The following is a 69,471-nucleotide window of genomic DNA, read 5'->3' on the forward strand; positions in this document are numbered from 1 at the left end:
AAAAAAAAAAAAAAAAAAAGGCTAATTATTGGTTAACCATTATTAGAGCCCAACTGCCAATTGCCTTACTGAACACTTTTCAAAGCAGTACTTTTCTCTGTTTTTTGTTTGTTTGTTTGTTTGTTGTTTTTTTTTTTCTGAGACAGAGTTTTGCTCTTGTCTAGGCTGGAGTGCAATGGCACAATCTTGGCTCACGGCAACCTCTGCCTCCCAGGTTCAAGCAATTCTCCTGGCTCAGCCTCCCAAGTAGCTGGGATTACAGGCATGCACCACCACACCCAGCAAATTTTGTATTTTTAGTAGAGATGGGCTTTCTCCACGTTGATCAGGCTGCTGGTCTGCAGCTCCCGACCTCAGGTGATCCATCTGCCTTGGCAACCTAAAGTGCTGGGATTATAGGCATGAGCCACCATGCCCGGCCACAGTACTTTTCTAACAGACAAAAAGAGTCATACTGCTCCCACATTCCCATGTCTATATCTAAGACATTCCATTTCAGTACTCTATAATTAACCAAATCAAGAGCTTAAACAATTCAGGACAAGAAATGCTAACATGGCTCAACTCATTCTCTCCTGACAGCAACAAAGCCAGGGAAGGTGGGTATGTGTGCCAAAAGCAATGAAGAGTCTGTTTGAACACGGTCATTACTGATACTGATGTAAGCACAAACTAGTTGAGATTCTTGGGCTTGCAGCCTTATTGTCAGAAAGTTTTAACTCTTCTGAAATAAATCTTCTCCTGCCTCATTTTACCTGCTGTGCTCCAACACTCCTCTCATTTTCAAGAACAACAAGGAAGAAATCCCTTTCGACTACTACTACTGCATTCCATGTGGAACTTACCTTCCTACTGCCCAAATTACTTCTTACAGAGATTTTTGGCTTGCTAGGTTCACTTGATTCAGCTTATGAAATCTAGAATCATGGAACATACATTTGATGCTGAAAAAACAGGAAGATGGTTCAACAACAAGTAAAGTGGTCAAGAAGTACAGCTAGAATTAAGAAAAACAGGGCCAGGCGTGGTGGCTCACACCTGTAAACCCAGCACTTTGGGAGGATGAGGCTGGTGGATCATCTGAGTTCCGGGAGTTCAAGACCAGCCATGACCAACATGGAGAAACCCTGTCTCTACTAAAAATACAAAATTAGCCAGGCGTGGTGGCACATGCCTGTAATCCCAGCTACTCAGTAGGCTGAGGCAGAAGAATCACTTGAACCCAGGAGGCGGAGGTTGCCGTCAGCGAGATCGCGCCATTGCACTCCAGCCTTGGCAACAAGAGTGAAACTCTGACTCAGAAAAAAAAAAAAAAAAATCAGACTCCAGTATGATGATCTTCGATTTTTTGATTTGATTTTTTAATTTTTTTTTTTTTTTTTTTTGAGACAACTCACTCTAGCACCCAGGCTAGAGTACTTATTGCAGCCTCAACTTCCTGAGCTCAAGTGATCCTCCCACCACAGCCTCCTGAGTAGCTGGGACTATAGTAGTAGGCACACACCACCATGTCAGGCTCTTTTTTTTTTTTGGAGAGATAGGATTTCACCATGTTGCCCAGACTGGTCTCAAACTCCTGGGCTCAAACTCCTAGACATTATATATAAACATATCACAGCCATATGACATGATCTACCCCCTGCCCTCCCCAGAGCACCACAAGTTACAGGATGGAGGCGGGTGCCAAAGATAAGATGTGACTGAGTAACCTGCACACCATATGCTCCTTCCTATTAACTACTGCACTTGGGAATTCGGGCTCTTATAAAAAGTTTATTTCCCTTGTGTGGCTGAGCAGAGTAGCAAAACTAAGAAAACTGATGATGCGTGAATAGGGTAAGGGAAACTATCTATGGATGTGAAATGTGACTTAAAATAAATGTTTGTATATGACAGTTACAAAACAAATGCAACAGCAGTTCCACAGCCAAAGGCAGCTATTTCAATACTAGTATCCTCAGTCCCTTCATATACTGTAAGAAAAACAGCAAGGGCCAGGCACAGTGGCTCATGCCTGTAATCCCGGCACTTTGGGAGGCTGAAGTAGGCAGATCACAATGTCAGGATTCAAGACCAGCCTGGCCAATATGATGAAACCCCGTCTCTACTAAAAATACAAAAATTAGCTGGGGATGGTGGCACGTGACTGTAATCCCAGCTACTTGGGAGGTTGAGGCAGGAGAATAGCTTGAACAGGGACCTGGGAGGCGGAGGTTGCAGTGAGCCGAGATCACCCCACTGCACTCCAGACTGGGCTACAGAGCTAGACTTCATCTCTTAAAAAAAAAAAAAAAAAATCAAGGAGTCAAGGTCAGAGTGGTTGTTTACATAGACAATCTGAGAATCAACATAGGCTCAACAAATCAAAATGTCACACTGCAGTCCCTTGGTGAGATGACTTTCAACTCAGGGAAAGAAGGGCAGTCTTGGGTACTTATTTTGATTTAGTCAATTCAATATAAAGAAGGTTAAAGATTGTGCACCTGAAAAGCAGCTCAGCAATGCCCAGAATTTCATCATCCAGCTGTACCCTTGCCCGGAGCTTCACCTGCTTAACTTTCAGCAGCGAACTTGTTTTTTGGTGCAATTAATATTGTAAGGCAAGCTCAGCCCTGCCTTCCAATAGCCTTGAGGCTGCTGAGTAAATCTAGAATCACGGAACATACATTTGATGCTGAAAAAACAGGAAGATGGTTCAACAACAAGGAAAGTGGTCAAGAAGTACAGCTAGAATTAAGAAAAACAGGGCCAGGTGTGGTGGCTCACACCTGTAAACCCAGCACTTTGGGAGGATGAGGCTGGTGGATCACCTGAGTTCCGGGAGTTCAAGACCAGCCATGTCCAACATGGAGAAATGGAGAAACCCTGCCTCTACTAAAAATACAAAATTAGCCAGGCATGGTGGCGCATGCCTGTAATCCCAGCTACTCAGTAGGCTGAGGCAGAAGAATCACTTGAACCCAGGAGGCAGAGGTTGCCGTGAGGGAGATCGCGCCATTGCACTCCAGCCTTGGCAACAAGAGTGAAACTCTGACTCAGAAAAAAAAAAAAAAATTATCAGACTCCAGTATGATGCTCTTCAATTTTTTGATTTGATTTTTTAATTTTTTTTTTTTTTTTGAGACAACCCACTCTAGCACCCAGGCTAGAGTACTTATTACAGCCTCAACTTCCTGAGCTCAAGTGATCCTCCCACCACAGCCTCCTGAGTAGCTGGGACTATAGTAGTAGGCACACACCACCATGTCAGGCTCTTTTTTTTTTTTTTTGGAGAGAGAGGATTTCACCATGTTGCCCAGACTGGTCTCAAACTCCTGGGCTCAAGCAATCCGCTCGCCTCTGTCTCCCAAAGTGCCGGGATTACAAACACGAGCCATGATTTTTTAACTTATTTATGTAGACTGTATTGAACTGTGTGTACCTTTCAGAGGAGGTCATGGTGGCTTGCACTTAAGCCATCACAGGAGGAATAAAATAAAATCCATTACTCATAATAAAAATAGCATTAATAATAATAAGAAATAATATCATTTCTTAAGACTTTACGTGCCAAGTTCAATGCTAAACCTTTTACAAATATTTCTAGTCCTCAATTACAATTAGTTCTTTCATTTTATAGAAGAGGAAACTGTGATTTGTATAGTTTGGAAATTACCCAAAAGGTAGTAGTGGCAGTACTAGGATTCAAATCCAGGTCTGCCTGACTGTTAACCTCATGCTCTAAAAGCAATTTGCAAACACTTTTAGCCTAAACAGATCTAACCAAATTACAGATTTTACACAAAAACAGTCCTAATCACAAGAAAAAGACTTGACTAAAATTACAAAGTATCTCAACTCATCAGAAGTATGCTTCCAATTTCCAGACTCGTATCTAGGTACCCCCAGCATTGGTGTTACTGCTGTCTCTCTTTTTTACTTTACTTTTTTTATTTCTTTAAACCCATTTGTACAGGATGCTGCCTCTTTCTACTGTAATTTTCCCCAGAGGAGTTTCATACTGCAAATGACAAAGACACTGTCTAAACCATTACATAAATTCCTTCGGTTTTGTCTCTGACTTATCACCTAAATATGTATAGTTAGAATGAAAGGATTATCTGCCTTAATGTACCTTAATCATGAGGCTATGACAACAAAAAGTTATGGTGGATCCAAGGTTCCAATTCAGCCGAGTGCCACACAGTAAAACCAATGCACACTTCACGTCTCTTTGTTGCTGTTCTGATAATGCAATTAAAAATCATTCACAACAATTAAAAAAAAACATTAATCCCTGTGTCCATTCTGTGCCTAGGAAATTGGAGCTGTAAGCCTTTTTTATATGACCCACACTTCTGTCTTTTCCAATACTTGCCCTGTTTTTCTGTGCTGATTTAGCTTTAAGAGAGAAAGGGAGACAAGCTTTGAGAGAGAAAGACAACTATGGATAGGCAATGTACAGGTAATACAGGGGTATCACCCATCTAGGCAGTTACTTCTTGGTATTCTGAGACACTCTCAAAACTGTCTGAAAGAAGCTAACGCCTGAGACCGAACACCCCACAATGATGGCCTTTCCCAAAAGTACCAGCATTTCTTCCTATCACTTTCAGGTTATAATAAAGGAACCATTAAGATATTCATTCTCTTCATACACAGCCTAATAATGACAAAGCTCTTAAGATGAAAGAGTGAGGAGAATCTCTCCATTACCCTTTTACATATTCAGGGAAGAGAGAATATCGCAGTGGCTGGAAATGAAGGGCACAGCATCGTGTTGCTTTATGGACACGGTTGGCCACAGAAAGGCAGAAAGTCATCAACTGTACGGAAACCAGACAACTGACGATTTCCATGCAAGGTGACTACAGCTTATGCGTTCTCCAAGTATTAAAGCTCTTTTCATCCTTATTGCTGGGTGAACTCCCGTGAGCGGTAAGGTTTTTTTTTCTATGCCATCGAGGTGTCCTCCCCGATAGGCTGGAAAATCACACCTGGGAGCGTGTTGGGGGCGCGGGACGTCGTATAAGGTGCCTCTCCTCCCGCTGCCTATTCCAAGTAGTAGGGAAGAGCGCTACCTCCATGTTATTCAGAGCGAAGTACGGCCGTGCCTCCTGGAGTCTCCGCTCCCAGTACTAGGGGCCGGCTGGGGGCATCTCTGAGAGAGTGGGTTTGAGGGGACAAGGGGTATCTCTGGTCCTGCGATCAGAAAGGAGGGCGTGGAGGGTGATGTTGCAGTGCGGAGAGGATCTGCGGTTCCCCTCCCTCCCTTCCTCTCCTAGAGAGGCAGCCCGGCCCCAGTACCTTCTTGACTGTGCGCGGCGCCTCGGTGACGGTGCCGTCGTGGCTGACCAGGGCCTCGCCGCCGTCGCGGTGCCGCTGGTGATGGTGATGTGGGTCGCTCCGCTTCATGGCCGACGCCTGAGGCACCTTCCCGGCGGCGGGGCTGAGAGCGGCGGCGGGCCCAGAGCCCGGGCCGGGGGCTGGGGGCCGCTCCGCGGCGGGAGCTGGAGCCTCAGGGTCTCCGCCGCCCGCCGGGGGACCCATGGCGCCCACAGCCGCCGTGTTCAGTCCCAGTTGCAACTCCGCCTCGGAGGGGCTCAGGTCCTTCAGCTCCACCTCAGGCACCTTGGCGGCGGTCGCGGCTGACACAACCTGCACCGACATCACCGCCTCCGCTGCAACCGCCGGCTCAGACTCCTGCTCCTGCTCTTGGTCTGCCCCGCCTCCCGCCTCCCTTCCTCTTCCCTCCCCCATGCCCCCACTCCTCCCCTCCATCGCCTCCGCTCCCACCCGCTTCCTCGACCTGCCAGCCTCGGCCCCTTCAGCCCCGCCCCACCCACCCCGATCCGGTCCGGCCTCGCGCTAGGCGCCACGGAACCTGTAGTGCGTTTGCTCCCGGCTGCACGCGGCTAGAAGACCGTGGGACCTCAGGCCCCGACCTACACTGCGCTCCGCGGGGGCGGGGCCCGCAGCGCCCCCTGGGGGTTGTAGTCTCTTTCGGCCTTTCCTCTGGAAAGTGGGATTCGGTCGGAGAGAGGGAGCTCTGAGTCCGCCAACTAATAGAAAGGAGTGAGGATAGGTGACTCGACGGAGGGGGTGAGGAAGAGAAGGTCTCCAGAGGAGTTGCGGCTTCCAGGGAGCGAATGCCAAGAAGCCTTCAGGGAGGGGAAGTGGGGGAGGAATGGCTTGTTGCCCTGACAGCGTGAATTTCCTCCGCTTGTGCACGTCTGCGATCACGTGGGCGGGCATTTAAAGGAGAAGCGGCGGCTGCAGGCTGGAAGTATCTTGATTTTTCTTTGTGAAATTGAGAACTCAACACCTTTCCAAACTTCGGTGGCCTCGTTTTTAGAAGGGATAAAGTAGGACCTTGCTTGCTGTGGCGCTTTCTGGCACGTTCTGGGTTTGGAAGCTAAGATCATTCCCCAAAGAAGTTAGGTATCACTAGAACAAAATTCAAGGCCGAAAAATCACACGTTGCCTTAAACGAGGCCAAATTGTTTGACCTATAATTCTACTAGGGCAAAAATCTGAAATTCAAATACATATATCAGCATAGAGGAATATGAATAGTGAATATGAATAGTGAATTTCCTAAGTGATGGGATTTAAGGTGATTTTTACTTTGTACTTTTATGTATTTTTAACTTTTACATTTATTTTAGAGGGTGTAAGCACGAAGACATGTATGGCAGTTTCCTTTTTAATAACAAAAAGCATCCAAAACTAATGTCCAACAAATAGAGGAATGGTTACAGCCTTTGAAAATTGTTTGACGGCTGGGCATAGTGGTTGATGCCTGTAATTCCAGCACTTTGGGAGGCCAAGGTCGGCAGATCACTTGAGGTTGGGAATTCAAGACCAGCTTGGCCAGCATGGTGAAACCCTGTCTCTACTAAAAATACACAAATGAGCCAGGTGTGGTGGCAGGCACCTGAAATCCCAGCTATTTGGGAGGCCGAGGCAGGAGAATGGCTTGAAACCAGGAGGCAGAGGCTGCAGTGAGCCGAGATCATGCCACTGCACTCCAGCCCAGGCAACAAAGCCAGACTCCGTCCAAGAAAAATAAAGAAAGAAAATTGTTTGCCGATATGTTTTTAATAATAAGGGTTTCCCTTTATCATTCTTTATTCTGAAAGCCAAAATGTGAAGAGAAAGCTAAGAAGCTCTTGTGTCTGGTACACTTGTGAGCTCTGTGGACATGGCAGTTCTCAGACGCCTTCCGACACATAGTGTGAGGCACAAATTTGACGATCAGGAAATGAAAGACTCCAAAGCAGGACAACTTCACAAAGTGAAGATTTCCAAAATCGTAATAGCACAGGGAAGAAAATCAAGGGATTCTGGCTCTCAGAATAAATGCTTATGATAAAAATATTAAGCTAAGAAGCAAGAGACAAAATTGCACATTCCATAAGATTTTGTGTAAAGAATACTTTAAAAATGAAAATGCCGTTGACTCACGACAGATTATGGGGAGGTTTTCTTCTCTATTCTCAGAGAAACAGGAACAAAGGGGTTCATACAGTTTACAGCTGTTTCAGAGACTAACAGCCCGAACAACCCAGGCAGCCACTGGACATCTGCTCTTTAGACATCTAGTCTAGTCTTCAGTGTCACTATGTTTTGCCTGGCAAGGAGGAGGCCAGGCGCTGTCGCTCACGCCTGTAATTCCAACACTTTGGAAGGTTGAGGTGGGCAGATCACTTGAGGTCAGGAGTTCAAGACCAGCCTGGCCAAAATGGTGAAACCCCATCTCTAATAAAAATACAAAAAATTAGCCAGGTGTGGTGGCTTGTGCCTGTAGTTCCAGCTACTCGGGAGGCTGAGGCAGGAGAATAGTTTGAACCCAGGAGGTGGCAGTTGAAGTCAGCTGAGATTGCACCACTACACTCCAGCCTGGGCAACAGAGTGAGACTCTGTCTCAAAAAAAAAAGAAGAAGAAGAAGGAGGAGGAGGAGGAAGAAATCACCTGTCTCGATCTTTCTCTTTCCTGTCCTACTATTTTGGAAATCTGTTCACTCTGTGACGTTGTCCTGCCTTGAATGGAGTCTCTCATTTCCTGATCTCCAAATCTGTGCCTCATACTATGTGTCAGAAGGCATCTGAGTACTGCCATTTCCACGGAGCCCACAAGACAGAAGAGATTCTTGAGCTTTTTCTTCACATTCCGGCATCCAGAATTTCCTTCCTGTTGGAAAGAAACCAGCCCAGAGCTTCATCCTCCAGCTGTCGGGGCAGAGATTAGCAGCTCTGTAACTGATTTCATTCTTCCCCCTAATGCTCAAGGGAGCTGCGGTACAGCCACCTGACATGTGTTGGAGCTCACAGGCAGCAGCTGCCTACCTGAACTGCCTCTAGAATTGATTACTGAGGGGAAGAATTAATTCTTCAGTGTGATGTAGTTATTAAATATAAGGAGTTAGAACACTGGAATGAAACTGATACCCTTTTTTATTCCAGTCACCACCACTGATTGGGGCCAACCATCAAGACACACTCTTCAACCCATTCTCAACTCCATCCCTACATACCTGCTGCTTCTGCCATCTTTGTAGCTGAGGGACACCAGGTATAGTGGAAGATCAAATTACATACTAGAAACAGGGCAATTAAGCAGAAGTTTATGAACTATTTAATGAAATATTTAGACTATAGCTCTTCTTCCTCCGCCGAGCTCATTCAGCTTCCAGAATGCTGGCAAGCAGGATTGTGTTTTCCATGCAGGAGACTGGTATAAGGAAGAATTTCTCCAAGGTATCTGACCAATCCAAGAGAGAAAACAAAGATACTAACACTGAGAGTTTCTGAAGAAAATAAGCCAGCCAGATCACCCTCCCTGAAGACTATACTCATGTTCAAAGAGCTTCTGTGAACCATTTAGTGTCGCACTCAAATATGAACAGACAGCCAAAGTCACCAGACATGTGAAGAGAACTTTGGTTTTTTGTTTCAAGACAGGGTCTCACTCTTGCTGCCCAGGCCGAGTACAGCGGCATGATCATAGCTCACTGCAACCTCTGCCTCCTGGGCTCAAGCAATCCTTCCGCCTCAGCCTCCCAAGTAACTGGAACTACAGGCTTGCAACACCACACCAGGCTAATTTTAAAAATATATATTATTTATTTTTTTGGTGGAGAAGACCTCTTGCTATGTTGCCCAGGCTGGTCTGGAATTTCTGTTTTTTGTTTTGCGTTTTGGAGACAGAGTCTCCCTCTGTCGCCAATGCTGGAGTGCAGTGGCGCAATCTTGGCCCACTGCAGCTTAGGCCTCCTGGGTTCCAGCAATTCTCCTGCCTCAACCTCCCGAGTACCTGGGACTACAGGTACACGTTGCCACACCCTGCTAATTTTTTGTATTTTAGTAGAAATAGGGTTTCACCATTTTGCCCAGGCTGGTCTCGAACTCCTGAGCACAGGTATTCTGCCCACCTCAGCCTTCCAAAGTGCTAGGATTACAGGCAGGAGCCAGGACCCACTGTGCCAGGCCGGGTTTTGTTGTTGTTGTTTTGTTTTGTTGTTTTTTTGAGACGAAGTCTCGCACTGTTGCCCAGGCTGGAGTGCAGTGGCTCGATCTCAGCTCACTGCAACCTCCGCCTCCCGGGTTCAAGTGATTCTCCTGCCTCAGACTCCCAAGTAGCTGGGATTATAGGCATATGCCACCACATCTGGCTAATTTTTGTATTTCTGGTAGAGATGGGGTTTCACCATGTTGGCCAGGCTGGTCTCAAACTCCTGACCTCAAGTAATCCACCCACCTTGGCCTCTCAAAGTGGTGGGATTATAGGCGTGAGCCACCATGTCCAGCTAACTCCTGGTCTTAAGCAATATTCCCACCTGGGCCTTCCAAAATGCTAGAATTACAGGTGTGAGCCACAACGCCCAGCCAAGAAAACTTCTAATATGAAAGACAGAGGCTGGCTGGCTCAAAACAAATAACAACAAAAGAACATGCGGTTTCCAGACATGAACGTTCAGAAAACAAATATAAAACTTCAAATGAAAGCATGCAAACAGAAATATTTTTAAAACTCAAAGAAATTAAAAATAGAAAAGATTTATTTTTGTTCAGAGTATTGAAGAATGGTGGCTTTTTTTCATGGTTTTTATATTTGTGTCTAATGCATGTTTTAACATGATAGACATAACACATTGTGTAGCTGTGGTTTTCTGGCAAAGGCTATCTTTTCTAGGGGTTTCTTGTTTGTTTGTTTGTTTGTTTTGAGACCGAGTTTTGCTCATGTTTCCCAAACTGGAGTGTAATGGCGCAATCTCGCTCCCTGCAACCTCCGCCTCCCAGGTTCAAGTTATTCTCCTGCCTCAGCCTCCCGAGTAACTGGGATTACAGACATGCACCACCACATCCAGCTAATTTTTTGTATTTTTAGTAGAAATGAGGTTCCACCATGTTAGCTGGGCTGGTCTCAAACTCATGATCTCAGCTGATCTGCCTGCCTCAGTGTCGCAAAGTGCTGGGATTCCAGGCATGAGCCACTGCCCCCGGTGGCAAAGGCCCGGTGGATCTCTTGGGCCCAGACCAGGTTATAGGCCAGCCTGGGCAACATAGCGAGGCCCCATCTCTACAAAAAATAAAACTAGCCTGGCATGGTGATGTGCAGCTGTAGTCCCAGCTCCTTGGGAGGCTGAGGCAGGAGTATCACCTAAGCCCAGGAAGTTGAGGCTGCAATGAGCCGAGATCATACCACTGCACTCCAATCTGGGCAACAGAGTGAGACCCTGTCTCAAAAAAAAAAAAAAAAAAAAAAAAAGCAGGGAGAGGAACAAAGAGGAGCAGTGGACAGACCGATTTAAGGAAACTGGGACCAACAGAGGCAAAGCTGACTGAGTTTGGAAGAATGGATGGTAAGAATCCCAATGAGGCAGCTGAGGGCAGAGCCTGTGGTGAGGGGAATGCGTGGAGAGCCCTGTTCTCCAGGCAACAGCGTGGCAGGGAGTCCCCCAGACTGAGAGTCTCTCAAACCAGGCTCCACTTGGATCCTCAGGGGTTTCTTCAGGGATCTCACTCAGGAGTATTTGGTCGAAGGGTGGTTACTGTTCAGTCCTGAGATCTGGCGCTCCCTGAGGATACTACTGGAAGACTTCTTGGATGTGGGAGTGTCCATGTTGCTCTCCGATGTAGGTGTGTCCATGCTGTGGACATCTGCATTCACAAAGGTGGGCTCACATTGCCCTCTAGTGGCCACAGAATCTCTGCCCACCTTCACAGCCACACACAGAAAGGTAGCATTTCTTAGCCTTTTTTTTTTTTTTTTCTTTTTTTATTTTTGGTGACAGGGTCGTGCTTGCTCACCTAGCGCCCAGGCTGGAGTGCAATAGTGCGTTCTTAGCCTCGACCCTCACAAGCTTAGGTAGTCCTTCCGCCTCAGCCTCTGGAGTGGCTGGGATTACACGCATGCGCTGCCACGTCCAGCTAATTTCTTTTTTGTAGAGACACAGTTTTGCCATGCTGGCCAGGCTGGTCTCAAACTCCTGGACTCAAATGATTCTCCTGCCTCAGCCTCCCAAAATGCTGGGATTACAGGCATGAACCACGGTGCCTAACCTATTTCTCAGCTTTTAAGGCCCAGATGGAACTCCCCTTTCACCCCATCTCCCATCCTTTACACAAGTAATCCCACTAAAGAAAGAAAGGACAGAAGGAGGGAGGAAAACTAGTAGTCACCTGTCTTTGGAGATGAAAAGAACATTGTAACACTCTCCCTTGTTTCAGAAAAGATCCTTAAACAGCACTGATAACTTTTATTATTTTAATTACTGTTGTTGATAAAGGTTAAAAATAGCTGCAACACTACTGAGAGAAGCAGTAACAGCCAGGATGAACAAGAAGAGCAGGCAGAATGGCCAGAGGGGACACAGACCGGGAAACCTGGATAGGGAGAAAAATCAAAGGTGGGATTGAGAGTAGAAAGAGCCAGCTAGGCGCGGTGGCTCACACCTGTAATCCCAGCACTTTGGGAGGCCGAAGCAGGTGGATCACCTGAGGTCAGGAGTTTGAGACCAGCCTGCCCGACATGGCAAAACCCTGTCTCTTAAAAAAAAAAAAAGAGTAGAAAGAGCATGGATACTGAAGTCAGGAAGAGCCTGGACCTAGTGTCTGTCACTCACTAGCTTTGAGGTTTCCAGCAAGTCATTTTGCTTCACTGAGCTTATGTTTGCCAATTAAAATGGCAAAAACTGCAATTACTTTTGCACCAACCTAACACAAAATGAGCTCCTCTGATTGGTTTATTCTCTGAATTAAGAGACAGTGGAGCACCATGGCTAAGCACCCACTGGTACTTAGCCTCCCAAGATGCTGGGATTTCAGGCATGAGCCACTGTGCCCAGCCAAGAGTTAGCTATTATTAGAACCCCTATTAAGTGCCTAGAATACAATCCATGGGTTAGTATTCCCTTTCCCATTCTTTCTGGAATCTGGCCCTGGTCAAAATGCAATGTCCTCATCACATGAGCAGCATTAGAAGAGTATTCCTGACCAGGCATACTCCGCCTCAAAAAAAAAAAAAAAAATCCCCAAAAAACCAAAAACAAAAATTAGCTGGACGTGGTGGCCCACTTCTGTAATCCCAGCTACTCAGGAGGCTGAGGCAGGAGAAATGCTTGAACCCAGGAGGCGGAGGTTGCAGTGAGCTGAGATCACGCCACTGCACTCCAGCCTGGGCAACAGAGTGAGACTCCATTTCTTTTTGTTGTTGTTTTGAGATGGAGTTTCGCTCTTTTTGCCCAGGCTGGAGTGCAGTGTCGCAATTTCGGCTCACTGCAATCTCTACTTCCCGGTTCAAGTGATTCTCCTGCCTCAGCTTCCTGAGTAGCTGGGATTACAGGCACACACCACCAACACCCAGCTAATTTTTGTATCTTTAGTAGAAACAGAGTTTCACCATGTTGACCAGGCTGGTCTTGAACTCCTGACCTCAGGTAATCCACCCACCTTGTCCTCCCAAAGTGCTGGGATTACAGGCGTGAGCCCCTGAGACCAGTGGAAACTCCATTTCAAAAAAAAAAAAAAAAAAAAAAACAACTCCCAAACAAGCCTGGCCTGTACTCCACAATACCTGCCAAGTCTGTGGGCACCAGCCCTTTTGCTCCATGGACCTCCTTTTCTCATAATCCCAAGCCCTTGCACCCCAGTTCCCCGTCTTCTACTGATTATCTCGTTGGAGGAAGTGGGGTTAACAGGTGTCCGTGACTGGCCAGGGAGGCAGCAGTGGATCAGAATGCACCTGGCCTGATGGATGTCCCTGGTAGAAGGAAGAGGCCACAGAGATGGGGTCCAGGATTGTCTCGAGGAGCCCTGCCCATCTCCACTCCCATAAAGGAGACACCATCGTTCCAGAAGCTGCACGCCTGTGCTCAATTATCTTGTGATCAGTGCTCAGCAAGGCAGCTGTGGCCACAGAAGAGCTTTTGTTCATACAGAGCCGACTAGCTCAGGCGGATAGCCAGCACATGAGGCCACCATCAGCCTGACATCTGACTGTCAGCCGTGGCCACATTAGCACCAAGGTCTTGGCCTTTCAGAACAGCCTTGGGAAGACATGGAAGACAAAAGAGATCAGGACCAACACAGGTAAGGAGGCCAAGACTGGGGCCCACAGAAGAAAGAACATGCTAGCCGGGCATGGTGGCTCACGCCTGTAATGCCAGCCCTTTAGAGTCCCGAGGCAGGCAGATCACTTGAGGTCAGGAGTTTGAGACCAGCCTGGCCAACATGATGAAACCCCATCTCTGCTAAAAATACAAAAATTAGCCAGGCATGGTGGTGGGCACCTGTACCAGCTACTCAGGAGGCTGAGGTAGGAGAAATGCTTCAACCCGGGAAATGGAGGTTGCAGTAAGCTGATCTCACGCCACTGCACTCCAGCTTGGGGGATGGTGAGACTCTTATCTAAAAAAAACAAAAAGGACACACCAAGAGTTTATACAAAAACCTTTTATTGACTGTATTTCCTTCTCCCCCATAACCTGGAACCCAGCCAGCATCTATGGCTTCCTGCTATCTGATTCTTGAAACTAGGACCTTGGAGACATGGTTGGAGGGTATGGAAGGTGGTAATCTCCTCACCACCGGTTGTGGAAGTGGAAAGATGCTCTTTCTTGACTGGCTGAAGCTATGGCAGCTTCCCAGGGTAGCCCCTGAAGTCTAGAGGCCCATCCCCCACTGAATGGGTGTGAGGAAGAGAAGACACATCTCTTGGAGGCCCCGTCACTCACTGCTCCTATCTCACTCCAGGCTGAGGCCCTAGAGTGAACCAGTCTCTCCCATGGAGACCAGCCTAGCAGCGAAGGGAGGGGGCTGGGGGTGAGTGTGTGCAGCAGCTCTGGGTCCTCATCAACAAAAAGGAAATGCGAAGAGGCTGGCACCTCTGAAACTGAACTGAAATGGAACAGGGGAAGGAGGATACAGGAGAACAAAAGATGGGTTTGGGGTAGGGCCACCTATTAAGAGGGGATACAGCCCCTGTGGCAGCAGGCACTTCCAGCCCCACAAATACCTGGGAGAGGAAGAGGGAGCCCTGGCCCTACTTAGACAAAGGACTAATGACACAATAAACACTTTTGGACTGAGAGTGCCAGGAAAGGGCACCCATTAGCCCAGAAAACAGCAGCCAGCCCTCATCTGCCAGACATGGGCTAGGCTGCCTCCCTGGCCATCACAACCCACTTCAGGAACTGTCACCTTTGCCTCCACCATTCCTACCCCTCCACAAGCTCTGCATCCCGCCCCCCCCCCACCCCGCCCATGGAGCAGATGTTGCCAGCCAGGCTGCAGCTGACAGGGCAGAAACAAGGAACCTCAGCTCCAGGGCCCTCCCCCTGGGGTGAGGCCTCCCTGCAGAGGTGTCAGGCTCTTTTCCACAGTCCCGCTGCTTTAGCCGGACATCCAGAACTCTCCTGGGAGGGCATTAAGCTCACAGGTTCTCTGGGAGACTGGATCCTGGGGAAGCACGCTCAGGAAGGAAGAAGAGCCTGGAACGGTGTTGGTTCCTCTCTTTCCCGTCCCAGGTCCTGCTCCTCAGGCTCAGAAGTCCGAGTCTGCATCCATGAGCTCTGCCTCCATCAGGTTGGTGCGGGAGTGAATGGGCCCCAGACCCTGTCGGCGGCCATGAGCCCAGGCCATGGGGGCCGGTGCACTGGGCAGAAACGGACCCTGAGGGGGACTGGGCTCTGGGCAGAATGGGTTGGAGACCAGGGTCCAGGCTCCCTGTCGGCAAGAGTCCCCAGCTCCCCAGGCACCTGCAGCCACCAGGCATTTCTGCCGGGGCAGCTGAGGCAGTCGAGGAACGGTACTGGGGGCAGGGGCAGGGGGGTGAAGCTCAGGAGGTGGTGCCAGTGGGCACACCTCCTTCTTCCTCTTCCTCCTCCTCTTCTTCCGGCCCAGGCGCTTCTGCAGCTCTGGGGAGATCTCTGCCTCAACCAGCCACAGGTTGGCTTGTTCCTCTGGGGGCACTGACAGGAGGAGAGGGAACACGTGCCTGAGGCCCTGGCTCTGTCTATGCCACCCCAGCTCCCCTGGGCGTCCTTACCTTTAGACTTTTTGAGGTTAGCTCTGGGGCCCAGACCTTTAGACTTTTCGAGCCTCAGCCCCACCCTGCAGATCCTCTGGGGCCTTTCCTTCCTCTTCCTCCTTCTCTGACAGCCCCTGTACTCCAGTCCCAGAAACCCCCAGCTTCTGTGCCCCCCACCTTCCTCCAGAAGCTGGAACTCATACCTGGAGTTGCCACAGGGGTGACAGAAATGTCCTGGGGCAGTATGGCTCCTCTCCGAGCCACCATCTTGGTGACATGCTGGGCCCAGGCAGAGGAGACATCAGCTGAGGGCTCATTGAGGTCAAAGGCCAAGCCCGCTGTGGGGACAGAAGGAAGAAGGGAGAGGGAACAGTGATTCCACAGTCTCTGGCAGTGCCTCCCAAACCCAGTGCCATTCATCTTCCCGCAGGCACTCCCTCCTGCTCACCAGAGAAAGCTCACCCTGTAATCACGGTGATCTCTACCCCTTCAGAATCTTAAGAGAGGGGCCTCAAGTCCCCAAAGGGCCTCACTGGAGGCCAGAAATCCTGTTCTTGGAACCCTGACTTACTCTTGCCCAGGGATAGCAATTGGAGAATTTTGGAGAAGGGAGAGGGAGGAGAGTCCTCTTGGAACCCAAGCACCAGCAAGCCCACCCAGGGGCAGAAACGGAGGGGAGAGTCTCCCAGAGGGTGGGTTGGGCCTGGGGAAGAATGGGCGTGTGAGTGATGGGGTGGGAGAGGAGCATCTTGCCCCTCAGTCGGTCTTCCAAACAATCTGTGTGCCCCTAGCAGCCTAGCAGAGACTAGCACATGGGCTCTGCGAGGCCAGGCAGCTCCAGTGGAGGGGGGTGAGGCTCACCCACGGGCCCGTCGTGGGACACGGTGTGCATGCTGAAGGACAGCTCCTGGCCCGGGTTCTGCAGCAGCTCATGCCGCTTGGAGAAGGCCTTGGCAATCATCTTGCTCTTCTTGATCCGCTTGGGCTCATCGTCACTCTGACCAGTCAACCTGAGAGCAGAAGGGATAGGGAAGACGGGTGAAGAAGCAGCCGCTTCCCATCAAATCTGGGGAAGGGCCCGTGATGCCCTTCTTTCCAGAAAAGAAGGCCCCGGAGGGCCTCATGTCCCTCAAGGACTGAGGAGTAGAGGCCTCTGCAAAGAAGTGGCACTAGAATGCAGAGCTACTGTGTGGCCAGCCCTCCAATCACTCCACTCTTAGAAGATACTAGCAGCTGGCTCTGCACTTGGCTCAGGCCTTGGTCCACTCAAGGACAGGAGGTGCCACCAGGGGGCAGTGGTGAACCACTGACCAAGGCTGTGCTGGAAGGAGGACCTGACAAAGCCTAAAGATGGGATCTACGGGTGTGGTGGTTCACGCCTGTAATCCCAGCACTTTGGGAGGCCGAGGCGGGCAGATCACGAGGCCAAGAGATCAAGACTATCCTTGCCAACATGGTGAAACCCTGACTCTACTAAAAATGCAAAAATTAGCCGGGCATGGTGACACGTGCCCTGTAGTCCCAGCTACTTGGGAGGTCAAGGCAGGACAATCACTTGAACCCAGGAGGCAGAGATTGCAGTGAACCCTGAGCTGCACCACTGCACTCCAGCCTGGGTGACAGAGTAAGACTCCATCTCAAAAAAAAAAAAATGATGGGGTCCCAAGGCTGAGGGTGAGGCAGACGGGGCAGGAGGGGCTGGCTGCCACCCCCACCTGCACCAGGTCCGCCTCCAGATGAGCAGCGTGGCCTTGGTCCAGACCCAGGTGCTCATGGCGATGCCAGTTCCAAACATGGCAAACAGGTTGATCTTCTCCACAAGAAGGCTCGGGCGATTCTTGATCTCACAATCAGGGATGGGCTTCTTGGTGGGCAGCCCGATGGTCACATTGGCCTGGCACCTATGGTGAGGGAAGGGAGACAGGTGAGGCTTTCCTTTTTTTTCTCTCTTTTTTTGAGACAGGGTCTTGCTCCGTCACCCAGGCTAGAGTACAGTGGCACAATCAATCACAGCCCACCGCAACCTCCAACTCCTGGGCTCAGGCAATTTCCTGCTTCAGGCTCCCAAGTAGCTGAGACTACAGGTGGGGCTTTCTGAGTCTACTGTGTAGACTCAGACAATCAATCCAAAAACTTTAAAAAGGACTAAGCCCCACAGCACTGATCTCAACACTGGGTGCTCATTAGAATCAACTGGGGAGCTTTTAATAGCTACTGATGTCTGGGCCCCACCCCACACAATTAAATCAAATCTCTGGGGCAAAGACTCAGGCATCATTGTGGTTTAAACCATCCCAGACTGGAAGCTGGAACCTTTAAGGGAGAGCCTGAAGCAGTCAGGGCTTGGACTAGCATCCATTTTAGCGGCTGTCCTTGTAACAGTGGGTGCTGCACTTCTCTCACAGTAGAGATGTCTTACTCTCTCTAATCCATCCTCATTATGACACGAAAAGGCACAAGCAAAACTAGCTGACATTAGCAGCTCATTAACGTGTGGCAGAGAGGTAACTGGTCCCGTGCAGGGATCTACAACAGGCTCTGCGGGAACGCACGCAGAATTAGAGCGCAACTTAGCATCGGTCAGAGAAGCCGAAGCTGAAATAGCGGCTTAACAGTCACATGTGCACCAGCCCGGCAACCAAGGCGGTGGAGAGGGAAGGGCAGAGGTGGGAGGGACTCGAACGTTATTTGCCATGTTTGAGAAACTACAGAGACCGAGGCCTTGTGCACCAAGACACCAGCAGTTGAATCTGCTGTCTGCGGCAGGGGCCTGGCCAATCCCTGCTGCCAGGAGGGTGGAGGTAGGTGTCCTTACAGCCCTGGTTCTGCTCCCACCCCTGCCGCCTCCAGGCCCCTCACTCACAGTACATAGTCCCGGAAGCTGCGCTCCCACTCAGCCTGGTTGAAGAAGTCGTAGAAGTGGCAGCTGAAGGTAATGAGCACAAAACCAAAGGCCAGGAAGCCAAAAATCCCTGTGGAGGATGGGGGCAGGACAGGACATTATCAAGCCCAGAGCCCACAGCAGCAGCAAGGAGAAGGGAGTCTGCCCCATCGAGGCATGAAAGACCGCAGGGGCTGGGATGAACTCATGCTGGGCTCAGTCCGAGAACTGCTTTCTCTTTTTTTTTTTTTGAGATGGAGTCTTGCTCTTTTGCTTAGGTTGGCATGCAATGACGTGATCTTAGCTCACTGCACCTCTGTCACCCGGGGTTCAAGCAACTCTCCTGCCTCAGCCTCCCAAGTAGCTGGGATTACAGGCACCTGCCACCGTGCCTGGCCAATTTTTGTCATTTTAGTAGAGACGAGGTTTTACCATCTTGGCCAGTCTGGTCTTGAACTCCTGACCTCGTGATCCACCCGCCTCGGCCTCCCAAAGTGCTGGGATTACAGGCATGAGGCACCGAGTCTGGCCAAGAGCTGCTTTCTCTAAAATAAAGAAGGGCACTCGAGGCAACCGTGGGAGGGCCCACGTGGGGTGTGGCGGGAGGAGGAGGCAGTGCCAGCATGAATTTGATTGAATTCTTTCCCCGAGTAGGGCCCCTTCTTTTGAGCTGCCACTACCACTACAACCTACACGCACCCCTTGTCCTTGTCCCCATGGCTAACTTGTCCCACTGACTTCCTGCATCCTGACGCTGGCATAGCCCCAGAGGGTGCAGTGTTGGGCTGGGCAGGACCTCAGACCGAAGTCCCCAGGGCCACTCACCCAGGCGCAGCATGGTCTCGTTGATCTTGCTGGCAGCCTTCTCACTCAGCAGCCCGGGGTGGTTGCTCTTGATGGAGAACAGAGTCATGACTCCTGAACAGAAGGGGGAGCTCAGACATTAGCAGAGGTGAGGCTGCCCTGCTGGAAAGGATGGGTGTGTGGGAGGAGGGGCCTAAGGCTCTGGAGTCCCGCGTCTGAGGACCCCTGTGCTGATTGAAAGCCTGGGGAGCAGAGACCCTGGAGAAATGGTGAGCAGCTGGTGGCAGGTCTGCCAGGGACTGAGATGACAGGGCAGAACCTAGACAGACACTTAAGAAGAGGGAGCCTCAGTCGTGGCCCAGCTGCCCCTGAGGAAGGTGGCCAGATCGTGGCTGTTCTGATGGAAAAGGCATAAAACAGACTCAAGAATAGTGCTATCCAATAGAAATATATATAGATCCAGAGATCTATATATATATATCTATAGATCTATAATATATATTTATTTAATCTAGCTATCTATGGAGAGAGAGAGACAGAGTCTCACCCTATCTATCTATCTATCTATCTATCTATCTATCTATCTATCTATCTGTCGAGAGACAAAGTCTCACCCTGTCACCCAGGTTGGAGTTCAATTGTGCAATCTCAGCTCTCTGCAACCTCTGCCTCCTGGGTTCTAGCGATTCTCCCGCCTCAGCCTCCTAAGTAGCTGGGATTACAGGCTCCCACCATCATGCCTGGCTAATTTTTATATTTTTGTAGAGACGGGGTTTCACCATGTTGGCCAGGATGGTCTTAAGTCCTGAACTCAGATGATCCGCCTACCGTGGCCTCCTAAAGTGTTGGGATTATAGGTGTGAGCCACCACGCCCAGCCTTCCCATAGAAATATAATGTGAGCCACATATATAATGGCAAATTTTCTAGTGGCCACTTAAAACAAGTAAAAAGAAACAAAACTAATATCAACATATTTTACAAACCTAATCTATTAAAAATTAAATCATTTCAACACATAATCCTTATAACAAATTGTTGAGATATTTTACATTTTTTTTCTGCTAAGTTTTTTTTAACACAGTGTGTATTTCACATTTTACAACACGTCTCAATTTGGACTCATTTCTATTTTTTTTTTTTTGAGATGGAATCTCGTTCTGTCACCCAGGCTGGAATTCAATGGTGTCATCTCGGCTCACTGTAACCTCCACTTCCTGGGTTCAAGCGATTCTCCTGTCTCAGCCTCCGGAGTAGCTGGGATTACAGGCGCACACCACCACGCCTGGCTAATCTTTGTATTTCTAATAGATACGGGGTTTCACCGTGGTAGCTAGGATGGTCTCAATCTGACCTCATGATCTGTCTGCCTCAGTTTCCCAAAGTGCTGGGAATACAGGTGTGAGCCACCGCACCCAGCCAACTCATATCTTCTTCTTCTTGTCTTGTTTTGTTTGAGACAGGGTCTCACTCTGTCACCCAGGCTGGAGTGCAGTGGCATGATCATGGCTCACTGCACCCTCAACCTCCTGGGCTCAAGCAAACCTCCAACCTCAGCTTCTCACACAGCGGGGACCACAGGCGTGTACCACCCTCCCCAGGCAACCTTTGTATATTTTGCAGAGATGGGGTCTCACTATGTTGCTCAGGCTGGTCTTGAACTCCTGAGCTCAAGTGATCTGTCTGTCTCAGCCTCTCAAAGTATTTAATTACAAGAGTGAGCCACTGCACCCAGCCTGGACTAGTTTCAACACATGTGGCTAGTGATCACCATAACAGGACAATATGATAACGAAGCACAAATCAGAGGCCCCGACACTGAGGGAAGGTGTTCTCTTTCCGGGTCCACAAGGGGGCGTAGTTTTAAGGGCAAGAACTTCCCAGCACCATGCCCCCCTCCCATCTCTCTCCATTGGGATTTAATGGTTTATGTTTGAATTTCATGGGTGCAGGAAGAAACTAAGAGTCAATCACTCCAGTGGAAGTTCTAAGGAACTCCGTTCATTGGCCTGGGGTCTTGGAGAAGGTGGGGGTTCCCCCCAGGTTAAAAGTCCCCTTCTTCCACACCTCTTTGGACTCCATGTTTGGGTCCCCTTCCATGAACACTCCCTTCGTGGAAGCCATCTTTCTCTATCCTGGATTTTCCCTCTGGGGTCCCCTTCCACACTCTCTCATGGAAGCCTGTCTTCCCCTCCCAAACTCCATCTCTCTCTATTCCCTAATACTCTCATGGAAGCTGCTTTCCTTTCCTGGATTCCATTTTTCTGGATCCTCTCACTCAGTGTGAGAGTTAGCTGTTTCTTTCTCTCTCCTTCTCCTGTTTCTCTCTCTTTAAATAAATCACTTTCTACAAACACTTTTGAGTCCGGCATTTACTGCGCACTGTGCCATGGTCCCCTCTCTCATTCTTGAGAGGGCAGGAGACCAAGAACCTGGAGAAACATCCTCTCAGGGGAGCTGAGGGCACCCTGAACCCCTGAACCCCAATATTACAACACTATGCCAAAAGAGGGGAAAGAGGTGGATTGAACAGAAGGCTGGCACTTCAGGGTGAGGAAACTGAAGTTCACAAAGAAAACCCAATGAAAATGAGCTCAATAGATACTCAGGCTTATTGTGGGATGGCAGCATGAGACAGAAAGTTAGGGACCACTAATTCCATGCATGTTGTGATCTCTGTGTGTTGGGGGCAGAATAGATGAAAACCAAGCTCCAGAAGACTGACAGTACATATAAAATTAGTGTGCAACCTGGGTCCCACATTACCCAAAGGACCCAGGTTGGTCTAAGTGGGCAGTGTTACTCAGGGCATTCATCACACAAGGATGAACTGGCCAGGAGCTGACTGGGGCCGAATCTTGATCCAACTCCACCTAACAAGCTGTGAGGCTGGGCACCATGGCACATGTCTGTAATCCCAGCACTTTGGGAGGCTGAGGCGGGTGCATCACTTTAGGTCAGGAGTTCAAGACCAGCCTGGGTAACATGCAGAAACTCCATCTCTACTAAAAATACAAAATTAGCCAGGTGTGGTGGTATGTGCCTGTAATTTCCGCTATGGGGGAGGCTGAGGCAGGAGAATCACTTGAACCCAGGAGGCGAAGGTTGCAGTGAGCCAAGATTGTGCCACTGCACTCCAGCCTGGGCAACAGAGTGAGACTCTGTCTTATAAAAACAAAACAAAGGCTGGGCACGGTGGCTCAAGCCTGTAATCCCAGCACTTTGGGAGGCCGAGGCGGGTGGATCACGAGGTCAAGAGATCAAGACCATCCTGGTCAACATGGTGAAACCCCGTCTCTACTAAAAATACAAAAAATTAGCTGGGCATGGTGGTGCATGCCTGTAATCCCAGCTACTCAGGAGGCTGAGGCAGGAGAATTGCCTGAACCCAGGAGGCGGAGGTTGCGGTGAGCCGAGATCGCGCCATTGCGCTCCAGCCTGGGTAACAAGAGCGAAACTCCGTCTCAAAAAATAAATAAATAAATAAATAAAAACAAAACAAAACAAAACCAGGCTGTGAGCCCTGGGCCAAGGCTCTGGGAAGAGGGATGGATTTTTCTGGCCAGCACAAAGGTGCTGACCCACAGCAAGCACTCATGGTGTTTCATCTGCCTAGATGGTCACCTTCTTCTACTCTGTGTGAAAGCCCTGTCGGAGCCAGCTGGGGTCTTAGCACGGGGCAGCAGTGCTGGCAGCTTCCAGCTCCCACTTATACACAGCAGGTGCCCAGCACATTTTGTTGGCTGCCTGGTCCTGGCCTGGTCTCCACTCACCTCGGATGAGGAAGTAGCCTCCCACGATGAGCACCAGGCCGATTGGTGCCAGCACGAAGCCGGCACGGTATCGGTAGTTCTTGTAGCCCACAAAACAGATGCCGCTCACAGAGTCCCCATCTACCTGCAGCAGGAAGGGGGGAGGGAAGGTGGGTCACCAGCCCCCTCCCCCAAACTCACCCTACCCAGGTCTCCCGTCCCTACCAGTCACTATACCTGGGCCACAGCAAGGATTGCCACAGTGAGGACAAAGGGGAGTGACCAGGTGAGCAGGTGGAAGTAGGAGGTTTTGCCCGAGAGAGGCTGATAGGTGGTGCCCAGGGCTTTGAAGGAGGTGTGCCAAGCATAGGTGAGGACCACAAACCAAACCACGCCAGCCATCAGGGCGTAGTACACGATAACAAAGATGATGACGCAGGACAGAGTCTCGTTGGAGCTGTGCAGACAAGTGAGATATCACTTGAGACGGTCACTCCAGACTCCCTGTACCTGTTCTCCCCACCCTGTGCCCAGATCCTTGGCTGCTGAGGTGTGGGCGTTCCCAGGAGTCAGGGCTTGGAGACAGGACCCAGGTCAGGTTTGTGGAAGCTCTAGGAGCTGCCCTTTTGAGCAGATGCAAACCATGAAGGTCCTGATTCTGAAACCGAGATCCTAGTGCACGAGACTTGTGTGCAGTATGCAGTAAGGCAGAGCCAGATCCCACCCTGGAGCTCGGTTTCACACGCACCTGCCCCTTTTAGGGTAAATGCACACTTCAGCCTTCCTCCTCCCATCTTCACCTCTGGGTAACCAAGACACCTACGTGGGCTCCCCAAGCCTCATGGTGCCATCCGCACGGCAGACAATCTCCCGGCGGGCACCATCCATGAACTGGGCCAGCCAGCCAATGCTGCCCACAAAGAAGCAGGCATTGACGTAGAAGAGGATAACGGCAGGGTAGCGATTCGAGTTCCGCCAGTCAGCCACAAATGTGGCCTAGAAGAGAGAAGCAAACCGTTCTGCGAGGTTAGGGTTATTCTGCTGACACAGACACTCTTAAATGAACCCCAGACCCTTCTGATCACGACCCTTTCCTGGGGACCCCTTTGCCCCCCTTCCCTCTGGCTCTCTTCCCACATTCCAGGCTGACCAGGGTGAAGAGCGTGCAGAGGCCTGTGATGGCCCCAAAGGCCGCGATGTAGCTGTGCATGTCCTGGTGCTCGGCCTCGGTGAAGAGCGGGTTCTGGCACTGGATGCCGCAGCCCTCCACGTCCTCATACCAGCTTTTGGGATTGTCTGTCCGAACCAAGGGAGCTTCGCACTGGCCTGAGCTGTTGAATTTGATGTTCTGCACCTCATTCTGGCACCAGGGATGGGAGAAGATGGTGTCAAGGCAGTTCAGGGCTGAGTCTCTTGTTTAGGGAAAGGTACCCAGGTAACATGGCACGTGGCTGGAGACATGCTTCCGGGATCTGAATCCCAGGGCTGGCTGTGCAGCCTTGGGGAAATTATCTGGCCTCTCTGTAACTTAGTTTCCCTATTTCTAAGATGGTAGTACTTACCTCAGGGTATGGCTTAAGGGTTAAATAAACATAATTTTTTTTTTTTTTTTTTTTTTTGAGACTGGCTCTGTCGCCCAGGCTGGAGTGCAGTGGCGTGATCTCGGCTCACTGCAACCTCCACCTCCAGGACTCAAGAGATTCTCCTGCCTCAGCCTCCCAAGTAGCTGGGATTACAGTGGCTGGGATTACAGGTGCCCACCACCATGCCTGGCTAATTTTTTGTATTTTCAGTAGAGATGGGGTTTCACCATGTTGGTCAGGCTGGTCTTGAACTCCTGACCTCAAGTGATCTACCCGCCTCAGCCTCCCAAAGTGCTAGGATTACAGGCAAGCCACTCTGCTCAGCCAGCTTATTTATTTATTTTTTTGAAATGGAGTCTCATTCTGTGGTGCAGGCTGGAGGGCAGTGGTATGAGCTCAGCTCACTGCAACTTCCACCTCCCAGGTTCAAGCGATTCTCCCGCCTCAGCTTCCCAAGTAGTCGGGATTACAGGTGTGTACCACCACACCAGGCTTATTTTTGTATTTTTAGTAGAGATGGGGTTTCACCATGCTGGTCAGGTTGGTCTCAAACTCCTGACCTCAGGTGATCCGCCCACCTTGGCGTCCCAAAGTGCTGAGATTACAGGCGTTAGCTTATTTTAATGGTATTTGGCATATAGTAAACAGGACTAATTAGTATTATTGCCACTGTTAATACTCTTATTCTCATCATTTAAGATCTCTCCTGTACCACCGAGAATAGCTCATGTCCCGTCTTGGTGGCTCTAGCTGTTTCACATGCACATGCCTTGACTCCTAACATACATGATAAGCTTCCTGATTGGCTCCTGTCATCCATGATGCCTGTAATACCAAAACACGCAACAGAGCAAGTGCTCAAAACTCTCTGCTGAATGTGTGATCATTGATAAACAGAGACTCCCTAATAGACAGTCCAGCCACTAAGCTGCAGTTTGAATGTATGGCCTATTGACTCCATGGCTGTAGGCTCAGGGTCTCCAGGAGACAAAGCTCTGGGGTCCCCTGCTCCCCACTGGACCCTGCCCTATACTTGGTCCTGCCCAGCCCAGAGCCTGGACCCCGCCTCATAGAGCACTCACCGTGCAGCCTTCAGGGAAGTGGTCAGGAGTACAGCGCAGGAAGTCAGGCCAGCCTCGCTCCCTCTCTACGATAGCACAGGGGCCTCGGGTGGCCTGGCAGAGGGTGCGGCTGGGCAGCTCCACACGGTCATTCTCACACTTGGGCATGTATACAGCACACAGCAGGGGCTGGATCACTGCCCAGCAGCGGGGGGCATTCCGGAGGCCTGGGGGTGGCAACAGCATTGCGGTGAAGTCCCCTCCTCACCCTGACCCCTAGACACAGTTGCACCCCTGTCCCCAGGCCTTTGCCACACTGCAGCCCATCACTGGTCAGACCTGGCAGGCACAGTGTTTCTTAACAGTCCTTGGGCAGGACAGTTCTTTATACTGTAGAATAGTCCCAGGCACTGCAGATACGTAGCATTCCTAGACCCTGCCCACTAAATGCCAGTAGAACCCAGAAGTCATTGTAACAAAAATGCCCCCAGCCCTCTACTCTAGGGGTGGTTACTAGAAGAGAGCCTGGAGAGGAACCTCTGGGCTGCTGGAAATGTTTGTTTCTTGACCTGGTACTGGTTACATGGGATGCTGGGAATATTCTGTCTCCTAATCTGATACTGGTTACATGAGTGTATTCACCTTGCGGAAACCAAGTTCACGATCTGTGGGCTATTCTGTATGCTTACTATAATTTAAGTTTTAAGAAAAAAACTGCTGCTTCCAGATGCCCTGCTAGGGAGCGGTAATGCCTCTGGTGGAGCTCCACGGGGTGCATTTACCTTTTCAGTGGTGCACCCAACCCTTACTGGGCCCATTTGCTAGAACCAGGAAATATTTCCATTTGCCCAGACCCCAGAACCCTTGTTCCTCTTACCAAGCAGAATGAGAAAGAGAAGAGATGGGGGCTTAAGGAGAGGTAGTCAGAGGAGCCAGGCACTCCAAAGCCACAGGAGGAAGCAGGAAGTCAGATGGAGAGGAACAGAGGAGGCTCTGTCCAGTGCAGAGAAGGGAAAAATGTTGTCAGCAAGACAGAAACAGGCGGCGGTCTCCCAGCACCCCCGCAGCCCAGGCCTCCTTCCCGCCCATCACAAAAGCCACTCCTGATCATCCCTGCTTCAGCATTATCTATTTCCCAAGCAAGAAGTTGCATTAGGGGAGAATGTGAGGATGTGAGAGCCAACATGGGTGCTGGTCACATTGCCAGGCTGGGCATGGTGAAGACAGGTAATTGCTCTTTTGGGGGGAAGGCATTATAGTAGAGGGGTAAGGAGCATGCACACGGCAATTGACTGGCCTGGTTCCAAATCTTGGCTCCACTCTTTCCTGGCTGTATGACCTTGGGCAAAGTACTTTATCTTTAGTCTCAATTGCCTCATCTATAAAATGGGGATGATAGATTTACCTTATGGAACTGCTGTGAAAAGTGAGATACGCTTTAAATGAGCTTGGCACAGTGTCTGTCAAGTAGTAAGTGCTCAGGAAATGTTAGCTGTTATGCTTATTTGTCTGAGGCCTCTGACTGCTCCCAGCTTTCAGAGTTTATTCCAGGGTGCAGAGCAAGTTCCTGCCAGTTAAGAAACAATGTCCTTAAGGCCGGGCGCGGTGGCTCAAGCCTGTAATCCCAGCACTTTGGGAGGCCGAGGCGGGTGGATCATGAGGTCAAGAGATCGAGACCATCCTGGTCAACATGGTGAAACCCCATCTCTACTAAAACTACAAAAAATTAGCTGGGCATGGTGGCACGTGCCTGTAATCCCAGCTACTCAGGAGGCTGAGGCAGGAGAATTGCCTGAACCCAGGAGGCAGAGGTTGCGGTGAGCCGAGATCGTGCCATTGCACTCCAGCCTGGGTAACAAGAGTGAAACTCTGTCTCAAAAAAAAAAAAATACAAAAATTAGCCGGGCATGGGGGCACATGCCTGTAACCCCAGCTACTTGGGAGGCTGAGGCAGGAGAATCTCTTGAACCCAGGAGGCAGAGGTTGCAGTGAGCCAAGATGGCACCATTGCACTCCAGCCTGGGTGACAGGGTGAGACCCTGTCTGGAAAAAATAAAATAAAATAAATAAAATAAAATAAAGGTTGTGTCAGCCAGGCATGGTGGTTCATTTTTGTAATTCCAGGCTGAGGCAGGCAGATTGCCTGAGGTCAGGAGTTTGAGAGCAGCCTGGTCAACATAGTGAAACCCCATCTCTAATAAAAAATACAAAAATTAACCAGGTATGGTAGTACACGCCCATAGTCCCAGCTACTCAGGAGGCTGAGGCAGGAGAATCGCTGAGGCGTAGGTGATACAGCAAGACTCTGTCTCATTTTTTAAAAAATGTGTTATTTTTCTCAATCTTTTTATATCCGTGGTAACAACAATCAGGTTTCCCTCCCTCCCTCCCTTTATTTCTTCCTTTCGACGGAGACTCACTGTTGTCCAGGCTGGAATGCAGTGGCACAATCTTCGCTCACTGCAGCCTCTGCCTCCGGGTGTAAGCGATCCTTCTGTCTCAGCCTCCCAAGTAGCTGGGACTACAGGTGCGTGCCACCACACCCAGCTAATTTTTGTATTTTTAGTAGAGACGAGGTTTTATCATGTTAGCCAGGATGGTCTCAATCTCCTGACCTTGTGATTTGCCCGCCTCAGCCTCCCAAGTGCTGGGATTACAGGCGTGAGCCACTGTGCCCAACAACAATCATGTTTTAAAAATGTGTAATTTGATTGTTTTTTTTTTTCCCTCATTGTGAATATTGTTTCATACCTTACAAATAAAAATCCTCAGGAAAAAGATTATTAAATAAATCTTAAAGGACAACTGAGGAAATATCTAGGGAAAAAATAAGGTGGATCCTTACCCCATTTCTTACATAAAAGTCCACAGGGATTAAAAATAACTACATTGTTTTTCTAAAAAATTAAAGTTTTAGAAGAAAAGATAGGAAATGATTTTTTAAACCTTGGAGTGGAGACAGCTTTCTGAAATGACACAAAACCTACACACCATGAAATAAAAGATTTAAACAAAAGACTTCAGAAAAATAGACAAAATCATAAGAAGACTGAAAAAGCCGGACGCGGTGGCTCACGCCTGTAATCCCAGCACTTTGGGAGGCCGAGGTGGGTGGATCACGAGGTCAAGAGATCGAGACCATCCTGGTCAACATGGTGAAACCCCGTCTCTACTAAAAATACAAAACATTAGCTAGGCATGGTGGCGCATGCCTGTAATCCCAGCTACTCAGGAGGTTGAGGCAGGAGAATTGCCTGAACCCAGGAGGCGGAGGTTGCAGGGAGCCAAGATCGCACCATTGCACTCCAGCCTGGGTAACAAGAGTGAAACTCCATCTCAGAAAAAAAAAAAAAAAAAAAAAGACTGAAAAAATCTATTTTCAATACATATCACAAGAGCTAATTTCCTTATATGCATAAAGCTTCTCCAAATCAGTAGAAATTGCATAATTCTATAGGAACATAGGCAAAAGACAAATAGCAGATCACACAGAGAAGATACAACTGGCCTTTAAAAACGTAAAGAGGGCTGGGCATGGTGGCTCACACCTGTAATCCCAACACTTTGGGAGGCCAAGGTGGGAGGATCGCTTGAGCCCAGGAGTTCGAGACCAACCTGAGCAACATGATGAAACATTGTCTCTACAGAAAAATACCAAAATTTGCTGCAGGTGTGGTGATGTGGGCCTGTAGTCTCAGCTACTCGGGAGGCTGAGGTGGGAGGATCAACTGGGCCTGGGGAGGTCAAGGCTGCAGTGAGTTGTGATTATGCCACTGCACTCCAGCCTGGGCAGAATTATGCCACTGCACTTCATGCCTGGCAGAAATATTCTTTTTTAAACTTTTATACTTTTTATCGCTTAGCGATAAAGTTCAAAACATTTGAAAATACTGTACTATAAGGCCAGCCACGGTGGCTCACACCTGTAATTCCAACACTCTGGGAGGCTGAGGTGGGTGGATCACCTGAGGTCAGGAGTTCTAGACTAGCCTGGCCAACATGGTGAAAGCCCGCCTCTACTAAAAAAACTACAAACATTAGCTAGGCGTGGTGACAGGTGCCTGTAATCCCAGCTACTCGGGAGGCTGAGGCAGGAGAATCACTTGAACCTAGGAGGCAGAGGTTGCAGTGAGCTGAGAACGCCATTGCACTCCAGCCAAGGTTACAGAACGAAACCTCATCTCAAAAAAAAAAAAAAAAAAGAAAATACTGTACTATAAAGAGTTTGGAGGTATGTGGCACTTTCATATTTGTTGACAGGAATAAAAATTAGTAAACACTTGTGGAGCTCACTTTGGCATTATCTATCAAAATTTTATACTAGTACTTCTACTTCACGTTCCCAAAGATAATATAAATTATTCATTGCAGCACTGTTTGTAATAGCAAAAGAGTAGAAACAGCTTGAATCCATACCCATCAATAGAAGACCAACCAAGTAAAATAACATACACCATTATAATAGAATACTATTCAGTATTCATGGATGAACTATAGTCACATGTTGTTTAACAGTGAGGATATCTCCAGGTGTGGTGGCTCACGCCTATAGTTCCAGCACTTTGGTAGGCCAAGGCAGGTGGATCACCAGAGGTCAGGAGTTCGAGACCAGCCTGTCCAACATGGTGAAACCCTGTCTCTAAAAAAACAAAAAACAAAAACAATGAGGATATCTTCTGAGAAATGTGTCATCAGGAGATTTCATCTTTATGTGGACATCAGAGAGTGCACTTACACAAACCTGGATGGTATAGCCGACTGTACACATAGGCAATACAGTATAACCTACTGCTCCTGGGCTGCAAACCTGTACATCTTGCTATACTGAATACTGTAGGCAACTGTAACACAACAGTGAGTATCTGTGTATCTAAACATATCTAAACATTGAAAGGCTACAGTAAAAATGTGGCATTATAATCTTAAGGGAACATCATCATATGTGGTCCATTATTAACCAAAATCTCCTTATGGGGTGCATGACAGGATGTGCATTGAAATGGAATGATGTCTGATGCTGTTACATGGACTCAGTTGAGTGGAGAACAGTCTGTAGAGCATGGTACTGGTTGGGCGGTAGAGGAGAGACGAAGAGCACATCTACATCTGGACAGATGTCAGATATCCAAAAGGACACAAAACCAGCATTGGTGGTTACTTCTGCAGAGGAAAAATGGGTAGCTGGATGCAGAAGTAAGACTTAACTTGTTCCTTTTGAATTCTGTACCATGTACATGTATAACCTTTTTTTTTTCCCTTTTTTTTTTTTTTAGACGGAGTCTCATTCTGTCACCCAGGCTGGAGTGCAGTGGTGCGATCTCAGCTCACTTCAACTTCCACCTCCTGGGTTCAAGCGATTCTCCTACTTCCCGAGGAGCTGGGATTATACGCACATGCCACCATGCCAGGCTAATTTTTGTATTTTTAGTAGAGACAGGTTTCACCATGCTGTCCAGGCTGGTCTTGAACTCCTGACCTTGTGATCTACCTGCCTCGGCCTCCCAAAGTCCTGGGATTACAGGTGAAAGTCACTGTGCCTGGCGATATAACCTATTTTTTAAAAGTAACTAAGTTTAAGGTTGGTTGTGGTGGCTCACACCTATAATCCTAGCATTTTGGGAGGCCAAGGTGGGTGGATCACTTAAGTTCAGGAGCTCAAGACCAACAACCTGGGCAACATGGTCAAACCTTATCTCTACAAAAAACAAACAAACAAACAAAAAAAAAAAAACCCTTGAGCTTAAAAACAAAATAAAGAAATACACAAATTACTTGGATGCAGAAGCTTTCCAGAGAAGAGAAGGATATGAAACTGAAAAGAGAAAGAAAGAGGACATCAGCTTTATCTATATTGTTTTACTTCTTTTATTTTAATAAAATATGAAACGAAAAGAGAAATAGGAATACAGGTGTTATAACAATATTAGTCTCTACACTTTTCTATATTCACAGACTTTTAAAATAACATTTGCTACAATTTGATCTAGACTTTTAAAAAGACTTTCTGTTTGTGTGATTCTGAAGACTAGTGAAGTTGAGTACCACTGCTCTAAGGCTGGTTTAATATTAGAAAATTCAGTCTGGGCGTGGTGGCTCATGCCTGTAATTCCAGCGCTTTGGGAGGCCAAGGCGGGCAGATCACAAGGTCAAGAGATGGAGACCATCCTGGCCAACACGGTGAAACTCCGTCTCTACTAAAAATACAAAAATTATCTGGGCGTGGTGGCGTGTGCCTGTAGTCCCAGCTACTAAGGAGACTGAGGCAGGAAAATCACTTGAACCTGGGAGGTGGAGGTTGTAGTGAGCCAAGATTGTGCCACTGCACTTCAGCCTGGCGACAGAGTGAGACTCTGTCTCAAAAAATAAATAAATAAATAAATAAGAAAAGTCAATCAATGCAATTTACTACATTACAAGATTAAAGGAGAAAAAAAAATCATATGATCATCTCAATGGATGCAAAAAAAATTGATAAAATTCAACATCCATCTATGATCAAAAGAACAATTGGCAAATTAGAAATAGAAGAAAACGTTCTTAATCTGATAAAATGTAATTAACTATTAACAAAAAAACACCAAACATCAAATTTAATGGTAAAGGGTAGAAAAGTTATCTTTTTAGAATCCAGAAAAGTCAAGAATTAAGATGTCATGTCTATTTAACAACGTACTGGAAACCTTAGGTAAGGCAATAAAGATAAATAAAAGGTATAGGACTTGAAAAGGAAGAAGCAAAACTCATTATTCACAAATTATATGACTGTGTATAGAAAAAATTTAGCAAGTTTACTGAATTCACAATCAATGTTATTTCTATATATCAGCAATAAACAAAGTGAAATAAATGTTAAAGGCATCATTTACAACAGCATCAAAAATATCAAGTACCTAGGAAGGTCTAACAAGTAATAAGTATTTAACTCGGTGCAGAACATTGAGAAAATGAAAGATCTAAATAGATAGAAATATATAAATGTTCAATGTTTGGAAGACTCAGAATTGTAAAGATGTCTCTTTTTTTTTTTTGAAGTTAATCTATACAGTCAATGCAATCCCAACAAAAAATCACCAAGTATCTTCACATAAAAACACAAAGGAGAATTCATGGGAGGCCAAGGCAGGAGGATTGCTTGAGCCCAGGAGTTCAAGACCAGCCTGGACAATATATGAGACCCTGTCTCTATTCACACACACACACACACACACACACACACACACACACAAAATCAAGAATAGCAAGAATAGCTCAGACTCTTTACTAGATACTGATATTCTGTAAGTAACATTCTTAGACTATGGTTCACAAAGGATTCTTGGAAAACTTAAGAAGTCCATGAATTTCAATGGGAAAAAGTTACACCTAACTAAAATTTAGCCCTTCCTCCAATTATGAATGTAAGCAACACACCACAGTACATAATGTTAGTGGTACCTGTGGCTTTGTCACAAGTGGAAACCAGATATTTTTATTGCAGATATCTTGAAATATTGACAATGCTCATAATCACTTTGATATTGTAGTGGTTATTATACCTGCACCAGATCTTATTAATTGTATAAATAAATAAGCCCACATACTTGCATTTTTTTTTTTCTTTTTTTTTTGAGATGGAGTTTCACTCATGTTACCCAGGCTGGAGTGCAATGGCGCGATCTTGGCTCACCGCAACCTCCGCCTCCTGGGTTCAGGCAATTCTCCTGCCTCAGCCTCCTGAGTAGCTGGGATTACAGGCACGCACCACCATGCCCAGCTAATATTTTTGTATTTTTAGTAGAGACAGGGTTTCACCATGTTGACCAGGATGGTCTCGATCTCTTGACCTTGTGATCCACCCGCCTCGGCCTCCCAAAGTGCTGGGATTACAGGCTTGAGCCACCGCGCCCGGCCCATACTTGCATTTTTATGTTTGATAACTATTATATCAATATAATTGATTTCCTTTGTAATCCTATATGTTCATATCTAGCACATATAAAGAATTAATATCTAGCATATATAAAGAACACCTACAAATATTACAAAAATGACAGATGGTCCCTATAGAAAAATAGATCAAAGATTTGAACAGACACTTCCCAAAAGCAGAAATCCTAATGGCTAGTAAGCATTTGAAAAGTCATTTAACTTTACTAGTAATCAGGGAAGCATAAATTACAACTACAAATATATGCCACAACATATCCACTAGATTGGCAAAAATGTAAAAGGCTGATAAGTGTTGGGAATCATGTGAACCAATGCTGACTTTCTACTAGCTAGTGGGAGTGTAAGTTGGTACAACCACTTTGAAAAATGGTTTGGCAAAAGCCTAAAGTATGCATGCCTTATTATCTAGCAATTCTACTCCTTCAGTATATACCTGGAGAAACTTGTGCCAATTGTACCAGGATATACATAAAAGACTACTCACAGCAATGTTATTCACAGTGGGCAAAAACTTGAGATGACAATAAAATGAGTAAACAATTGGTGGTACACTCATACAATGGAATCTTATTCAGCAATGAAGAAATAAGCTGCAGTATGAGGCGGGTGGCTCACCTGAAGTCAGAAGTTCGAGACCAGCCTGGCCAACATGGCAAAACCATGTCTCCACTGAAAAATACAAAAATTAGCCAGGCATGGTGGGGCGCACCTGTGGTCCCAGCTACTTGGGAGGCTGAGGCAGGAGAATAATTTGAACCCAGGAGGTGGAGGTTATAGTGAGCTGAGATCACCCTACTGCACTCTAGCCTAGGCGACAGAGTGAGACTGTCTTAAAAAAACAAAAACAAACAAATAACAAAAAGAAATAAGCTGCAATAACATGGAAGAATCTTACATAATAATGTAGAGTAAAAGAAGCAAGAAATAATAAGCGCAGCATAATTCCACTTGTACAGAGGTCAAAAACATGCAAAACTGAAATATACTGCTTAGGGATTCCAAAACTAGGAGGTAAAACCATAGAGGAAAATAAAGGAAAGGAAATGATGACTGAAAACCTCCTGGGCAAGGGAAGGAGGATGTGACTGGACAAGACACAGAGGGAGCTTCTGGGGTCTGACCGTGTTCTAGTTCTTGAACCACATGTCACTTTATAATTATTTGTTATTCAGTACCTCTGTGTTCCATGTATTTTTCTGCATACATGTGATATTTCACAATGAAAAAGTTACAGATCTGAAGCAAAATTGGAGACTCGGGCTGGCGCAGAACACATGCCTGTGGTCCCAGCTATGCAAGGCACAATAAGCACCATGTGCACTATGAATGAGCCTCTGAACAGCCACTGCACTCCAGCCTGGGCAGCACAGCAAGACCCCATTTCTCAAATAATTAATAAAATTTTGCTTTTAAAAAACACTTAGGTCCATGTGTGTGTTTTTCTGTATTTTATACTTTCCTGATACGTGTTTGTGCATGTGTTTGTGAGTGTGCATGTGTGTACACATACATATGCATATGTATTTTTGAGACAAGGTCTTGCCCTGTTACCCAGTATGGAGTACAGTAGTGTGATCATGGCTCACTGCAGCCTCAACCTCCTGGGTTCAAGTGATCCTTTGGCCTCAGCCTCTAGTGTAGCTGGAACCACAGGCGAATGCCAACATGCCCAGCTAATTTTTTTCTTTTTTTTGATAGAGATGGAGTCTCACTTTGTTGCCCAGGCTGGTCTCGAACTCCTGGCCTCAAGTAATCCTCCTGCCTTGGCCTCCCAAAGTGCTGAGATTACAGGCGTGAGCCACTGCACCCGACCTATATATATATATATCTTTTTAACTGACTCTGATCATCAGCCAAGTTTGGGAACAGCTCTAAGAAAATTCTTCCTAGGCCAAGCATGGTGGCTCATGCCTGTAATCCCAGCACTTTGGGAGGCTGAGGCGGGTGGATCACAAGATCAGTAGTTCAAGACCAGCATGGCCAAGATGGTGAAACCCTGTCTCTGCTAAAAATACAAAAATTAGCCGGGCATGGTGGCAGGTGCCAGTAATCCCAGCTACTCAGAAGGGTGAGGCAGAGAATTGCTTGAACCCAGGAGGTGGAGGTTGAAGTGAGCCAAGATCACGCCACTGCACTCCAGCCTGGGCAATAGAGCAAGGCTCCATCTCAAAAAAAAAGAAAGAAAGAAAATTATTTCTGATCTGTCTCTGAAAATAACCCACCATCACCAAAAACATTCCTCCTCTCACCCCTCAATTCAACATGTGAAAGGCAAACAAGAAATTCCTCCCAGCCTTTGTCTCTCTCCTACTTACCTGCACCTGGGCAGGGTGACAGGGCCACACACCCATGTACCACACAGAGCACACAGTGGTCAAGGAGGCTACGTGCTGGCTCTCAGGGACCTATCGCCACTGCCAGCTGCAGGCCTCTCTGCTTTTTTGCCCCACTTACTAAACCAGGTGTGGCCTAAGATGGACCACGGCCTGGACATTATGTTTGTCTGGTCAGCTTGGAATGCCCGGGAGGAGGCATTTCCAGCTGTAAAGGGGAGGGATGCTAAGTGACTGAAGAAGCCTGAGGCCAGAGAGATGAAAGACAGAGGAAAGACCTGAGGTCTGTACAGACCTAGAAATTGGACCAACCTGAGCTATAAACTTTCTCAGGCAATGGCATCCTTCCAAAGCCTCAGTAGTCAGGGCTAAGGAAGCACACGGTGGCCAGCTCTCTCCAGCAATTCCTGTTTCCAGATCTGCCAAGAATCTCCGCATAGATGGCCAACGAGCATCTCTAATTCATATGGCCAAAATCAAAGCCACATCTCCTTCCTAAACTTCCTCCTCTAGTATTCTCTGACTTAGTGAAAGGCAACGGCACCACCTTCCATCCAGGCCTGAAACCGGAGGCCTCCTGCTCACTGAGACCCCATATCTAACTCATCAGTGTCCTATTAGCTCTACCTCTGAAAGTTAGTGGGATCTGCCCACTCCCTCTATCCTGTTACCCAGTCCAGACCACCATCATCTCTTACTAGGGCTACTTCAACATTCCCTATTGAAGAAGCCAGGCTCCAGGCGTTCCCTGCTCCTGTGGCTTCTTCACATCACACACAAAGAGATCCAGTTAAAATGCAAAGATGATTACATCTCTCGCTTGCTTAAAAGCCTTCAATGGGCCGGGTGCAGTGGCTCACACCTGTAATCGTGGCTGAGGTGGGCAGATCATGAGGTCAGGAGTTCGAGACCAACCTGGCCAACATAGTGAAACTCCATCTCTACTAAAAATACAAAAATTAGCTGGGTGTGGTGGCACATGCCTGTAGTCACAGCTACCTGGGAGGCTGAGGCAGGAGAATCATTTGAACCCAGGAGGCAGAGGTTGCAGTGAGCTGAGACCACGCTATTGCACTCCAGCCTGGGCGACAGAGTGAAAAAAAAAAAAAAAGGAAAGCCTTCAATGGCTCCTTACCACCCTGGCTAACATCAAAACTTAATATGGGATATAAGTCCCTTTATTTTCTAATTCTCTAGATCTTCTCTTACAATTCCACCCCTCACATGCTTTGATCCAGTTCTACTGCAATTCTTACACTTTCTTTAAAAGCACCAAGCACTCCTTCCTCTACATCTTTGTACATGCTATTTCCTCTTCATATCCCTTCACACCTCAGCTTTCCCTCGGCCAGGCATTTCCTGCTTATGTGTCAAGTTATGGGTTCAATGTCAGTTCTTCTGGGGATGTTCTTTGGGTCCTTTTGCTTTTTCAGCACCCTAAAATGCTGCAGTACCTCTCACAAGTATTTCTAAAGCCTGTTGAATTGTCTGTCTTCCTCTTTTTTTTAAACACAAGGTCTCAGGTTGGTCTCAAACTCCTGGGATTCAGCAATCTTCCCACCTCAGCCTCTCAAAGTGCTGAGATTACAGGTGTGAGCACCACACCCAGCCTCTCTTCCTCTTGATGACAGAGGATCATGTCTGTATTCCTCATCTTTACATGCCCAGAATGTGACATATGGCAAACATTCAATACATAACTGAATGCTTGAGTGGAAGCACGGCTGTGTGCTCAGTACTTGGAGGCTTTGAAAAAAAGTGAAGACCCAGTCCCTACCTTCAAGAGTTTACCAATGAAGACAACCTGATCATCTTCATCCTTCACCCACAAAAACACCTGTAAGAGCCAGGTGACACTGACCAAGTCTAATGCAAAATCAAGATCACTAACTCAGGACAGAATAAATCACTTGTCAGAGGCTACCAGCTGATGACCTGACTGTGATTCTCACAGGAGGCTTGGGTTTGCTCTACCTACCCATTACCCAGCTCAAGCCAACACCTACTTCTGGCCCCACTTGAGAGACCCAAGCAGAAAAAGTGTGACTGGAACACATATGGAAACAGGAATGAGCAGAGGGATGATGGTTAGCAGCAGAGAAGAGCTCACAGTGAACTAATGGAACTAACAGCACTGGGCTCATGCTGGCCTCTCTGTAGGAGCCTACCCTGCCAAAAGGCACAGTTAGTGAGATTTCAACTTACACAACCAGCAGATGGTTTTAACTCATACACGTTCAGCTTAAGCTACTTCTGTCTGCTCAGCAGCTGCTCTCAAGAGGATGGGCTGGAAAGAGGTTCATACCCTTCCTCCTTGATCAGATGGTAACTACACAGAGGCCACATCAAAAACATGCATTTAACTTGGGAGAATTAAACCATGGGCCTCTGCAAACTCAGTAAAGACAGGGACAGAAAGACTATCCTTTGAGAGCAACTCAGAACTGGGTGACATTCTAGTGCTGAGAGATTTGGACTTTCCATACAGCTGGCTTCTAAACTCAAGTCTCATTTCAGGCAGTGCTCAAAGCGACCTTGCTTAATCTTACTTTGGTGTTTTTGTTTGCTTGTTTGTTTTTGGAGACAGAATCTCACTCTGTCACCCAGGCTGGAGTGCAGAGGCATGATCTCAGCTCACTGCAACCTCTGCCGCCGGGGTTCAATGGATTCTCCTGCCTCAGTCTCCTGAGTAGCTGGGACTACAGGCGGATGCCACCATGCCTGGCTAATTTGTTTGTATTTTTCGTAGAGATGGGGTTTCACTGTATTAGCCCGGATGGTCTCGGTCTCCTGATCTCCTGAAACGACCGCCTTGGCCTCCCAAAATGCTGGTATTACAGGCAGGAGCCACCGCGCGCCCAGCCTCTTTTATTATTATTCGTTTTCTTTCAGTCTTTTGCATGAATGTAACTTTAAAATTACAATTATTATCTTCTATCTATACCCCTTCTTATATATGAGTATACATGTGCACTACATGTAATAAATTTATGCAAACATCATAAAAGGAGTATATATGCAAAACCTCATTGACCTTACATTACAGTAATCTGCAGTTTTCAAAGCCACTGTTGATTACACATGGTTTCTGTCCAATGTGCTGTGCTGACTTTAGAACCTGATCCCCACAAAGGATGCAGCTCCACCTCATGGGTACCATGGATACCATCCTTCAGGTTCCTCCTCCAGCACCTGAACCGAGCCAGGAACCTTATCACCTTGTCCAACATCTGACAAAGGCTGAGAACTCTAGTGGCCAGATTGTCAATGACAGGTGGCCTACATACATTCCCTACATGAGTGTCCTCACCAGCACCCTGGGCAGAGCTAAGACATGGGGTACCCCAGAACTGTCAAAAGAAGGAGGCTCTAGGTCTGCTCCTGGCTCCTGGTTCTCTTTTCTTTTTCAAGGACAGTTTTAGAATCACACTGGCCAGAAGTGAGGGCTGATAAGGCCAGCTCCCTTCCCCAGCACACTCTAGGCCTCATCTAGAAAAGTGACAGGTGGGGAGAGAGTCTACTCCACACTGCTAAGGAAGGACATTTGGGTTCAGTGTGAAGCTTTTCCGACTCTGCCCCTCCAGTGAGGGGGTTCTGGGAACACAGAACCGTCCCTCCACAGCCCAAACCAGCCTCGGTAACCAAATTTCCAAAAAACACAAAAATAATTGTTAGAAAGGTCTTATTCCTTCACAACCTCCTGCGTGCATCACAGTGCCCATTTTTCAGATGCACAAACTGAATGAAATCTCCTGCGAGAGCCTGACAAGATCACAGTTCTCTAGGCTTCCTTCCTGTCTCCCAAATCAAGATTTCCAGAACTTTCTGGTTACCTTTTAATAATTCATCACTAGGGAAGTTACTTTTCCTTCAAAACTTCACTCGATTTGTCCCCCTGCCCTTCCCTCCAAATGCCTAAACCTTTTCCACCGTCATCCCTCTCCTTTTCCTGTCCAAACTCCAATTTCCCCAGGGTCTTGAACACCTCCTGGAATCCCCGACACCCTGCTTCCAGAGTAGGTGGAGCATCTCTTCTTACAAAATATCTTTTCCCTTCGCTTAAGCCCCCTCCTCACGGGCCCCTCATCCCCGCCATCCTTTGCTCACCCACCAGCTCAGACCCTTTGTAACTCGCTTCGTCAACTTCCTCGCCCTCCTTCGCCCTCGCTTCCCCATGACCAAGGGTCCCATCCTGCACGTAAACCTGCCCCCCAAAGTTTCGGACTCTGTCCCTCCAACTCTCTCGGGTGCTGTCCCCGCCCTCTCCGAAGCTCAGGCCTGAGCCTATTCTTTCCAAGGATGCCCCCATCCCACCGCGGCACCCCCTGCCCCCCAGACCCAGCTCCGGCACACTTACCTGACCAGAGCACCAGCTTGCCGTGCGCTTCCTCCTGGGAGTCCGAGTCTCCGGCCAGCAGCGTGGAGGTGGCCCCGTAGGGCAGCACCGAGCCCAGACACACGTTGTAGCGCAGCGGCTCGCAGGAGGCAGCCCGGCCGCAGTGGCTCAGCGGCGGCGGCGGGCCAGTCACCGCCGCGCTCCTCCTCGCGCTCCCGCCCGCGCTCCGCGGCCCAGGCCCGGTCGCGTTCCCACTCGAGGCCGCCCCCCGACCCGGGCCCCCCAGCAGCAGCAGCAGCAGCAGCAGCAGCCCCAGGAGCTGGAGCTCCGGCCCCCGCGCGGGGCGGGCAGCGGCCATGGCCAACCCCGCCAACTCAGCAAAAGCTCCGGCGCCCTCGCCCGCTCCTTGGAGCCCCCAGGCCACACGCACGACCCCGGCGGCCGCAGAGGCGGCTCAGGCGACCTGTGCGCCCAGAGAATCCGGGCGCGGGCCCCCCCGGACGCTTCGCGCGCCCCGGCCCCTCGGCGCCCAACTTCGCAAACTTCGGAAACCCGGGCCCATGTTGGGCTGCGGAGGCCGGGCCGGGATGCACAACTCCCCAAGCCCTCGCCTCGCAGTCCAAGTTTGTCTTCAGCCCTGGGAGCCCCCTGGACCCTTAATCCCTAGCCCCATTGCCTCTCCCACCATTAAAACCAACTCCCAGCCCCGCGAGGGAGGCCAGGTGCGAGCCGGGGTTGGAGTGCGGCTCCGGCTTTGCCCCCGCGCCAGCCCGCGGCCCAGCAGCCACCTTCGCCCGAGCGCGCCGCAGCCCCCCGAGCTCTCCCAGCCGACAACCCGGCTCCTTTGTTGCTCTAGCTCGCTGGGCTCTCTGGAATGCACGGGCCTCGCGGAGCCAAGCCCGGCCCCCCCTGCGCCGAGGCTGGGGGAGGGACTGGCCGAAGGAGGGGAGTGGTGGAGAAGGGAGGCGGGAGAGGAGGAGCGCGAGCTTTTGCGTCCCCCGCGCCCGGAGGGGCCCGGGCTGGGGGGGTATCTGGTGACCCCGCCTGCCGCCGCCCCGCGCGGGGGAGAAAGAGATGGGTGGAAATCGTGGGCCAGACCTGCAAGGAGAGACTCGGCGGAGACCTTGCTTGGTCTGAGGTCGTCTGCAGGAAGCGGACTTTTCTCCTGGCTTAGGGTGGAAAAGACAGGGGATGCCTGAAGTCAACGGGGTCTTCTATTCCATCCCTGCCCCATTCTCCAGTCCGGCCAGTTTTTCCTGCTTCAGGTTAGATTTTCCAACTTATCCCGGGGCCCCAAGAATAAGAAGCTATGTTTGGGGTTTGCGCTTCTCCAAATCCTTCCAGTTCGGGATCTTTGAGAGAGATGACCTCAGAGTCATTTCCAGCAGCTGCTCCGGTTGCTGTTACCTGTGGCAACAGGTGTCTAGGAAATAAACTTGTCAGGATGAAGGCTTTACTGCTACAAATATGTGAAGTCTGAACTGTGGTTCCCAGGGACTGGCCTTGGTTATGTGAGAAGGAAACCAGTCCTTTGATGGCCCTGCCGCTCATCTGCTATTGGGAGGCTTCTGCTGCCCCTCTTCACCACGCTGCTCACTCCTTTGCCTTTCCTTGCTCCTTTGCGCATCACGCCTTTGGTCGCCACACTTAATTTCCCACTGTAACAGTTTACACCTGCATAGCCAACTACAACCCAGTATAACCACCAAGGCTTCAGCCAGGAGAGTGGACTTGCATTGAGCAATTTTTTTTTCTTTTTCTTTTTCTTTTTTTAAGGAGTCTTGGGCCAGGCGCGGTGGCTCACGCCTGTAATCCCAGCACTTTGGGAATCTGAGGTGGGTGGATCACCTGAGGTCAGGAGTTCGAAATCAGCCTGACCAACAAGGTGAAACCCCATCTCTATAAAAAAATAAATAAAATAAAAAAGAAGGAGTCTCTCTCTGTTGCCCAGGCTGGAGTGCAGTGGCATGATCTCGGCTCACCATAACCTCTGCCTCCCAGGTTCACGATTGTCCTGCCTCAGCCTCCCAAGTAGTTGGGACTACAGGCACGTGCCACCATGCCCAGCTAATTTTTGTATTTTTAGTTGAGGCGGGTTTTCGCCATGTTGGCTAGGCTGGTCTCAAACTCCTGACCTCATGATCAGCCGCCTTGGCCTCCCAAGCACTAAGCTACTTTTTTCCTTTTTGCTGATTGGGCAGCACAGCAGGGTGGGTTTTCCTTTCTTACTTGTGGAAGACTCACTCATGGCCTAGCTGTAGTGGACTAGTTCTGTTACTTTGGACAGTTTAAGTGTGTATTAGCTACTGCACTTCAACTAAATCCTTAGTTGGAAAGAGAGCCCTAGAGAAAAAGAGAGAAAGGGAGAATTTAATTCAATTTAGCAAGCCTTTCTGAAATTCCAGCATGTACATAGCATGGAGACATCCTGGAAGAACTTGAAGACTTGCATTTTCCTGTGGAGATAGGGCTTGCCCTCGAGAAACATGACAGCAAACAAAACAGCAACATTTCCTCCTCCAGGTCAGGGACTTTGTCTTATTTTCTTTGTGTCCACAAAACATCTAGTTCACTTGGGCATACACATTAATCACTTGATACATAAGCTGCCAAAATAAGGCCTACTGTGAGTATGCTATAGTAATACAGGACAGAGGTCAGCATGAATAGAAGTGGAGGATGGCAGAGCACAGGGGCTCATGCCTGTAATCCCAGCACTTTGGGAGGCTGAGGTGGGTGGATCATGAGGTCAGGAGTTCAAGACCAGCCTGGCCAACATAGTGAAACCCCGTCTCTACCAAAAATCCAAAAATTAGCCGGGCATGGTGGTGGGTGCCTGTAGGCCCAGCTTACGTGGGAGGCTGAGGCAGGAGAATCGCTTGAATCTGGGAGGCAAAGTTTGCAGTGAGCCGAGATTGTGCCACTGCACTTCAGCCTAGGCAACAGAGCAAGACTCCATCTCAAAAAAAAAGAAGTGTTGGAGGTGGGTTTTGAATCCAGGACTAAAGTGTTAAGTAGGAGTTAGAATCAGGACATAGGGAATAAGATAAGTAGGGAAACTGATTGGTACGAAGCCTCAAATAACACACAGAATTAAGGGTCAATGCTCTTGGTGGTAAGGAAACTAAAGTTTTGACTAGGGGAATGATATTAATCTTGACTTGTTAATAAGGTGATGTGTTTGGATCTGTGTCCTCACCAGATCTCATGTTGAATTGTAACCCCAGGGTTGGAGGTGAGTCCTGTGGGAGGTGACTGGATCGTGGAAGCAGTTTCTCATGAATGGTTTAGTGCCATCCTCTTGGTGCTGTTCTCATGACAGTGAGTTCTCAGGAGGATGACTTAAAGGGTGTGGGATCTCTCCCCCTTCTTCCTCCTGCTCCAGCCGTGTAAGATGTCTCACTGCCCCTTTGCCTTCCACCATGATTAGAAGTTTCCTGAGGCCTCTCCAGAAGCAGAAGCTGCTATGCTTCCTGTATGGCCTGCTGAACCATGAGCCACTTAAACCTCTTTCTTTATATATATATAAATTACCCAGTCTCAGGTATTTCTTTTTTCATTTTTCTTTTTTTTCAGACAGAGTCATGCTCTGTCACCCAGGCTGGAGCACAGTGGTGCAATCTCAGCTCACTGCAACCCCCAGCTCCCAGGTTCAAACAGTTCTCCTGCCTTTGCCTTCCGAGTAGCTGGGATTACAGACACGCACCACCACACCAGGCTAATTTTTGCATTTTTAGTAGAGACAGCTTTTCGCCATGTTTCCCCAGCTGGTCTCAAATTTCTGACCTCAAGTGATCCACCCACCTTAGCCTTCCAAAGCGCTGGGATTACAGGTGTGAGCCACTGCGCCTCACCAGTCTCAGGTGTTTCTTCAGAGCAATGAGAGAACAGACTAATACATAAGGCAGCATGAGGATGGCATGAAGGGCAAGAGGCTGGAGACCAGGGGCCACTTTAAGGGAAGTCACCGGCGATTTATGGAAGAAGTGAAAATAGACTATGTCATCAGGGCATAATATTCCTACTGGAAAAATAACTGGAAATGTTATGACCTACTTCAGTTATTTCTTTCTGTGATGTAATAAAATGGCTACTATAACGTGTCCAAGTCCAGCCTGTAGAGAAAGTTGCCTTGGAGTCTGATGACTCACCTGATGCTTTGCTTTGTGAACTATCTGCACTTATTTTCTGTGTGTGTGTGTGTGTGTGTGTGTGTGTGTGTGTTTCTTTTTGCTTGTTTTTGCTTTTCTCTTTACCTTCCTGAGTGAGCAAGAGTAAAATATCTGGTTGTTACTGTGTCAGTCGTGAAGCCCCGTGGGATTCCCTTACTATTTCACGTATTAGGAAAGAACTTACACATGTGTTCAGGTGGCCCTTACTTGCCCACCCCAAAACATCAGTAAGTAATTCTTCAAGGATATAGGCTCTCCCATGTCTTGTCTGAGCTTTCTCGGGAAGTGTGAGGAAGATTTGCATTGTGGGAATAGAATGCCTTCACACTGGAGATAGAAGAGGCAAATGGAGGCTATCCTGAGACACTATCTTCCAGCCAGAATGCTCTTCCTTTCTGGTGTTGGGGGTTGGAGAGAATATACTCTAAGTTCTCAATGCTCTCTCTGTGTATGCATGTGTGTGTGCATGTACACTCATGCACACGCGTGCTCCTATTCACCACACTTCACTAATCCTTTGTGGGAATGCTGCTGGTCTAGCAAACGGTAGCAGGAAGCCAGACTAAGAAAACGCTCCTAGTACTGTCCACAGCTACCAGGTCAGGTTCCCATTAGTGACAGCTGCAGCGATGTGCTAGCTCCTAGATAAGGAAGAAAGTAGAAAGAGATTCAGGAATCCTGTCATTTTAGAGAAGGAAAATGTTCAGTGGGGACTGGGGAGACAGAATTTCCCAGTAGTTCATGAATGGTATTCAGGTTCCTGGAGAAAGTTCACGCATTCCCTCCTGTAGACATAGCAAGACTGCCAGTGTCTGTTAGGCTCCGCAGAGTGACTTGGCACATTCAGGTCTCCAGCCTGGTGGCAGCCTTCGAAGTGCTTCTCTCCCAAGCCTGAGCCGTGCCCCACCCAGTTCCTCAAGAGTCTTAGCCCCAACTGCATGTCCTAACACAGACTTTTTGTCAGGGATGAGAGGCTGTCCTGTCTTGACAATGCATTTCAGTACTTGATCTGTTACAAGTAGCTTCTTGATTTCTGAGTCATTCTCATCAAGTATTTTGAGGTCACACATTCAATGTTAACTGCTATTTGCCTGTGGGCCCTCCAGTCAAAGAGGGTTGATGTGAACGTCACTATGGGCTATCCATGGGTATCCCTGAGACCATGGCTGCCTCCTATGGTTCAGTTGTTACACTGGCCAAATTGGGAGCATAACTGTTGCAGTGCTCCAGTTTTTTGTTTTTGTTTTGTCTTGTTTTTGAGATGGAGTCTCACTCTGTTGCCCAGGCTGGAGTGCAGTGGTACAATCTTGGCTCACTGCAACCTCCGTCTCCCAAGTTCAAGTGATTCTCCTGCCTCAGCCTCCCAAGCAGCTGGGATTACAGGCATGTGCCACCACACCCGGCTATAGGAGAGACAGGGTTTCTCCATGTTGGCCAGGCTGCACTCCAACTCCTGAACTCAGGTGATCTGCCCACCTCGGCCTCCCAAAGTGCTGGGATTATAAGCATGAGCCACTGTGCCCAGCTGTGCTCCAGTTCTTTTTTTTCCCAGTGCTCCCTATTTTGCAGTTAAGAGCATTGAGTCAAAAGGAAAGGGCAAAATGGTAAAGGGCCCAATAAACAAGCTCCTCAGAGAGACAGCATAGTAGATTTGGAATTAGAGCCCTGAGTTGGGCCTTACTAACCATGTACCTTTGACAACTTATTCTGAGCCTCAGTTTCTTCCCTTCCAAAAATGAGAACATTATCAGTTGTGTTTTTATACACTAGTGACGAACAACCTGAAAGGGAAATTAAAACAGTAATACCATTTACAATACCACCTAAAAGAATTAGGGCCAGGCGCGTGGTAGCTCACACCTGTAATCCCAGCACTTTGGGAGGCCAAGGCAGGTGGATCACCAGAGGTCAGGAGTTCGAGACCAGCCTGACCAACATGGTGAAACCCCGTCTCTACTAAAACTACAAAAAGTTAGCCAGGCATGGTGGCATGTGCCTGTAATCCCAGCTACTCAGGAGGGTGAGGCAGGAGAATTTCTTGAACCCAGGAGGCAGAGGGTGCAGTGAGCCGAGATTGCACGACTGCACTCCCGCCTGGGCAACAGAGACTCCATCTCAAAAAAAAAGAAAAGACTGTAAAGGAAAAAATAGAGAAATTGGACTTTATCAAAATTAAGAACTTTTGTGCATCAAAGGACCAAATGACAATGCCAAGAAAGCAAAAAGATAACCTTTAGAATGGGAGAAAACATTTGTGAAACATATGTCTGATAAGGCATTCACATGCAGAATAGAGAACTCCTGAAACTCAGTAACAATAAAAAGAGAAACGACCCAACTAAAAAGGGGACAAAGAAGATACACAAATAGCTAATAAACACATGAAAAAATGCTCCACATCATTAGCCATCGGGAAAATGCCAATCAAAACCACTGTGAGATACCATTTCACATTTATTCACGTAATTACCATTATAATTAATTTTTTTTTTTTAGATGGAGTCTCGCTCTGGCCCCAGGCTGAAGTGCAGTGGCGCGACCTTGGCTCACTGCAACCTCTGCCTCCCAGGTTCAAGCAATTCTTCTACCTCAGCCTCCTGAGTAGCTGGGATTCCAGGCGCATGCCACCACTCCTGGCTAATTTTTGTATTTTTTTGTTAGTAGAGACGGGGTTTCGCTTATTGTTGGCCAGGCTGCTCTCGAACTCCAGACATCAAGTGATCCACTCACCTTGGTCTCCCAAAGTGCTGGGATTATAGGCGTGAGCCACCACACCCAGCCAGGATGATTATAATTAAAACAAGCACAGAAAATAACAAGTATTGGTGAAGATGTAGATAAAATGGAACCCTCATGTATTACTGGTAGAAATGTAAAATGGTGCAGCTGCTGTGGAGGACAGTTTGGTGGTTTCTCAAAATGCTAAAGATAGAACTAACATGTGATCCAGCAATTCCACGCCTAGGTATATGTAATCGGAAAGAATTGAAAGTAGAGACTTGAACAGACATTTGTACATCAATGTTCACAGCAGTATTACTCACAATACCTAAATGGTGGAAATAACTCAACTGTCCATGAATGGATGAATGGATAAACAAAATGTGGTACATCTGTAATAACAGATATATTATTAATATACTGTAATTATTAATATACTATAAAAACGGTATATTATTAAGCCATAAAAAAATGAAATTTTGAAATAAGCCAGACACACACACAAAAAATATTGTGTGATTCCATTGATTTCAGGTGCCCAGAATAGGCAAATTCATAGAAATAGAAAATAATAGAAGTTTCCAGGGGCTGAGGTAAAGTGGTAAAAAGGAGTTTATTATTTAACAGGTACAGAGTTTTTGTTGGAGGTGATGAAAGAGTTTTGGCTATAGACAGTGGTGATGGGGCGGGGCGAGGTGGCTCACGCCTGTGATCCCAGCACTTTGGCAGGCCAAGGCGGGTGGATCACCTGAGGTCAGGAGTTTGAGACATGCCTGGTCAACGTGGTGAAACCCCGTCTCTACTGAAAATACAAAAATTAGCCGGGCATGGTGGCAGGCGCCTGTAATTCCAGCTACCCGGGAGGCTGAGGCAGGAGAATTGCTTGAACCCAGAGGGTGGAGGTTGCAGTGAGCCAAGATTATGACACTTCAGCCTGGGCAAAAGAGGGAGACTCTGCCTCAAAAAAAAAAAAAAAAAAAAAGATAGTGATGATGGTTATGCAACATTGTGAATATATTTAATGCCACTGAACTATAAATTTACAAATAGTTAAAATAATAAATATGGAGGCCAGGCACGGTGGCTCATGCCTGTAGTCCCAGCACTGCAGGAGGCTGAGGCAGGTGGATCACCTGAGGTCAGAAGTTTGAGATGAGCCTGGCCAATGTGGTCAAACCCTGTCTCTACTAAAAATACAAAAATTAGCTGGGCATGGTGGTGCATGCCTGTAATCGCAGCTACTTGGGAGGCTGAGGCAGGAGAATCACTCGAACTTAGGAGGCAGAAATTGCAGTGAGCTGAGACAGAGCAAGACTCTGCCTCAAAAAAAAAAATAATAATAATACATATTATGTTACATATACTTTACTACAATTTTTTTAAGAAAGAAAAAAGGGGAAAAACAAGGGTATTTTTACTTAGTTATAAGGAGTCTAATGAGGATTAGTATGAAGTAGCATGAACAAGCTTATCCTATGCCAGTCTATGCCTGCACACTGAGATGTTAGGTTTCAGGTCTTTTCTGGGTAGTGACAGTTCTGTTTTGTTTGTTTAAGAGATGGGGTCTCATTATATTGCCAAGGCTGGCCTCAAACTCTTTGGCTCAAATGATACCCCTGCACCACCTCAGCCTTCCAAATTGCTGGGACTATAGATGCAACATCACTGTACTGGCTGATACTTCTGTTTTTATACTGAAGAATGTAGTTCTCTTCTCAGTAAAGGGCACCACTGTTCACCCAGCTGCAGGGGCCAAGAACCTTGGAGTCATACTTGCCTCTTCTCTTTCTCTAACATCTCACACCGAGTCATCAGCAAATCCTGACAGGTACACCTGCAAAATATATCTAGACTCCAACTACTCCTCGTCCCCTTCACATTGTCACCCTCATCTGACTCATCTGAGCTACTGTCGCTTGTCCCCTGGGCCGCTCCAAGAGCTAGCAGCTTTCTTGTTTCCCCTTACCCTCCTACAACCTATTCTTCATTCAGGTGCTACAGTCACTCTCCTAAAATATGTCTGATTATATCAGTCTTGTGTTCAACACTTTGATGGCATTTCATCACACTTAGAGTAAAATTTCAATCTCTCATCAGGACTTCACCAAGGACCTGCTAACCCCTGGCAACCTCCTGGATCTCATTTGCTGCACTCTTTATCTAGCTCACACCACCTTGAACATGCTGTCCTCTTTGCTGATTAATGGGTGCAGTTTTTGCTGTGTGCCCTTACACACACCAAGCAAGCACTTGCCTCAGCATCTTGCCACTCAGGCTTACTCTTATGTTCTCATTTAAGTCTGTTCAAATATCCTTCCTCAAGAAAGCATTCCTAACAAACTGCTCCAAAGAAAATGAGATACTTGGCTGAGCACGGTGACTCATGTCTGTAATCCCAGCACTTTGGGAGGTTGAGGTGTATGGATAATCAAGACCAGCCTGGCCAACGTGGTGGAACCCTGTCTCTACAAAAGTACAGAAATTAGCTGGGCATGATGGCAGGTGCCTGTAATCTCAGCTACTGGGGTGGCTGAGGTGGGAGAATCACTTGAACCCGGGAGAAGGAGGTTGCAGTGAGCCAAGATCACGCCGTTGCACTCCAGCCTGGGTGACAGCCTGTCAAGAAAGAAAGAAAGAAGAAAGAAAAGAAAAAAGAGAAGAGAAGAGAAGAAAGAAAGAAAATGAAATACTTATGTATAAATCTAACAAAACTTATAAAGGATCTTTATGATGAAAATTATAAAATGGTGATGAAAGAAATCAAAGGCAACCTAAATCCTTGGAGAGGCATACTATGCTCATGAATCAAAAGATCTAACATAGCAAAGATGCTACTTTTCCCTAAGTTGATTCCCTAAGCCTCTAGGTTTTACAAAATTCCTATCAAAATCTCAAGTTTTGAGAAAGAAAGAAAGAAAACAAGTTTCTCTGTGGGCATAGACAAGATTTTTCCAAAGTTAATATGAAAAGTGAAAGGCCTTACTCAATTTTTTAAAAAGATTAAAGTGGGAGGAATCACTGCCTAATATTAAGGCTGACTACGTAGTTACAGTCATCAAGACAATGAGGTACTGGTAGGATAGACACATAGATCAATGTAGCAGAATAGAGAACCCAGAAATATGCCCCCATATATGGCCAATTAGTTTTTGACAAAGTAGCAAAAGTAGTTCAATGGTGGAAGAGGATTTTTTCAATAAATGGTGCTAGAGCTATTAGATATCCATATGCAAAAAATTAAAATAAAACTCTACTATGCAAACCTCATACACCTTAAACAAAAATTAACTCAAAACGAGTCATGTACTTAAATAAAATATAAAACTATAAAACTTCTAGAAAACACATAGAAAATCTTCAGGACTCATACCAGGCAGAGTTGTTAGGCTTGATACCAAAAGCACATCCCAGAGCCAGGCGCAGTGATGCACACTTGTAGTCCCAGCTACTCAGAAGGCTGAAGCAGAAGACTTACTTGAGCTCAGGAGTTCAAGGCTGCAGTGCACTGTGATTGCAGCTGTGAACAGCCACTGCACTCCAGCCTGGGCAACATCTCTAAGAAAATTAAATAAAAGTAAAATAAAAAATAAAAAGCAAAACCAGACGAGGAAAAATTGACAGATTGGATCTCATCAGAATTTAAAACTTTTGCTCTGCAAAAGACATTGTTAAAATAATAAAAAGACAAATTAAATACTGGGAGAAGATATTTGTAAATTGCATGTCCAACAAAAGCCTTGTATCTAGAACATGCAATGAACTTGAAAACAGTACTTAAAAAAACCAAACAATCCAATTAGAAGATGGGCAGAAGACATGTAGAGGCATTTTACCAAAGAGAATATGTAGGTCGCAAATAGACACATGAAAAGATGTTCAACATCATTAGCCATTAGAGAAATGCAAATTAAACCACAATGAGATATTACCACATGCTGATCAAAATGACTAAAATAAAAAATAGTGACAAACACCAAATCCTGGCAAGACTGCAGAGAAACTGAGTCACTCGTACAATGCTGAGGAGCATAAAATGATACGGACACTCTGGAAAACAATTTGTTAGTTTCTGGAAAAAACAAATATACCATACGACCCAGCAGTCACATTCCTGGGCATTTCTCCAAGAGAAATGAGGACTTATTTTCACGCAGGAACTTGTACACAAATGGTCATGGCCATTTTATTTGTAATAGCTCAAAACTGGAAACCGACCAAATCTCCTTTAATGGGTGAGTGGTTAAATGAGCTGTAGTTTATCCAAACCATGAAATAATAATCAGAAATAAAAAGGGACAAACTATTGATACATGCAACAACTTGGATGGAGCTCAAAGAAATGCTGAGTGAAAAAAGCCGATCTCAAAAGGATAACTAGTGAATGATTCAATTTCTGTAACATTCGTGAAATAACGTAATTATAGGGGTGGAGAACAGATTGGTGGTTGCAGAGGTTAGTGATGGTGGGGAGGAATGGGTGTGGCTTATGAAGGAGTAACACCAGTGTGTCTTGTGATGATGGCACAGTTGAGTATGTTTTTGTAACAGTTTCATGGAGATATAATTCACATACACAGTTGAGTATACCTTGACTGTAGTGGTAATTACGCAAAGCTACATGTGATAAGATTACATAGTGCCATGCATACATATGCAAATAAGTGCATGTATTAGTGAAATCCAAATAAGTTCTATACATTGTACCAGTGTCAATTCCTTGGTTCTGCTAATGTATTGCACTGTAATCGTATAAGATGTCAACAATAGGGGAGGGTGGGGAAAAATGCATAGGACTTCCCTGTGCATTCCTTTGCAACCTGCTGTGAGTCTGTAATTATTTAAATTAAAAAAAAATTAGTTATTTTTAAAAGTGCCTTGTAGTCCCAGCACCTCACGAAGCTGAGGCAGGAGGATTGCTTGAGCGCAGGAGTTTGAAGCCAGCCTGAGAAACACAGCAAGACCAACACCGCGTCTCTAAAGAAAAACAACGAAAAACGTCTCATCAAAAATAGCACTCCCTCCATCATTCTCTATCCTCTCAACTTGCTTTATTTTTCTTCATAGCCTATAACTGACTTTATAGCATATATAATGGATAAGCTGTAACACATATTTGTACAGGTCTGTAGAATGTAAACTAGGGGGCCCAGCACTTGTTATGTTCTCTCCCTGGTGCTAGAATGGCATCTGGCACACTGTATTTGTTGAGTGAATGCGTGGCTTCCTACAGGTGACCATTTCATTTATTGTGTCTGTACATAAATTAGACCTTGCAGCCCCCTGCCAGAAACATCACTTTTATCGAGGTATTCATCCCAGAATCTCAGTGCAGAGGAGATTTCACCTTTCTTTCTCTTTCTTTTCTTTCTCTCTTTCTTTTTTCTTTCTCCCTCCCTTTCCTCTTTCTTCCTTCCTTTTCTTCTTTCTTCCTTCCTTTTCTTCTTTTTCTCTCCCCTCCCGTCCCCTCCAGTCCCCTCTTCTCCCCTCCCCTTCCCTCCTTCCTTCCCTGTTTTTATAGATAGGGTCTCCCTCTGCTACTCAGGCTGGAGTGCAGTGGCACAATCATAGCTCACTGCAGCCTTGACCTCCTGGGCTCAAGCAATCCTCTCACCTCAGCCTCTTCGGTAGCTGGGATTACTGGCTCTTGCTACCAGGCTCAGCTAATTTTTAAAATGTTTTTGTAGAGACAGGGTCGTCCTATATTGCCCAGACTGGTTTTAAACTCCTGGGATCAAGTGATCCTCCCATCTTGCTCCCTAAAGTGCTGGGATTATAAATGTGAGCCACTGTGCCTCGCCACATTTTTTTCAAATAGCCTTTTTCTGGTAGTTACATTTTAATAAATGCCCTTCCTTCCTTCCTTCCTTCCTTCCCTCCTTCCTTCCTTCCTTCCTTCCTTCCTTCCTTCCTTCCTTCCTTCCTTCCTTCCTTTTCTTCCTTCCTTCCTTCCTTCCTTCTTCTCTCCCTCCCTTCCTTCCTTCTTTCTTTCCCTTTCTTTCCTCAGAGTCTTTCTCAGATGCCCAGGCTGGAATGCAGTGGCACAAACACGGTTCACTGCAGCCTCCACAACCTCCTGGGCTCAAGTGATCCTTCTACCTCAGCCTCCCACCTAGCTGGAACCACAGGTACATACTACCATGCCTGGCTAAATTTTTAATTTTTTTCTTGTAGAGATAGGGTCTCCCTGTGTTGCCTAGGCTGGTCTTGAACTCTTAGGCTCAAGTGATCCTCCTACTTTGGCCTCCCATATTGCTGGGATTACAGGTATGAGCCACCATGCCCAGCCATAAATGAAATTCTTTAGTGGGAAATACATATTTCATCCCATTTTTTCTGGGAGAGTTAAAACTTCTGCTATGAGAAGGCAGCTAAATAAAGGTCCTTGAATGTGACAGAATTGACCCTATGTTCCCCCAAAAGAGCTTCAGACTGTTATCTAAATGAAACGATTTTGTAAGAAAAAGAAATGATACAAAGAAATACCACTAAACTCTTGGTCATCTATCTTACTACAAATGGTCATAACATATTCTATTGTGCATCTGTGGTTGGCAAAATAATAGGCCCTGAAGACATCCATATCCTAATCCCCAGAACCTGTGAATAAATTACCTCACATGGCAAAAGGAACTTTGCAGATGGTGTGATTAAGGTTACATCCCTTGAGCTGGGGAAAGTATCTTGGATTATACAGATGGCTCAACCTAGTCTCAGGAGGGAAGAATCTTTCCTGGCTGCAGAGAGACAGTAGTGTGAGAAGTACCTGCCCTGCCCTTGCTGACATGGAAGTTAGAGAAAGGGATCTTACACCAAAGAAAGCAAGTGGCCTCAAGAAGCAGGAAAAGACAAAGAAATATATTGTCCCTGGAATCTCCAGCAAGGAATGCAGCCCTGCTGATGCCTTGGTTTTAACCCAGTGAGACTCATCTGACCAACAGAATGTAAAATAAGAAATTTGTGTTGGTTTTTTGTTTGTTTGTTTGTTTGTTTTGAGACAGAGTCTCACTCTGTCACCCAAGCTGGAGTGCAGTGACACCATCTTGGCTCACTGCAACCTCTGCCTCCCGGGTTCAAGCGATTCTGCCTCAGCCTCCCAAGTAGCTGGGATTACAGGCATGTGCCACCAGACCTGGCTAACTTTTATATTTTTAGTAGAGACAGGGTTTTACCATGTTGGCCAGGCTAGTCTTAAACTCCTGACCTCAGGTGATCCACCTGTCTTGGCCTCCCAAAGTGCTAGGATTACAGGCATGAGTCACTGAGCCTGGCCAAATTTGTGTTGCTTTAAGTTAAGTAATGAGTTTGTGGAAAGTTGTTACAGCAGCAATAGAAAACTAATACAGCATCTTACTCTGATTCTAGCTTTTCTACTAGCTCTGCTTGCAAGCAAGAGAAACCAAGTTGAGCTTCCCTAAGCAAACAAAACAGGCTTTACTGTAAGCAGACAGGGAAGCCACAGCTGGAAAGCAGTTGTGTTGCAGAAAGGTTCTGGAATCATACAGGGAAGGCGCTTCCAGGAGGACCCCTCCTCTTCCTCCTCACCCCACTCCCAATCCTTATTTCTCTTCTTTCTGGCACCCCAATCCTTATTTCTCTTCTTTCCCAGAAAGAAAGAGAAATAAGGATTAGGGGTGGGGTGAGGAGGAACAGTGATTACTTTCTCTGTAATCAGTCCCTGGAGCATAACAGGGCTGGTGCCTCAGACTCCCTTTGCCTTCTCTTTCTTCATGAGACCAGCCCAGGCTGTGACTAGAACCTCATTCCCAGTTCCCAAGACCCAGGGAAAGAACTCTGTTACTGTTTGAGTTAGGTGCCTCTTGTGCATTTAATTGTGTCTTCCCAAAACAGACAGGTAGAAGCCCTAGACCCCTGCACCTCAGATGGGGACCTCATTTGGAGACAGGATCATTGCAGAAGTAATTAGTTAAGATGAGGATACTGAAGGCTGGGCATATGGTGGCTCACACCTGTAATTCCAGCACTTTGGGAGGCCGGGATGGCAGGTCACCTAAGGTCAGGAGTTCAAGACCAACCTGACCAACGTGGTGAAACCCTGTCTCTACTAAAAATACAAAAATTAGCTGGGTATGGTGGCACAGCTTCTATAATCCCAGCTACCAGGCAGGCTGAGGCAGGAGAATCGCTTGAACCAGGGAGGTAGAGGTTGCAGTGAGCCAAGATCGAGCCACTGCACTCCAGCCTGGGCAACAAAGTGAGACTCCGTCTCAAAAAAACAAAACAAAGCAAAAATGATGAGGATACTGGAGTACAGTGAGAAGACAGAAACTGAGACACAGGCACAGAGGGAAGATGGCCATGTGAAGAGGAAGGTCGAGTCTGCATTTACGCTGCCACAAGCCAAGGAATGCCCCAATACCAGAAGCTGAAGAGGACAAGGAAGGACCCTCCCTGGAGGCTTCGGGGCAGCATGGCCCGGTCCACACCTCCATTTCAGACTTCTGGCCTCCAAAACTGTGAAACAATAAATATCTGTTGTTTTAACCGATCTATTTTGTGGCAGTTTGTGATGGGAACTCTAGGAAATGAAAAGAGTGACTGAGCGGATCTATCGGCTGTGCCTAGGGGACCCAGCCTTAAAGGATAAATATGGCTCCTCAAGACTCACTCCTGTGGCTTGAGGGGTGGGCACTAGTTTCCAGAGAAGAAAGAATCATTGCAAGTTGGGCAGATACACTGAAAAGCTGTCTACTCTAGCTTCCTAGCGCTAGGACAATATGATATTCTGGTTTTCTTGTTTTACTTTAAACTCTTAGCTCTCTTATCCTTCTGGAATGCTGTGCAGTGCACAATGTGAGGTAGGAAGCTGTTACTTATTTTCCACATTGTAAGGATTCATTTGTCTAATAACATTTATTAGTGATTATGATTACAGCTTCCTCTCAACACTGCGTTGCTTCTTGTTTATTAGACAGTGAGCACCGATGTTCCAAATTATTTCTGGAATCCCTTTGCTATTTCCATTCATTTGATTGATTTTCCAGGTTCCTGGTACAGTAGTGAGAAGACTCAGGAGGCGTTCTAAGCCGTGGATACCCCTTACTTTATCCCCACCCCTAGGTGCTTTATCTATGACGATCTGAAATATCTAATTACTCTTATTTTTAGGGGTGGGGTGAGAGTGTTTACAAAATAAAACAGAAGAACTCTGCTGGTGCTGGAAGAAACTATGTGGCTCGCTGCTCTTTTTTCTTTATTTTTTTGTGAGAAGTCTCTCTCTGTTGCCCAGGCTAGAGTGCAATGGGACAATCACAGCTCCCTGCAGCCTTGACACCCACCTCCCCACCTCCCACCCCCACCCCCACCCGCCCCCAGGCTCAAGTGATCCTCCCCATCGTAGCTTCTGAAGTAGCTAGGACAGACCCAGGAGGCCAGATATCAAGAGACAGTAGAGGCCAATGTGTCACCACACCTGGCTAATTTTTACTTTTTGTACAGACAGGGTCTCCCTTTGTTGCCCAGGTTGGTCCCAAATTCCTGGGCTCAAGTGATCCTCCTGCCTTGGCCTCCCAAAGTGCCGGGATTACAGGCATGAGCCACTGCACCTGGCCTGTTCTCCTTTTTCAACCTGGTCTCTGGCCCTGTTAACATATCTGGTCTTTAGGAAGAGGATAAGTCAGAAAATAGCAAAGGCTACATATTAAACTTCATAATAAATACGTGCCTGGTGCATAGTAGGCACTCAATAGATGTTAGGTAATTATCAGAACGAAGGCCAGAGAACACCTACCTCAAACTCTTGCCAGTATCCAAGATCAGCTCATTCCCAAATGCCCCGCACCTGAAGACTAGAAAGGGATGGATGAGCTAAATCATGCCACCCCAAAAATGTCCATGTCCTAATCCCTAGAACCGATGCGTATCTTTGCTCACATGGTAAAAGGGACTTTGTAGATATGGTTACACGGACAATCTTCATGGGGGAAGGGCACCTGGGTAATCTAGATGGGCCAATACAATCACCAGGGTCCTGTTGGGGGGCAGTAGGAGAGTCAGAGAAAAAGGGGATGTGATGACAGAAGTTGGAGAAAGAGACCACCCAAAGGTATGCACGTGGCCTCTGGGAGCAGGAAAGATGGATTCTCTCCTAAAGCCCCCGAGGAGGAAAACAGCCCTGTTTCCACCTTGATCTTAGTTCAGTGAGACCCATTTTGGACTTCTTACTTCCAGAATGGTAAGATACATTTGTGTTGCTTTAAACTACTAAATGTGTGGTAATTTTTTTTTTTTTTTGAGAGTCTCAAAAAAAAAAAAAAAAAAAGACAGAGTCTCACTCTGTTGCCCAGGCTTGAGTGCAGCGGCGCAATCTCGGCTCACTGCAACCTCTGCCTCCAGGGTTCAAGCGATTCTCCTGCCTCAGCCTCCCGAGTAGCTGGGATTACAGGCACGTGCCACCACACCTGGCTAATTTTGTATTTTTTAGTAGAGACGGGGTTTCACCATGTTGACTAGAGGCTGGTCTCGAATTCCTAACCTCAGGTGATCCTCCCATCTTGGCCTCCCAAAGTGCTGGGATTATAGGGGTGAGCCATCACACCCAGTCAAATGTGTGGTAATTTATAACAGTAGCAATAAAAAACATTTAGGAAGAAATCAGAGTTTCACTGAACATTCTGCAAAATTTGCTCTTCTGCACACAAGTCCTTGTTTAACCACAGGGTGTGAGGCACACAGAACTTAGTGGCACCTTTCTTGCTGTGTCACCCTGCCAGGTTTTCACCATCCTTCAGGCCTTTCCCTCCACCTCTGTATACTCAGCCTGATTTCTGCTGTCTCCAAGAATCTCCTTTCGTTCAACCATCTTTGCAGCCTGTATTTAATTACCTATTCTAAAGTAGTGGCATCAGAGACATTTGAACCAGAGCAACTCCATCTTAAATAGGGGCAGGGTAAAATAAGGCTGACACCTACTGGGCTGCATTCCCAGGAGGTTAAGGTACTCTAAGTCACAGGATGAGACAGGAGGTTGGCACGAGATACAGCTCATAAAGATCCTGCTGATAAAACAGTTTGCAGTAAAGAAGCCAGCTAAAACCCACTAGAACCAAAATGGGAATGAGAGTGACCTTTGGTCGTCCTCACTGCTACACTCCCACCAGCGCAACGACAGTTTACAAATGCCATGGTAACATTAGGAAGTTACCTCATATGATCTAAAAAGGTGAGGAATGAATAATCCATCCCTTGTTTAGCATGTCATCAAGAAATGACCATAAAAATGGGCAACCAGAGCCCTCGGGCCTGCTGTCTGTGGAGTAGCCATTCTTTATTCCTTTATTTTCTTAATAAATTTGCTTTCACTTTACTCTCTATAAACTTGCCCTGAATATTTCTTTCTTTCTTTCTTTTTTTTTTTTTTTGAGACGGAGTTTCTCTCTTGTTGCCCAGGCTGGAGTGCAATGGCACAATCTCGGCTCACCATAAGCTCTGCCTCCTGGGTTCAATCGATTCTCCTGTCTCAGCCTCCTGAATAGCTAGGATTATAGGCGTGTGCCACCTCACCTGGCTAATTTTGTATTTTTAGTAGAGACAGGGTTTCTACATGTTGATCGGTCAGGCTGGTCTCAAACTCTGGGCCTCAGGTGATCTGCCCACCTCGGTCTCCCAACGTGCTGAGACTACAGGCGTGAGCCACCGCACCCGGCCTTGCCCTGAATTCTTTCTTGTGTGAGATCTAAGAGCCCTCTCTTGGGGTCTGGACTGGGACTCCTGTCTGGTAAGAGTGGTGTTAATCCCTTACGCTTGGGATGAGGGTTACTAGAAATAGGTAGAAATTCAAGGAGCAGGCCGGGCGCTGTGGCTCACGCTTGTAAACCCAGCACTTTGGGAGGCCGAGGCGGGTGGATCACGAGGTCAAAGGATCCAGACCATCCCGGTCAACATGGTGAAACCCCGTCTCTACTAAAAATGCAAAAAATTAGCTGGGCATGGTGGCGTGTGCCTGTAATCCCAGCTACTCAGGAGGCTGAGGCAGGAGAATTGCGTGAACCCAGGACGCGGAGGTTGCGGTGAGCCGAGATCGCGCCACTGCCCTCCAACCTGGCTAACAAGAGCGAAACTGCGTCTCAAAAAAAAAAGAAAGAAATTTAAGGAGCAAACATGAAATATAAAACTTCGGGCATTTTCTTCCCCAGCATTAGGCGGAAGAGAAAGCAAACTAGGGACTGAGAATCATGGACACTGGCAATCTGGAATCTGGCTAGGAACCCCTGAGCTGCACTACACTGAACATATGCTCTGTGCATTATAAAGTCTGGGGCATGGGCAGAAGGCCCCAGCCTTTTAGTCCAGACTCAGGAGGCTAGTCATTGAAAGACAGCAGAGGCCACGGTAAAAGTGTAGTTCGGATTCTTAAAAATCCGGATTTGAATCCTCACTCTGAGGGCCACGGTTCCTGGTCTCTTACTTCCTCCAAGAGGCCCCAAACGGACCCCGCTGCAGGGTGAGCCGCTGAACCCAGAGGGCGCATCATTCCGGCCCCTAACCCAAGACATCGACTTCTGGGTCCATGTCACTTAAAGTTTATAAAGCGCACGTCTCTGGCACTAAGCAAGAAAGGCAAGCTGGCAAGAAAGCGTGCTTTTAAACTCTCTTCTCCCAGAATAAAAGGCCCTTACTTTTTATTCTAGATGATTTTATTTTTTCTTTCCGTCTGTTACTAGTTGGAAGCTAAACACTGGCCGGGGCCCCAGGCGGCTGCTGGAAAGGCGCCCTCTCAGGAGCAGAAGGCTCGCTTAGGAGACACTGGGGGCAGGGAGGGAACTCACGGCTCTTTGTCCCCCCAGCGGTTCTGCGAGGCTTTCCCCGCGCCAGGCCGAGCCCCTGCTTTGAGCGCCCCAGAGCGAGGTGCGGCGAGGAGACTCCAGGAACACTCGCTTGGCAAGCGGCTCGCACAGCTCCCAGCTCCTCCCGGATAGGCGAAGCAGGCTTGGGCCGTGCCGCCGCGGGGGCGGGGACCACCCACGGAGCCCAGCGCCCCGCCCCGGACGCGCCCGCCCTGCCTGCCTCGCGGGCTCCTCCGGGCGCCAGGCGGCCTCGTGCACCGCGCCGAGCGTCCTCGGAGTCCTCCCTACAGCAGGCTGGGGGAGAAGGGCATGGAGGGCCCGGGGCGGAGGAACAGAGGGCCTTCCTCATCCTCCTCCCGGCCCCAGCGGAGTGCTCGTTTCCCTCCTCCCCATTCCCCTCTTGTTTTGGGTGGCAAATTAATTTTAACCATTTTAATTCGAAAAAAACACATCAGGTTTTGGAATAAAATGATGCTGTTCCTAGATTGGAACTGGGACTCTTTCGACCTAATTTAGAGCAGAGGGCGAGGCTGTGGGAGGTGGCAGTGCGTCGCTGAAGGAGACGCGCGTGTGGCAGGCAGCAAGGCGGAGGTGTGGCGTTTAGGAGAGTCTCCAGTGCCCTCCTGGAGGCAGGGCCCTTCTACCCCTCCCCTTCCAGTTGCCAGAATGGAAAATTCAAGGAGTCCAGTGTAGCCCAGGTCAACACGCTTTTATTGCCACTTCAGGCTCCCCGCCCCGCGTCCCAGCAAGATTCCTGCCCCTTACCCTGTAGGAATACTGAGCTCCGGTGCAGGGGAATGGGGTGGGAGTGTTACCACTTCACTGCACCCTGCCAAGTTAAAGAAAACCCCGCTTGCTGGAGACGGAGGGCCAGACAGGGAGGAACTCAAGGGCACGCAAGGCTCAGTCCCACTTCTGACTGCAGAGTACAGGGACCAGGGTTCCACACTTTTTTTCGAAGGGGGTTGGGTCAGGAAGAATTTGGCTGCTGTAGTACTCCGTGCCCTTGCTGCCACGTTTCCATGGAAATGAAGGCGGGGCAGGATGTAGCTCACTCTGACTACCTGGGAGGATGGCAGGGCAGGCATTTGGTAAACATATCCCCCTCCACGCCTACCTGGCACTTAGGGCTGTCCCCAGTCGACCCCCAGGCAGGCTCCCCACTGCCTGCTCCGCTCCCTTCCCTTCTGGAGCTGGTATCATGCCAGGTGGATTCCAGGCAGGGCTGCTAGTGCCACTCTCCACAGCCAGGTCTCACTGGCACGTTAAGATCTAAGTCTGTCCACCAAGCTCAGGAGCAGTGCTGATGGTGTTGCCTGGTGAAAAGGCAGCAGCAGGACACCCAACTCTCTGTGCAACTGCTGTTTCCGAAACAAAACTGAAAACAAACCCAAACACTTAAGGGTATAACTCTCGCACAGTGCTGAGGGAGAGGACGGGGGAGAGGAGGCGCATCCTCCTGAGACCGGAGCCACCTGTGCACCCTGCCTTCTGCCCATCTGGAGTTTCCATCTTCCCACTGGGCTGTCACTGGGGGGCTGGAATCCAAGTCTCCATTTGGGGCTGTTCTAAGCACCCGCTGCTGTTGGTTGCCGAAGCTTGCCGGTTGCCATGGTGAGGAGGTGCAGGATGGGTTGTCAGTACCATGGGTCAGCTCGGTGCTGCTGGTTATAGAGCTGTAGCTTGATCTGATCTTTGATCTGATTCACTAGGATCTGGGACAGCAGAATTCCCACCAGCTGGGAGAGGCAAGAAGGAATTGGGCCCTCAGCAATGAGTGATGGCCTTGTTTTCCCTGGCTTAATCTTCCCAGTGCGGTCGGCACTATCCCTTTCCCTACCCCTCAGCCATGTCAGTGCCTGACACCCTCGCTGATTCCCAGGTGCCTTCCCCAAAACAAAGGAGTCTTTACAGAGTGTGTGAGACCCACAAGTCTCACAGGGTAAGTTACCTGGGGGATGGCCAGGCCTAGAGCCACACCACCAAGTAAGAAAAGGTTGCTGTGTATCCAGTTGACCAACTTGTCAATACAGCCATTGGTGTAGATGACTTTGCTAGCTTCCACGTAGTCAAAGGCCTGCATACCTTGGCCACACATAGTGTTGATCACTGCCTGGGGAAAGAGTTGAAAAGCCAATTAGGACTCCCATTCCCATTACTTTTTGTTTGGGGCCTTAGCTGATGGGCTTCCCACCCTTTCTAAACTCCTAAATGGTCAGAGAATATATGTGGAGGATGCTGAGTTGGAAGTTGCTAAATGCAGACTTCCCTTCCTCTGAAAGGTCAGGGTCCAGGTCTCTTTGCTCTGGGTGGCAGAATAATCTGTACAACAAACCCCTAAGACACAAGTTTACCTATGTAACAAACCTGCACAGGTACTGAATCTGACCTTAAAAGTTAAACCTGTCCCTTCTGAATTCCATGTGGGCTACAGAAGTGTGAGGTTAACAGAAGCATCAAATTGGAGTGAAGAAAGACACCTGACAGCTGTCCCACACAACTGATCAGTTAAGCTGCAGGATGGGGATTCCCAGCAGCAGCTGCTCCCATCGGAAAGCGACTCAGCTGGCTGCCCAGGAAGAAATGAGGCGGGATGCTGGCTCACCTGGTCAGGGGTAGGCAAGCAACAGGAATAAGGCACAGAGCAGCGCTCTCGGCTGGGGTTGTCTTCCGAGCAGTTGAAATACATGTTCTGGGACCAGTCCTTGTAGGAAATCCCTCCACAGCAGCTAAACTGTAACAAAATCCACCAGAGGTTAAGACTCACCCACCCCTCACACTGAGGTGACCAGGGAAATTCTCAGAGCCACCAAAAGTCTACGGCATGCTTCCACTGGGAACTTTGTTTAAACACAGCCTTAAACTTTGAGCTCCAGCTTCCCAGTTGCCTTCACCTGAAGATATTCTCACTTCTTAATTTCTATTGCTTTGTATATCTTGTTATAAATTACCGCTATGCTTGTCGGTATTACAGTTGTACATATATTTTGTTTTATATATTCGGCTATGATCTTCTTGAGAGAAGTTTCTGGCTTTATAGGCAAATGGAAGTGTTCAAAAGTACGGGCTGAAATAATTAAAGGATCAGTGCTGAAAAACTTCCCTGAAAGATAGAGAAAACACAGGAGAGGAATCTTCAATATTGTGAGTCCATCATTACTCCATGAGAGCAAACTGGATCTCAAAGTCAAGTGTCTATCACACCAGAGGAAGGGGAACTCAGGATTTGTCTCAAAAGCACTTTTACTTAAAACTTAACTTTTTTATTTTTAATATTTATGTATTTATTTTGTCACCAGGCTGCACTGCAGGGCAGTGGTGTAATCTTGGCTCACTGCAATCTCAGCCAATTGAGGTAGGGTTCAAGCAATTCCCCTGCTCAGCCAGCCTCCTGAGTAGCTGGGACTACAGGTGTGCACCACCACAACCAGCTAATTTTGTGTGTTTTAGTAAAGACGGGGTTTTACCATGTTGGCCAGGCTGACCTCGTGATCCGCCTGCCTCAGCCTCCCAAAGTGCCGGGATTACAGGCATGAGCCACTGCACCTGGCCATATTTTTTACTTATTTTTTTTTGAGACAGAGTCTCTGTCATCCAAGCTGAAGTGCAATGGCACAATCTTGGCTCACTGGAACCTCCACTTCCCATATTCAAGCTGTTCTCGTAACTCAGCCTCCTAAGTAGCTGGGACAACAGGCGTGTACCACCAAACCTGGCTACTTTTTGTATTTTTAGTTGAGATGGGGTTTCACCATGTTGGCCAGGCTAGTCTCAGACTCCTGACCTCAAATGATCTGCCTGCCTTGGACTCCCAAAGTGCTGGGATTACAGGCATAAGCCATTATGCCTGGCCTAAATGTTAACTTTTGATTCATAACAGCCTTGTTCACAATAGCCAAACAGTGGAAGCAACCCTTGTCTCCACTGGTGAATGAATGGATAAACAAAATGTGGCATATACATACAATGGAATATTATTCAGTCTTAAAAAGGAAATTGTGGCACATGCTACAACAGAGATGAAACTTGAAGACATGCTAAGTGAAATAAGCCACTCAAAAAATGATTAATACTGTAAATCCACTCACTTGAGGTACCTAAAGTTGTCAAATTCAGACAAAAAGTAGAATAGTGGTTGCTTAGGAAGAGGAAAATGGGGCATTAGTGTTTAATGGATACAGAGTTACAAGAGAGGAAAATGAGGAGTTAGTGTTTGATGGATACAGAGTATCGGCTGGGGAAGATGAGCTCTGGAGATGGTGATGGCTGCACAACAATTGAAGATACTTCATGCCACGGATCTGTATGCTTAAAATGGTAAATTTTACACTGTGTAAATTTTATCACAATTTTTAAAATGTAACTTTCTTTTTTTTTAGACTAGTCAAGTGCAGCAGTGAGAAGGGGAAGGAATAGAACAAGGAGTTAGATCTGTAGTTGACTGTGAACAATCAAGTCAAATAACTCACTACTTTCAGACCAGCCTAAAATGTCACTTTTGAGGAGGTCATATTTAAGAATCTGCTCAGTTCCTCATCCCCCTCTAGGTAACCACATATAATACAGTAGCTTTCTATATATACTGTTCTGTGTCTTTAAAAGTATGTTTAAAGCATTCTGCTAGGTATGCCTTTTTGCCAAACCCCTTCACAGAAGCCATTAGCTGGCAGGGAACCAAGAGCCCCACAGGTATAGAGGGTGAGGCGTCTCTTGGGATGACGTTCACTTTTATCCACAGTCCCCCAGACCACTGGCTGACCCATACCTTTTTCTGGCCAAAATCAATGAGGTTCTGCAGATCCAGGTCATCCCGGTAGTGCACAATGGCATTGTTGATGATCTCACTCACTTTCCCTCGAGCCTGCCGGAGACATGGGCAAGGAATCAGAACACAGGACTAATCCCTAACTTGCTCCTTCCTGCAAAAATAACAATAGACTGGGATCATCCTTCTTCTTCTTCTTTTTTTTTTTTTGAGAGATGGAATTTTGCTCTTGTTGTCCAGGCTGGAGTGAAATGGTGCGATCTCGGCTCACCACAACCTCCGCCTCCTGGGTTCAAGCGATTCTTCCTCAGCCTCCCAAGTAGCTGGTATTACAGGTATGCACCACCATGCCCTGCTAATTTTTTATTTTTAGTAGAGACAGGGTTTCTCCATGTTGGTCAGGCTGGTCTCGAACTCTGGACCTCAGGTGATCCACCCGCCTTGGCCTCCCAAAGTGCTGGGATTATAGGCGTGAGCCATCGCACCTGGCCAGGGATCATCCTTCTTAACTGAATTTGTCTTGAAGTTAGCATAGAGTCCCAATGGTGGAAAACAGCCAGTTCCGTTCTAAAGCCTATCCATCCCAGGGCCCTCAGGTACCAGTGGGCAGCAGAAATGCTGGACCTGCTGTTGAAGCTTTTCAGAGACACATCAAGATATTCCAATGTGTATCTACCTCTGGATGCTATTATCACAAAATACTTGTTGACTGATGAAAACAAACTAATTTTTAATTTTTTAGCAGAAAGTAGCTTACTGAGCTGAGGCACTGCCCTCTAGTGGACATGAGATAATTACATCTCTTTAGATTCAAAACATCTATTTAATACATCATTTCAGGATCTTACTAAGTAAGCCAGGAGGACTAGGAAATTTGGAATTAACTCAGTGGCTCTCAATTTCATAATTTTCTTTTCTTTTTCTTTTTTGAGACACACAGTTTCACTCTGTCACCCAGGCTGGAGTGTACTGATGCGATCTCAGCTCACTGCAAACTCTTCTCCTGGGTTCAAGCCATTCTTGTGCCTCAGCCTCCCGACACCCAGCTAATTTTTTTGGTGTTTTTTAGTAGAGACAGGATTTCACCATGTCGGCCATGTTGGACTTCAACTCCTGACCTCAAGTGATCCGCCCGCCTTGGCCTTCCAAAATGCTGGGATTACAGGCGTGAGCCACTGCGCCCGGCCTGATTTCATAATTTTCTACTACGTTCCCTTCCTTCCTGCTCCACTACTTTTCTTAAATTTTCCTTCCATAGTCCTGTACTCTGCCCTTAGCAATCACCTGCCTTTTGGGAAAGGTATTCTGGTTCTTAATTAAAAGGATTGTCACTGAATGGCAGACCACTTCCATATATGGCAAGCATTATTCACAATCTTGTCTTAAGCCAAGCATGGTGGCACATGACTGTAATTTCAGATACTTAGGAGATGGAGGCAGGAGGATCACTGGAGCCCAGGAGTTCAAGGCCAGCCTGAGCAACCTAGTGAAACTCCCATCTCTTAAAAACAAAAACACCAACCAAAAACACAAAAGCAAAGACAAAACAAAACCCAAAACAAAATCTTGTTTTCTTTCCTCCTTCCTTCTTCTGTTAATCTCAATAAACAATTTTTTTTTTTTTTTTTTTTTGAGATGGAGTTTCACTCTTGTTAGCCAGGCTGGAGTGCAATGGCACGATCTCGGCTCACTGCAACCTCTGCCTCCTGGGTTCAGGCAATTCTCCTGCCTCAACCTCCTGAGTAGCTGGGATTACAGGCACGTGCCACCATGCCCAGCTAATGTTTTGTATTTTTAGTAGAGACGGGGTTTCACCATGTTGACCAGGATGGTCTCGATCTCTTGACCTCGTGATCCACCCACCTCGGCCTCCCAAAGTGCTGGGATTACAGGCTTGAGCCACCGCGTCTGGCAATAAACAATTTTTAAAAGAAATAAGAGGTTCTTCATATTATCAGTGGTCCATTTGATTACTGAGTTTGATGCTGTCATTTGCCTTTAGAGTTTCTAAATTATTTTTTGTGTTTGTATAATTTACTTCCCTGTTAGCTTCTCAGACTGTCAGAGGAAGGCACCTTATGATTTTGAAATTCTCTTCAAATATGATGCGCTTACAGGCCGTTCATTCATCCCTAATGAACCTTTTCACAGCTGATGTTTCTCAGGGGAAGGAGAGCTGTGGTTAATTAACCAGGTTAAACATGGGCAGGAACTTTCCTTCCTCCCTCTGGGCCACACCTGAAGAGGCCTCCCAGCGCCTAGTGTTACCTTGTCTGAGAAGACGAAGCCCAGGATCCCAGCGGCCAGCTGCAGCAGGAACACGGCGGTGAGGCAGAGGGAGAACTGTGGAGCAGCAGGAAGAGGAGGCGTCTGGGACCAGTCAGGGCAGCAGCACCCCCCGCCCAGGGCCATAGGGATGCTGGGAGCTGTCGGGCAATTCTCCCAGATGCCCCACGCATGAGAAAGACAGCTGCCTCTAGGACACTGTTCTGGGGGTGGCCACCATGTGCTGGGTCACCTGGGCTGAGCTCTGCACTAAGGAGTGAACAGCACAGGCCTGGGGGTGAATGGGACGAGGAAACCAAAGGGCCGTAAGAATGGCACCAGGAGGCTAAGAGGCATGATGGGGAGGGGCCGGGGTTTTTCCAGAGGGGCCTTGACCACTCACCGTCTGCAGGAGGCAGATGTTCTCACGGAGGGACCCAATGCAGCCACAGAAGGTGAGCAGGAACATGAGGACACCCACCACGATCAGCAGGATGGCAGGGTCTACCGCCAGGCAGGCTAGGGCTGCTTCTGGGGAAGGAGATGGCTCTCAGACTGAGCCTGGTGCCCACTGAGGAACCCACGGATGGGATGGGAGGGTGCCCCCAAACTGTCCTGCTTCCCCTGGTGGGGGAATCTCCAGTATTGTCCGATGAAGGCTAAGAGGAGGCAGTACCCGTGTCCCATGGGGAGAACCAAAAAGGCCCAGAAGGGTTGTGGCATTTAATTTGAGATACTAAAGAAATAAAAACCTTTATTCCTGGGCTTAAGAGAGGAGAGGCTTTTACTCCAGAACAGAAACACAATGGCATGAGGCTCACCAGCTTTACAGATTCTGTTTCCTGGAAACGTGTGTGGTGAAAGAGGAACAGTGATTGGGTTTCTCCAGGACAGAGCTAGGGAGGGCCTAAAGCCCTTGATGACTCTCTGCTTCCAGGGGCTTACCTTCTTTCTTAGACACTTCCTAAGCCTCAAATATAGATATATCCTGGAAGACTCAGAGGGGCTCAGGGAAATCCAGGGGAACTGGCATGGGAGGGGGTCTGACACCTAAGTAGACTATGAAGATCTGGCTCCAGGGAGGCTGCCTTCTTTAGCCCCATAGCTTATGTGTGAGGGCCAGGCTGAAGGAGGCAGATGGGGAATGGGCATGGCACAAGGTGGGAGCAGGGAGGGAGAGCTCCAGCTTACCTGCATGCTTCATCAGCCGAGCGTAGACACCCACTGCCACCATCACCATGGAAATCACCTGTGGAGATGGGGAAAGAGCTACCTGAGACTCTGGAAACCAGAGAAACCAGAGATTCTGGAAACACAATTATGTTGTGAGGCAGATATTATGCCCATTTTATGGATGAAGAAATTAAAGCAATCCAAGGTTAATATTGAACAATAATTAAGAATACGGGCTTCGTGGCCAGGTACAGTGGCTCATGCCTGTAATCCCAGCACTTTGGGAGGCTGAAGCTGGCAGATCACGAGGTCAGGAGATCGAGACCATCCTGGCCAACATGGTGAAACCCCGTCTCTACTAAAAATACAAAAATTAACTGGGTGTGGTGCCATGCGCCTATCTATAATCTCAGCTACTTGGGAGGCTGAGGCAGGAGAATCGCTTGAATCTGGGAGGCGGAGGTTGCAGTGAGCCGAGATCGCACCACTGCACTCCAGCCTGGTGACAGAGTGAGACTCCACCTCAAAAAAAAAAAAAAAAAAAAGAATATGGGCTTTAGTCTGGGCATTTTGGGAGGCCAAGGCAGGAGGATCAACTTGAGGCCAGGAGTTTGGGACCAGCTCGGAAAACAGAGCAACAAACCCAAAAAACAAAACAAAACAATTAGCTGGGTGCAGTGGTGTGCACCTGTAGTCCTAGCTATTCAGGAGGCTAAGGCAGGAGGATGGTTTGAGCACAGGAGAGCGAGGCTGCAGTGAGCTGTGACTGTGCCATGGCACTCCAGCCTGGGCAACAGAGTGAGAACTTGCCTCTAAAAAATTAAAGTGGGCTGGGCGCAGTGGTTCACGCTTGTAATCCTAGCACTTTGGGAGGCCGAGGCAGGTGGATCACCCGAGGTCAGGAGTTCAAGACCAGCCTGACCAACATGGAGAGACCCCTTCTCTACTAAATATACAAAATTAGCCGGGTGTCATGGCACATGCCTGTAATCCCAGCTACTCGGGAGGCTGAGGCAGGAGAATCGCTTGAACCTGGGAGGTGAGGGTTGTGGTGAGCCGAGATTGTGCCATTGGACTCCAGCCTGGGCAACAAGAGCAAAACTCTGTCTCAGAAAAAAAAATTAAAGTAAAAATTAAAAAGAACACAGGCTTTAGAGCAAGTCAAACTTGGGCACACATAGGGCAAATTTCTGAGCCTCACTTTCTGTATCTGAAGATGGGAAGTATAAGAACAAACAACTGATAAGATTACTGAGAAGCAAATAATGCGTGGAAAACATGTAACACAATGCCTGCCAATAAATGTTATCTATCATTATTAATAGTTAACTTGCCCAGGGTCACATAGAAATGGAAAAGTTTTGAATTTGAATCTATTTGCAT

At 47.6% G+C, this 69,471-nt stretch overlaps 3 protein-coding genes across 6 annotated transcripts in view; all 3 read right to left on the reverse strand.

The window, feature by feature from the left end:
• Positions 1-5,713, reverse strand: part of AHCYL2 (adenosylhomocysteinase like 2) — a 204,375-nt gene extending 198,662 nt beyond the window's left edge. For both annotated transcript variants that reach the window (XM_032276007.1, XM_032276006.1), the window contains exon 1: positions 5,287-5,713. In XM_032276007.1, coding sequence (XP_032131898.1) covers positions 5,287-5,649 — 363 coding nt within the window. In that variant the 5' untranslated portion in view covers positions 5,650-5,713. The remainder of the gene's footprint in view (positions 1-5,286) is intronic.
• An 8,207-nt stretch (positions 5,714-13,920) lies between these two features.
• SMO (smoothened, frizzled class receptor) lies at positions 13,921-41,210 on the reverse strand. 2 transcript variants are annotated; one of them, XM_032276014.1, is made up of 13 exons: positions 40,211-40,242; positions 26,469-26,970; positions 25,613-25,818; positions 24,098-24,307; positions 23,771-23,943; positions 23,185-23,404; positions 22,969-23,092; positions 19,218-19,310; positions 18,375-18,483; positions 17,227-17,412; positions 16,373-16,521; positions 15,715-15,849; positions 13,921-15,452 (listed from the first exon to the last, which is right to left on the reverse strand). In XM_032276014.1, the coding sequence occupies exons 3-13, from the start codon at positions 25,757-25,759 to the stop codon at positions 15,025-15,027; spliced, it is 1,974 nt and encodes a 657-aa protein (XP_032131905.1). In that variant the 5' UTR covers positions 25,760-25,818; positions 26,469-26,970; positions 40,211-40,242; the 3' UTR covers positions 13,921-15,024. The 2 variants fall into 2 exon arrangements, with proteins under 2 accessions (XP_032131905.1, XP_032131904.1); XM_032276013.1 differs by lacking the exon at positions 26,469-26,970 and having other exon boundaries at positions 40,211-41,210.
• Positions 41,211-60,575: 19,365 nt separating this feature from the next.
• Positions 60,576-69,471, reverse strand: part of TSPAN33 (tetraspanin 33) — a 25,596-nt gene continuing 16,700 nt past the window's right edge. The window contains exons 2-8 of one of the 2 annotated variants that reach the window (XM_032276015.1): positions 68,107-68,164; positions 67,319-67,446; positions 66,919-66,993; positions 64,651-64,746; positions 62,491-62,619; positions 61,837-61,998; positions 60,576-61,624 (exon numbers count right to left, since the gene is read on the reverse strand). In XM_032276015.1, coding sequence (XP_032131906.1) covers positions 61,523-61,624; positions 61,837-61,998; positions 62,491-62,619; positions 64,651-64,746; positions 66,919-66,993; positions 67,319-67,446; positions 68,107-68,164 — 750 coding nt within the window. In that variant the 3' untranslated portion in view covers positions 60,576-61,522. The remainder of the gene's footprint in view (positions 61,625-61,836; positions 61,999-62,490; positions 62,620-64,650; positions 64,747-66,918; positions 66,994-67,318; positions 67,447-68,106; positions 68,165-69,471) is intronic. The other variant, XM_032276016.1, reaches the window with a different exon arrangement.

The sequence above is a fragment of the Sapajus apella genome, unplaced genomic scaffold (genome assembly GCF_009761245.1).
Source record: "Sapajus apella isolate SASKATOON/1434 unplaced genomic scaffold, GSC_monkey_1.0 scaffold7, whole genome shotgun sequence".
NCBI classification, from domain to species: Eukaryota; Metazoa; Chordata; class Mammalia; order Primates; family Cebidae; genus Sapajus; species Sapajus apella.

What these genes read in the sequence shown, in the direction of transcription:
- SMO (XM_032276013.1), bottom strand. Translation starts at nt 40,547, where the DNA reads ATGGCCGCTGCCCGCCCCGCGCGGGGGCCGGAGCTCCAGCTCCTGGGG. An exon ending in TCTGCACGCTCTTCACCCTG is followed by an intron (nt 23,944 to 24,097) that starts GTCAGCCTGGAA and finishes TCTCTCTTCTAG; the next exon opens with GCCACATTTGTGGCTGACTG. An exon ending in AGCTTCCGGGACTATGTACT is followed by an intron (nt 17,413 to 18,374) that starts GTGAGTGAGGGG and finishes CCCTCACCATAG; the next exon opens with GTGCCAGGCCAATGTGACCA.